This window comes from Esox lucius, chromosome 25 (assembly GCF_011004845.1).
Source record: "Esox lucius isolate fEsoLuc1 chromosome 25, fEsoLuc1.pri, whole genome shotgun sequence".
NCBI classification, from domain to species: Eukaryota; Metazoa; Chordata; class Actinopteri; order Esociformes; family Esocidae; genus Esox; species Esox lucius.
The window spans coordinates 9,148,998-9,202,821 of record NC_047593.1 but is presented as its reverse complement, the minus strand read 5'-3'; the positions used below and the strand labels follow the sequence as shown (position 1 = coordinate 9,202,821).

The window sequence follows — 53,824 nt, the reverse complement described above, 5'->3', positions numbered from 1 at the left end:
GGTGACCGGTCCTCTTCTGTCTGTGCCGGGTGAACATATTAAGAGTACAAATTGTAATAATTAATAAATGCATGTGGGCTGAGTCCAGAGTCTATTTAAACTTAGTCCAGCATGACCAGATGGACAAGGACAGGGACAACACTGGGGAGGGGGAGGTGTCAGCACAGTGGCAGCTGAAATCGTCAGGTATTGTCTTTATCTGCTACACTACCAGGAGGACTCTGGACAGGGACAGCAACGGGTCTTTCAAGCCAGGTACTCCTCAGTTGTGGGCCAGGTCCTCATGCCCTCCTAAGTTTAAACCAGCAGGTGACAGGGAAAATTTCGAAAATGCATTCCTTATATCTACAAGGATTTATAGCGGAGAAGGAGAACTAACACTACTCCCTTAGCACAATAATATAGCAGCGTAAGACCGTGGGGCTGAGACAGGGGGGTCCGGTGACACTATCTGGGGGAGGCCCCAGACAGGGCCCAAACAGGCAGGAAATCAATCCACCCACATTGCCAAACGGTCCCCGAAAACTGGGAATGTACCAATGTGTGGCCCATGTGATTAAAACCACTCACATTCAAAATTGGAATTGAATGGGTGAGGTGTAATAGTGATTTTACTTACAGTTTATGCGCATACAAACAAAATATTAATTTAGCCTAAAATTGGATGTTTAAAGAAATATTTTGCTATTTGTAAAAGTCCCAGACAGAAATTTAAGAGAAGGATTTGTTATCATAGGTAGAAAATTTGCATATTGCATGCATGCTCAGGGCACGTCTAGTGAATTGAACAAACTAATATTTGTTTGATTTTAGTCTCTGTGGCTGTTGGAGTTCAAAGAAATAGAGGTAGATTGCTTGCTGCTTATTTTCACAGCTAGATACCAATGGGTCAATCATTGGCTGGTTGAGGAAGCGGCACAGTAGCAAGTCTTCGGAGTTCACACTAGAGGGTGCACTTGGATTTGCTAGCTAGAGGGACTGTTGGGGAAGCCAGTAGAACTGGGCCGATAAGGCCAATCTAACCCTGATGTATCAGCGATCCGATGTATTGGTCATTCTCTGATATCAGGTGAATGTTTTCTCACATAAACATAAAAAGTTGAGTCATTTATTTGTAGATTTTTTTCAGCTAGAAAATGACAGGGATTTCTACAAATTGAAGTTTCACATATAGTTGCACACGACCGTCTATCTTAAGTATAAAGGACTAGGTCCATTGCATGAGATAAAGAGGGGGGGGGGGAAAGCAGTCTAAATAAATGTTAATGTAACTGTTGAAAACGTCTATTTTATTTAGCTACCAATTTTAACGGAGCTTTTTATTTAGTTAAAGTAACATTAACAATGTGTTCTCTATTATTATAGGCAACTTGAGAGGTTTGCAAGTTATGTATGTATTAAGCACGTTTTCGACCCAAAGACTGTCAGAAATAATTTCGGGGAGATTGGAAACCTCACTGGAATTCCATTACGACCATTGTTTACTTAAACCATTCGTTGTCAATGAGCAGCACACTACATCATGGGTACTTGGACAAGCCACTCACGTCAAGTAGTGAATGAGAGTCAAACAGACAAACCTATTGTAGATTAAGAAATGCTGTGACCAAACTTGCACAAAAAAAAAAGAATTTTAGAGGTTCAAAAACGAATTATGCTATTATGGAAAAAAGCTGTGGAGAACTTTGAATTACATTATTGGGAGGAATGTGCCTGCCTCTTTCATTGAATCAGAAGTTGTATCTATTACTAACCATGAGACATTGCCAGTTATTTTAATGACTACTTTACAACCAAAGTGGACAAACTTAGAAATGCTGTGAGTGTAAAAGATGACTCAGTGTCACAAACCACCATAAAAGACTGTATCATGAAAGGAAGGCAGTGCATGTTTGACCTCCACCATGTAGAAGGGATTCTGTGATCTCTGATTACAAATTTCCAGGTGCGGACAATCTAGATGGCAAATTACTCATAATTACGGCCAAACATATATCCACACCATTCTGTCATGTCTTTAATAAATGTTTGGCTTATGGCTTATACTCGGATTTGGAAAGAAGCAAAGGTCATTCCACTGCCTTAGGAAAATATATCTACCTTCACTGGTCCTAACAGTTGTCCTATTAGTCTTCTCCCAGTGCTGAGTGAATTATTAAAGAAAATTATATATATTCAAATCCAAGATTATTTTTCAAATAACGGTTTGATTATGAGCATGGATGTAGCACAAAATTCTGGGCCCTGTACATAGACGGTCTCTGAGGGCCCCTCCCCACTTTATTCAAGATTCAAACATTTTCGAGGGCCCCTCTTCACATTAGGGCCCTATATACTTAGTACCCCTTTTCCCCCCAGTCCAACGCCCCTGATTATGAGCTACCAGCATGCACACAGAGAAGGGCATTCTGCAAGTACAGCATTAGCACAATGCCTGGATGATTAGATGAAGAGCATGGATGACAAGAGGCTGGAGGGGGCAGCGATGTTGGATTTTAGTGCTGCTTTTGATGTTATTGATCATTGTTTTGTGCTTGGAAAACTAAAATGCTATGGTTTTAATGTCACTGCTTTGTCCTGGATGGATAGTTACCTGGCCAGGAGAAGATAGAGAGTATTCATGAATGGTAGCTTTCGGTGTGGGATGCCTCAGGGTAATTGCTGAGGATCTCTTTTATATTCCATATTTATAAATGATCTCAAATGTTCTAGGTATGTAGCGTCAAGCTCTCTGAACCAAGTGATCCAGGCTTTCATTCTGTCGCACCTTGAGTACTGTCCAGCCAGGTTGGCTCTCCATTGTTCAATCCGCACAAATGTTTTTCAAATGTACAGAGATCTATCATGGCTTCCTATAGTAAACAGATTACAATACAGTATTCAGATTTTTTCAGGAATGTCCTAAATAACAAGACACCACAGTATTCTTCTGAACAAATAATGTACATCAGAAGCAAACATAATCATCGGACCAGACAGGCTAGTCTAGGATATCTCTTACCACCTAGACCTAGGACAAATATCCTCAAATCTATTGTAATTTACAAAGCCATTACAGAGTGGAATTCTCTACCAGATTACACCCTTAAAACAAATACCAGTGCCATACCAGTAAATATTTAAAAAAATATATTTTATAAAATGTAATGAATGAACAAACAGTGGACGACTAATTTTGCTTGCTGATCTTGTTTTGTTTGTTCTTTTGATTTTTTATCTTTGTACTTGAAATGTAATGACTGAACAAACAGTGGATGACTAAGTTTGCTTGCTGATCTTGTTTTGTTTGTTCTTTTGATTTTGTATCTTTGTACGTAAAGTGTCGTCCGAATGTATATAATTCTATAAAATTCCATGTATGATTCCCGTTTCGGACCTCAGGAAGACTAGCTTTCGTTACGGCGTTCTAAACAAACAAATTAACAGGGGGGTCGTGCAAAATGTCGTGGTTTTCCGTGGATGATCATATTTTGACAATTTTCCCACCTAAAATATTTTTCATTGAGCAAATCTGGGCTAACTAGTAATTTAAGGTTACTGCTCTTAAAATGCACCAAAAACAATCCACACACGGTATCCAAATGAATGTAATTAAGTGTTTTATACCATCATTTAAGATTGTACATTTTGTTTTACCCTGTAAACGAGGTTGTCATAGTTTGTCAAAGACATTGATGAAAAATTTGTTTTTTGTAAAAATGAAAGACAAACTATTAGTCATTGATTTTTATGGTTGTATATTAAGTGGTTCTGGATTGTTGTAGATTTTTTATTCTTTTTGATTACTGGTACTAAGGTCAAACTTCACAGTAAAGATTTTCTACTTTTATTTGATAATTATGACTTGAACAAAATTATGAAAATGTTTATAATTTTTGGAAAATACTTTATCCATAAATGTAAGTGGTCCAAATTGAGTTCATGCATTATTTGAAACTTTCATTTAACTTAAAAAATTAATATAAAAAAATAATTAATATCCTCTGAGATCTGGTATATGTAAATAGTTATTTGTAACATCGAAATGTGTTTAACCATGTCATTTCGTACTTTTGAAGATGTGCATTTTCTCAACTCACACACTCGCTCTATTTTGACATTTCGTGAAAACCCCAATACGATTGGTTGACTGTTTGCTGGGCGGGAGCGTTATATCTCTATTTTTTTTCTTCAAGTTCTATACTATCTCGGACTTAGCAGCAAAAAGTACCAGTGGCTAGTAAGCTAGGAAGTTAGTAAACAGTGCTATAGTCTCCCTACAAACAACAGTGCTATAGTATCGGTACTAACTGTGTACCTAACGTAATGTGAGAGATACGCTTGAACAAACAACAATTTCGACGAATAGGCAGCTAGCCAACATTAGCTTTCTTGTTTGCTACTAGCTAAGCTAGGGGTGGTTTTGTTATAGCCGGCTGAGCTACCTGTTACTACTAGATTACAAATCGTTTGACATTATTGTTTGATCAAATAGTAACTGATTAGCGTTTACTAACATTGTTAGTAACAAGCTAACGTTACCCACTAACAATTTGCTGGCAATATAAAGAAAGGGGCCACGTCGTCACTTGGCTGGAGCCTGGACTCGACTACATCATCATCATCATCATTGACACAGGTGATGTTTGTATGTAAGACATCAGCTATTGTAGCATTGCAACGCGATGGTTACAGTACTTCCGTAGCTCCATCGACTCACTTTTATATGGGCTGTATAAAGGAAGCGTGTGCCAAGTTTGTCAACTACGTATTGTAGTAACAAAATGGTTTGCTAGCTACCTTATCCTTGTAGGCACACTAACGTTATTTTAAACTCATTTTTGTTAGGTCTGTACCCTAGTTGTAAATCAAATAGAATGTTGATTCATGTCCTACGCATATCGTATGTGTGTTGGCTAATGTCAACAAAGCAGTAATGACCGCAAAACACTCAGGGCAGACCACAAAACACTCAGGGCTGACCACAAAACACTCAGGGCTGACCACAAAACATCCTGGGCTAAAGCCCCTGCTGCTTACAACAAAAACCTGAGGGGCAATAATGGTATTTTAGTCAGGTTATCAGTGCATTTACAGTAAAACATATATTTTTGTCCAACCTGTGGTTAATATAAGCAATACAGCACAAGGGGGTGTGGTATATGGCCATTGTACTACGGCTAAGAGATGTTTTTATGTACGACGCATGGCGGAGTGCCTTGAGACAACACTTGGCCGTGGTATATTAGCAATACAGCACAAACCTCCGAGATGCCTTTCCAATGAACCAGTTACCAACGTTATCAGAGCTGTAAAAAGTAATGTAATTTCCAAGGTATATTGTGTCATACCATGGTTATCAGCCAAGCAGCATTTAGGATTTGAACCGTCTGGTTTATAATGTGTTTTTGATAATTAAGTATTATACTGGTTATTCTCACGATTCTGCTTCATAAAACATATATAGGCCATATCCTTAGCAACTTAAAACTGCTGACATACACTTTGTATCAAAACATCTATTTTTTTGATACTGTGATTTGCTGGAAAAGTAAACCATATTATTACAACAATCTAACTTGATTTACTATGATGCGAAGAAAAACCTGATTCATTGTGACCTAAATATACACTCAGTTCACATTTGGCTGGAATGACTTTGCTTTATGTAAGGTATTGATTTTCACTAGGCTACAAAAAAATGCTCCTTATACAATATGAAGCGAATTTGGTCATTAAAATTGTACTGACCCGATATTTAGCTAAGAATATTGCTCCTTAGTTTGAAAAATTATTCACTGTTGGAGCGTGGATGCGATGATGGTTCTTTTTCAGTATCAAAATGGAAGTACTTTCGCAGTAGTGACAGAGAAACAGGTTGGCACTTTTTATTTGTGAAATACTTCTAAACATTGGAATATTTTTCAGGATTGTCCTCAATCTGGCTTCACTAACACTATAAATAGAAGTCTTGATGTAGTAAATTCTAATCTAGCATTTTATGTAATCAAATTGAGTTCTCAATTAATCTACACAGCCCTTCATATATATATATTCTAGGATTATGTGTCATAATCATGAAAAGGAAAATATGATATGTATGTATGAATATATATTATACCTACGTTTATCCGCAATAGCATAAACATATTAACATTAGTATGTAATTCTTTTCTTTCCATGTAGATTGGTAGATCATGATGCATGCAACACCAGAGTTGTGGGTTTGTTTCTTAAACTATAGAAATGAATGCTCATCGAACATGCTCATCGAACCTTTCCTTCCAAAATCATGGCCATTAAAAATGGAGTTAGTCCCTCTTTTTCACTGTTTGTTGGAACATTGCTGCAGGGATTTGCTTCCATTCAGCCACAAAAACAGAGGTTGGGCGGTGATGATGGGCAATTAGGCCTGGCTTGCGGTTGGTGTTTCTAATTCAGCCCAGTGGTGTTTGTTGGGGTGGAGATCAGGGCTATGTTGAGGCCAGTCAGGTTTTTCCCCCCAACAATCTCGCCAAACCATTTCTGTATGGACCTAGCTTTGAACATGGGGGCATGACGAAACGGGAAAGGTTGTTGCTACAGTGATGGCTTCCACTTGCCAATAACACCACTCACATTTGAAAGGGTTGCTGTAGCTCTAGCAGGGCAGGGCAGAAATCTGACAGACTGAATAATTGGAAAGGAGGCATACCATGTGTGTGCCACGTAGAAAGTCACTGAAAACTTTAGCACGGGCCATTCTACTGCCAATATTTGTCTATGGAGATGGCGTGGTTGTGTGTTTGATTTTATTCACCTGTCAACAATGGGTCTGGCTGAAGTAACTGAATTTGCTCATTTGAAGGGGATCCACATATAATGTGTATATGTGTGTGTATATATAACAAAATACAGGAGTTTATTTGATTTGTGGATCTATATGATCTTAGGGAAATATGTGTCTCTCATGTGGCCATACATTCAGCAGAAGGTTAGAATGTGCAGCTCTGTTTCAACCTAACTTTGTAGGCAGTGAGCATGTAGTCTGTCTTCTGTCGACAGCCAGGTCTACCTGTTGCGGCAGACATATAGTACATACAAATAAACAATGAACAGCACATAATGTTCCCTTCCTTGAAATCCAGTGTATTGCTCTGGCAGAGTTATCTGGCATTAGACGGTTTGAAAACGTCCAAAATGTCAAGACTTAAAGAAAACAGAGGTGTGCCCTGTACATCCTGATCAGATGTAATCAGTGACTTGGTGGCAACATCAACTCGGTCATGTGTAACTGGGTTCTGTGGTAGGCTAGGGGTAAGGTGATCACAGTTTTACAATGTTCTCACTAGAGAACAGCAGGGAAATGGCTCCACGTCCAAAGTATACAGTTGCCGGCCCATTCCGCCCGTCCCTCAAAACAAATTGAAATCCCGTTGAGGCGAAGGGCGGAGGAAAAAACATCTCCCGGGCAGATGTTTCAGCGTTACAATGGCATGCCCGCACAAAAGGCCTAGGGTGCAGACTTTAAGTGTTTAGCAAACAGGAACACCATAGAATGACGCCGTTCAAATGGCCGTCAATACGTCATGGAGGAGTTGGACAGCAACTGTTGTTTTGACGGTTGTTTTTATGACTAAGATTTACAATGTTTGCAGTGGATACAGCTATTTAATATTATGTCAAGAGACGGTTGTATTGCTTTATCGTGCTTTACCTTTGGCAGTCATAGGTGGTTATAAAAAATTACTGCCTACAGTGATTATGTAGATGTTCTCTACAAAACAACTAACACATCTCCCCAAAGGCCAGATTGCAATCTTGGCAGAAGATAACTGACAGAGTAAATTAGTGTGATGTGGCATGTTTTCATTATAAAAACATGTTCTTGTATTCAATGGTGAAAATGCCACAAAAGCTATTTCTTTGACCTGTTGCTGTTTCCCTGTAATTTTCCTAATCAGGAACTTAGCCTCAAAGACACGTTTGGGAATCCAGGCCCAGGTTTGTTCCATCAGGGGTTGGTATGAAAATCTTCACCAGCGTGGCCCCCCAGGAATAGGTTTGGAATGAAAAACACTATGTTAGTATGCTGGGACAATAAATAAATGTTACTGCCTACAATGATTATATAGACGTTCTCTACAAAACAACTAACACATATGTGTGACGTGGCATGTTTTCATTAGAAAATAGGCCTACACACATGGCTGATTTTTTTCGTGTCGTTGCATGTAGTAGTTCATCCAAAGAAATTTAAATGTATTTTTTATATATTCTTTGGAAAAGAATGAATATCGGACGTTCGTGGAATTCTTCTGTTGCAACGTGAGGTGAAATTAAGAATATCTCCTAGCAACTTTCACTTGGTGTGGACTGTATTTTTCTCCTTCTTTTGGACGTGAGATGCGCAGGTGAGACGGTATGCTCAGAGCCGTCATCTGTATTGGCTAAATCTATTCAGGCGTATCAACCCACAACCAGTGGCCTAACCCATGCTAAATCGTGGCATACGTCAGACCTAGAAACCTGTTATCATTGTTATTATTAAGGGTAATTACACGGTGACTGAGGGATGGTTATCAAGCGAGGAGGCAGTCTTTTCTGCTTGCCTGATGATTGGCCACTCATGCTTAATTGCACAGGAAAGTGGAGAGATTAAAAGTTTTTACAGAAAGAGCAGTAAGCGGGATTCGAACCCATGCTGTAGTAGCGTAAGTGCCCCGAAGGCAGAGGCTTGGCTACACTGAACCACCCTATAATAACTAGAACAGACCAATCATTGCCTGTTCTGTTCAATGTTTTGCTTGATTCGTAAATGTGTTTTGATAAACCTGCCCAGGCAAGAGTAGCTAAGCCAAAATGTTATTGGCCTCGTGCTTGTTAACAAGAAACGTATTTGCGAGCCTGTTTCTACCCACGCAGATACTAGTCAATACAAATATCAAGGTAGACAACACAGTGACACAAATAACAATCAGGCAATGCAATATAAATAAAAACAACACTATAAAAAGATAATGTGGCTATTTACAGGAAGTACCTGTAGCAATTTGATCTGGATTGGGTGTGAAGTAATTTAGGTTCATGAGTTTATAGCAACGAATGGATCATATGAAGTAACGGTAGCAGTTTCTGTGTATGTTTGTGTGTGCGGAATCATTATACATGTCTGTGTGTGCATGTTATGTATGAAGGGGTTTCTAGCCTGCTACTACGTTTTTTGGCTGACTACAGCAAATGTGCTGTTCTCGGAACCTGACTGCTTGAAGGTATATAAGTCGGCACTTGCCTGGAGCAGTAAAAAGCATACAATGGCAGTCACTGAGATTATATTTGGTTTTCATGTTTGCAAAATACTTACAACGGATGCAAGAATTGCTCACTAGAATGCTAACAGTCATTTTCCAAAAGCTAGCCAGAGACATGTTGGTAATTTTTTTTCTAAGTGTAATTCAGCTGTTTATAGGTGATGTGAACATTATAATAAGCAGGACATTCATTCAAGTCTTAACATTTTATTACAATCCACTAGTTGTTTAAAAGTCATGCAAAAATTTTTTATTCCTGCTTGTGCTTATCGGTCTGTTAGTGTGGCATAAACAGCCCTTATGAAACCAATTTACAAACATAGAAAGGGGTCTGTTAATGACTGGATTGGCTTATAAACCCTGGTTTGTTTTGTAGTTTTGTTTTGTAAATGGACTACAAATATTCTGTGGTCAGATTCACTGAAATGCGGTCGTATTAGACATGAGTAAAAGTACTGTCTGGCTGCGTTCAGTGAGAAAGCATGATGTAATACAGTTGTTATGTGGCCTGCGGTGTCTATTGGTTAAAGTGGCTGACCCAAGCATACAGAGTCAGTGCAATTTCATTAACCCTGCCCTTTTCTTAGTCCTTCCTCACTGTACTCTCTTCAATTAAAAAAAGAGATAAAAAGGTTGAACAACATGAGTGAGGCTACCCCACTCCTAAAAAAAAAAAAAAAGAACTATAAATAAAACTAATAATCACATCAAATGACAATATATGTAATATAACCGATAATATAGATATTGTAAATATAAAATCAAGCTGAGGGACTTTTCAAACTTGCATCTTCTTCAATGTTTTTGTAAACAAAACATCTGTAAATAAATATAATTTGAGAATGAATTATGTATATTTTCAATTCATTTTTCAGTCTAGTGAAGAGATTGTGTGACTGGATAAGAATGTTTCTTCTTTAGTATTATAGTCTGAATCCGTGATCTCATCAGGCTCTGCTCATATTCAGGAAGTTTCGAGCATTCCTTCTTGCCCAGCAACCAATCAGAGCTCTCTGAATCAGATGTGCCGGGCAAGACCCGCCTTTGCTTCCTCCCCTCTGTACTTTCTCCGGCTGCCCGGCTGCTGTTGCTTTGTTGGCTAGGAGGTGGACCAGCTGGCCTTGCGCAGGGAGCCTTGTAAATTATCCGAAAGTCTCGGGAGGAAGGAACAGAGGAGAGGGAGCTGTAGAAGAAACTGAGGAGAGGATAACATAGTGGGCTGACAATGCATCCAGGGCCTACAGGCAGAAACCCTCATGTGAGTCAAGCTGGCTTTTATTCTCTCTGCCTTTTACTACTGACAGGCTACTGCCTCCCTCCCCCACCACTCGGAGGAGGCAGCAGACACCGTCTTGTGATGCTCCATTGGAAACAAGGTCAGTTTGTATCAAAGGAAGGCGGAAACCAAATGCGTCGCGGGGGGGGGGGAGCATGTGTTAGACGTGGTGTTTTTAGCCCGTCTGGTCAGACATCCGAATGTGTGTGCGACGGACCTGGGCAGAAGCTCTGGACAACTAACATGTAAAACGTGAAAATGGGAAGGGCAGACGACATGAAGGAATGGGCAGATCGCTTTAATGAATTCATAGACTGTCGGTGCCTAATTTGCTCTTTGTCAACTAGCTAAATGAAATATCTTGTGATCACGTATTTAAATACAGTTTATTGTGCTTTATCTGTGTGACAGTTTGTACTGCGTTAATAATGGCCCAGTGTCTGTTCAGAAAACCGTGGGTCTCTCTTCTAATGTGGTTTTGGGAATGTGGGTTGTTCATTGAAGGCGTCATGTCACAAATCACGTGTTTTTAGTTTCCATCATTGTCAGGATTTTGTTGTCGCCCTGAACCAGCCTGGCTTATCTGGTTCACCCGGTCAAAGGCATAATGAATAGCTGACGAGTTGAATCGGGTTCGCCTACTCTGGAACAATATCATACAGGGTTGGGGTTTGTCGAAGAGAGGCTTGAGAACCACTGGCCCAGCCTACCATGTTCTTTGGTTGCAGGCAAATGCATTAACTAGGCCAATTGCGTACAGGAATCTTCACCTGGGTCTGGGAGACCAAACCTACTTATCACCCCACATGAAATTGCTTATATTTTGTTATCCTTGCTCATCGGATTCAAAGTTAAAACCTCAGAGTTGATGACACTAGTGAAGTGTTTATTTTATATTTGATTTATTCATTGTAAAAAAAAAATGAAGCCTCTGCCGGGTATTTGGGGCTTGGTTATTTGTGAAGGCTTCGGTCAATATTAGCCTGTGGTTAGTGCAGCGTGTAGCCTGACCTTTACAGTTGTGTTCTTTGGCAGAACGTCCTTATGGAGTCTCAACAGTTCATCTGCCTGAGCATTGACACAGGTGTGCTAAGGGCACCCCTAGTCAATTATTACTCATCACAGCTAATCATCCAGTCAGTTTTTTTAAAGGGTGACTGTGTGTTTTGAGGCTATGAAACCATTTCATGGCATGCCTACATATTTGCATCTCAACTAAATGAATTAACAGAAAACCTGGAACGTGATTCTGAATGTGATTTCTAGTGTTTGATCATTCTTGACTAGCCTCCACTGTGCGGATCAGAGGACAGAGTCTTTGTTTTTGTACTACTGAATCATTTACCTGCATAAAGATTGTGTAATATTTATAGTAATAGAAATCCTCTACAGTTGTGCGGGCATTCAGCATGCCAACAAGCAGTTGCGCTGGGTTCAGAGTCGTCCCAACCAAGAAACTCTCCTGTCATTCCATAATCGAACCAATATTGAGATATTAAACTCATCTCATCTCATATTAAACTAGTATTTGTTAAATCTTTGTGATTAGTTTTATTACTTATTTTTTTCTTTTGTTTTCATGCAACAGCGCCTGCATAACAGGAGAACTCATGTGAGTATTGTTCTGCATGGAGATATGACTGGATGTTACTGTTCTTCTGGTCGGTCAATCTATCAATCAATCAAATGTATTTATAAAGCCTTTTTTACATCAGCAGTTGTCACATAGAGCTTTTACAGAACACCCAGCCTTAAACCCCAAGAAGAAAGCTACACAGTGTTGAAGCACAACACATTATGGTCAAGCACAGCCCAACACCCGACCCATTTTAATATCAGAGTTTGTAGGAATGCTAAGCTTGGATCAGTGTTGCCTTTTTGCTTAGGAGTGCACAGAAGGTTCTGTTTCTTGATCTGTGCTCTCACCCTGAGAAACATTGTGAATACAGCCTCCGAGTTGTTGCAGTTCATATAGGAGGAGTGTACTATGAAATCAGTCAATGCCAATTTTAATATATCCGAACATTTATGTTATTGTGGCCATTTTAATCACTTTAACCACACGAGCGCAGAAGAGGAGCCAATGTTACGCAGGATTCCAGTAGCCCAGTGTTTACCAAACTAGCGATAAGCTAGAGAATTTGCTTTGCACTCGGTACATAGAGCTGCGGTTGCAGCAGCAACCTCAAATATCTGCGCAATGCTAATGCGTTAGGCGGAGTGGTGCATGTTCTTCTCCCAGCAATGTGCATCTCACGCTTTGACTCTTTATGCTTCAATACATTATTATGAACCCGTTACTGATGAATACGTTTTTTCTCTCTGACCTGTAGAACACAGGACAGGACTAGGCAGTGAATCAACTACGGCCCCTCAATATTATTTTCGAACCGCTCCTTCTGAGAAGGGCATTGTCCACTCTGTACTGAATCGTCCCTCTCCCCTCACCAGGAACTCTACTACCTGAGAATGCAGAGGACGAGGGAGAAGCCCGAGAAGATGCCGGAGAACAACAAAGCCAGGAAAAAGCTTCGAGTGTGCGTGGCGACGTGTAACCGGGCGGACTACTCGAAGCTGGCGCCCATCATGTTCGGCATCAAGGCCCAGCCGGACGAGTTTGAGCTGGAGGTGGTGGTGTTGGGGTCGCACCTCATTGATGATTATGGGTGCGTCCTGTGACGGGGTGGGGGGGGACGTGTGTGTGGCTGATGTTTATTCGGATTTGGGTTATAAGGCGTTCTGCCTTTGTTGTTTGTGGCGCACTACCCATCCAACTTGAGGGGTTGAGCAATATTGTCGAAGGGAATGGGCAAGAATTGCAAGAACCAGATTGTCAAAGCCGGTAAAGCCGGTAAAAACAAGATATGTAATTACCTTTAAAGAGGGTGCTACCAATTATTGACTCAAGGGGGCAAGTACCATCCAACCAAGGCAATCATTATTATTTTTAATTACTTTTTGTTTTACATTAAAACAGTGTTTTGCACCTTATGTATGTGGTGTCGATTATTGGGAGATAATCCCAATTGAATCTGTTTTAATTTCAGATTGTATCACAACAAAATGTGTATAGTCCTTGGAATGTGAACGCAATTTCCCCTTTTGTTTCATTTCCTGGCTACAATTATGCCTTCCTGTAAAATGTAGCCTGTTTAGCTAGTACATCAGCTGCACCCAAGTAAACCGTATCTTCACACCCACCTGTCTTTTCCACCCACGGGTTTATATTATCTCCATGATGCAGGTCTCGCCTGTTCTGTGATCTAGAGAACCGAAGTCTGAACCCTGGCTTACTTTCCTCCTCCTGCTGCTAGTCAGCTCTTCCGGGTGTAGCGCCAGGCGGTGGTCCTCCTACTGAGATTCCACCTGTTTCTGGGTCTGTTCAACCATCTGTATACATGGGTCTTCCTTAAAGTTCCAGAGCCACTGCTGAAGGAGTGAGGGGTCATGTGGGGCTGAACTCTGTTCCATACGAAACTCTCTGGCCTGGGTATTACCCAGCCGCCGGAAGCTCAAGTTCTTTTCCCAGCATTCCTGTACGGGAATGCTGGGAACCCCCCCCCACCCTTCTGAAAGCACTGAAACGGCAATTCCGGACTCCCACATTCCATGGAACACAGTAGCTCTGTTATGCTACGTTCATGGGATGTTAGAGCTGTGGGGCAAAAAAGTCTTTATTTATTCAGCCACCAATTGTGCAAGTTCTCCCAATTAAAAAGATGAGAGAGGCCTGTAATTTTCATCATAGGTACACTTCAACTATGAGAGACAAAATGAGAAAAGAAATCCAGAAAATAACATTGGAGGGTTTTTTATGAATTTATTGGTAAACTATGGTGGAAAATAAGCATTTGGTCAATAACAAAAGTTAATCTCAATACTTTGTTATATACCCTTTGTTGGCAATGACAGAGGTCAAACGTTTTCTGTAAGTCTTCACAAGGTTTTCACACACTGTTGCTGGTATTTTGGCCCATTCCTCCATGTAGATCTCCTCTAGTGCAGTGATGTTTTGGCGCTGTCGCTGGACAACACAGACTCTCAACTCCCTCCCTTTCAACTCCCCCCTGGTCCCCAGCTTCGTTGTGCAGGCCGTCGTCCTGTCCACCACCTCATCACTGAGATGGGCCGACATGTCTTGGCACGCCTAGTCTTTACCCACGAGCCTCTTCATCTCTGTCATGGCGGATGGTGCATTCAGCTCATCATTGACCTCTTTCTGTCTATCCAGCACTCCAGGGAGCTATCCTCTCATTCTCTCTCTCTGCTCCCCCCCCCCCCGCTGGTCCTATGACAGATTAGCAGAACTATGAATCTGGACGAATTATTTAGCCACCAACTCTACCTTCTCATCTGTTACTGCTTGCACTTCACGACTCATTAACGCGGGATAATCCCACTTCCTCCTGACCCCCACTCACCCTCTTAATCTTCCCCCACAGTTGTTAGCCTTCCAAATGTAAACCTCGGAATGATATTGCTTTTACTCTTAACCCTTTCTTGCTTCAGAGCCCTTAGTTTCCACTTTCATTATTACTTTGCTGATGTACACGATTGTTTTCACAGTGCTCTTGATGTATTGTTTTTTGGCAGTATCAAGTTGTATTTGAAAACCCATGCGGTTATGTGAAATAATAATAATAATGGTTTGTTTTGCACGATAGCACATTTGCGCGGACATTCCTGTGATCTGATCTTAAGCAAGGGAAAGGCACAGACGTAGGCGGAGATAGGTTTAGGTCAGGGGTTGGCACTTTTGCTTTCCAAGAGGATGACAGGAATTGATGTTTTGCAATACACCAAGTCTAAAGCATCTGGTTTCTCTTGTTCACCTTTGGCCTACGCAGCAACACGTTCCGGATGATCGAGCAGGACGACTTCGACATAGGCTCCAAGCTGCACACCATTGTGCGCGGTGAGGACGAGGCGGCCATGGTGGAGTCGGTGGGTCTGGCTCTTGTCAAGCTGCCGGACGTCCTCCACCGCCTCCGCCCCGACGTCCTGGTAGTCCACGGCGACCGCTTCGACGCGCTCGCCCTGGCGACGGCCGCCGCCCTGATGAACATCCGCATCCTGCACCTGGAGGGAGGAGAGGTAAGGGTCCACAGGAAGTGATGTCAGATCTGTAATTAGGGAACATTGACGTTGGGAGCACAATCAAATATTGATATTCTCCTCCAGCTGGTTGTGACCTCATAATACATTTTAGTTGGGTTCACGTTACCGTCCGCTGGGAATTACAGCACGTGAAATATTAAGGTCTGTGCTCTTGTGTGCCTGAACCTTAATGTTTAGAAACAATCCCTAAACAAACACATGGGTTTTCTTCACACGATTTAAATGAAGGTGTTAGTCTGTTGTCATGTAATTGACTTTGATCCTGACGTCTCGTCCTTCCATCTGTCCTGCCCCAGGTGAGCGGCACCATTGACGACTCGATCCGCCACGCCATCTCTAAGCTGGCCCACTACCACGCTTGCTGCACTCGCAGCGCCGAGCAGCATCTCATCGCCATGTGCGAGGACCACGCTCGCATCCTATTGGCCGGCTGCCCCTCCTACGACAAGCTGCTGGCGGCCCATTACCGGGACGACTACATGGACATCATCAAGAACTGGCTCGGTAGTAAACCCATAATCATTTGTGTTGCTAGCGCCATGCTCTTTATTTTTTTGCCTGATCTACGGGCTTGTGATCAGCTACCTGTGCATTTTTCCAAATCAAGGCGTGGATATCAGTGATGTCATAGGGAGGCGGTAGCTGAAGTGGCCAAATTTCTGTTTGTCTTGTACCTTCACTGAACTAACATTGACCTGCCCCTATTCAGAATGTACTTGGGTAACGCTAGAATGCTGATAGTGTTGGAAATGTTGTCCCAAAGGTGACCACGTGAAGGAGCACGATTACATCGTGGCCCTGCAGCATCCGGTCACCACGGACATCAAGAACTCCATCAAGATCTACGAGCTGATGCTGGACGCGCTCATCTCATTCAACAAGAGGACACTCATCCTCTTCCCCAACATTGACGCAGGTTGGTGACCCCTGACCTCTTGCTCCTGGCTCTCAGTATGAATATTAAACAAATCTGTTGGCTTGTGGATGACTGGTGAGATTGTTACTGGAGATTGGACAGTGATAGCTTTTAGTTTTTTTCTTTACAGTAGGGCTCTGTAAAAAGCTATCTCTGTGTTACGAAGGAGTAGAGACTCAATCACGAAATGTCTAATGTGTGGGGAATTGCTCCTGACTTAAAATAAAACGTAAAGAGTAAGAAAACGTAGGACAGTAAAGTTTTCCAGCGATTGGTACATGCTGTAATGGATTCAGTTGAACACACCGCTCTGAACCGTGACGGCCCCCAACAGGAAGTAAAGAGATGGTGCGCGTGATGAGGAAGAAGGGCGTGGAGCAGCACCCCAACTTCCGGGCGGTGAAGCACGTGCCGTTCGAGCAGTTCATCCAGCTGGTGTGTCACGCCGGCGCCATGATCGGCAACAGCAGCTGCGGCGTCAGAGAGGCCGGGGCATTCGGCACACCCGTCATCAACCTGGGCTCCCGACAGACCGGCAGAGAGACCGGTGAGACGCTCCACTACTTTCCATGACCATTTCCTCCCGTGGTGTCACCTGTGTAGCGGCGCTGGTAAGCGCTCTGGAAATGGGGTGCGGTTTGGAATGGATATTAGGGGTCCGCTGTCATGGGAGATGTCTGATGGGTCTCCAGAGATCATCGGGATGGTGGACACAAAGATCTTGCCTGATAACACATTTGAATCGTGCATTTGAAACGTTTTAACAGCCAGCAATGTTTGCTGGGAAGTTCATGACCCATATGGCGAAATGTATGTGCAATTATTGTATGTGTACAGAGGTGGGGCAACTGTTATTGACCATTGCCATTGGGCGAACAGTTATTGGGAAGCCACATGTCAAGACCTCTGGGAGCCTTGCTAGGGTTTGCACAGGATACCTTCCACCGTGTTTGGTGCTTTAGTTCCTAGTTCTTCATCGAAGGTTTTGGAGACCCAGTATGTGCATGGCTTTGTTGCCATTCCCCTTGATGTTTCAAGTAGCTCTTTTTCCCCCAACCTTCCCAAATGAATGCTTATAGGATGTTATTTCCTATTTTCAGGTGAAAATGTCCTCCATGTCCGAGATGCAGACACCCAGAATAAGATCTACCATGCCTTGGAGCTGCAGTTTGGGAAGAGATACCCCTGGTAGGTAGCACCACAAAGATCTGGAGAAGGAATGTTTATTAACATAATCAGACACAATTTTGGCTTTAGGGCCTTTTTATCCAAGCCAGACTGCCTCCTTCAAAATATTCTGTATACACCCCCCGAAAGTCTGTTATCAAAAGTCTTAATCACTGTCACCTGCTACAGTATCATATAGTTTTCAAGGAACTTCATTAATATGAGGGAATAATCAGTCAGTCCTTGTAACACCCACTGGTATCAATCACTGTCAACAGGTATGGGAATCAAAAGGTATGGGAAACATAACAATTAGTATCAAGTTTTTAATGAGAAATATCACAGTGATGAGGAGTGTGAATTGTCTATGTTTCGAAATGTCATGTTGAAAAGACATGCCAGCTGGTTCTTTTTATAGCAGACAAGTCATGACGGAAAAAAAATAAGACATGCCATGTGGTGCGTATTCTTGGATGCCAAGAGAAGACGTGCAACCACAACAACAAATCTGTGTTTTCAGAATGTTCTTTCAGTTTGCCAGTGGCTAAATGTTTTTTACCAGGGAAGGAATCTAAGAAATGAAGCGGAACCACTCTTTCTTCTCACTGAGTAGCCTATATACTTAATCGAAAGCTTGAAAAACATGCCCTCTGATTTGTGATCTCAAAGATGGGTCCCCTTATCCCTGGTTCTGATGCTGTAAATGTCACCCCTGGCTTACCCCACATTCAGAACCATCTGCCTCAGAGGGGGGGATCCTTTACATCACCCTGATTGTACAAAAGATCAAGGAACAGGAATGGAATGGAACAGAAAAGTGATCTCTAGTTTTGTAATAATAGATACTGCTAATAGTATTAACACAAAATAAAAAAGCCTGCCCTTTTTTAAATAGATTGTGAGATGCTGTTACAGTATTAGCTGGCTAGTTGTTGCCCATAAAAGGAAGTTAGGCTTACTAGCAAACATTTTAAACCAGTGCCCTAGTCTAGGACAACCAAAGAGAGGAGCATCATACAGTGGGTAGTATTTGATACACTGCCGATTTTGCAGGTTTTCCTACTTACAAAGCATGTAGAGGTCTGTACTTTTTATCATAGGTTTTATCACTTCAACGGTGAAAGACAGAATCTAAAACAAAAATCCAGAAAATCACATTGTATGATTTTTAAATAATTAATTAGCATTTTATTGCATATTACCCCCACTCCCCCCCGCAGCTCCAAGATATATGGTGACGGGAACGCAGTACCCCGCATCCTGAAGTTCCTGCAGACCATCGACCTGGACGAGCCACTGCAGAAGACCTTCTGCTTCCCCCCCGTGAAGGAATGGGACATCTCCCAGGACATTGACCACATCCTAGAGACCCAAAGCGCACTGGCCGTAGACCTGGGGGGGACCAACCTCCGCGTGGCCATCGTTAGCATGACGGTATGGGGGTTTTGGTGGGGGGGGGGGGGGGCGTGGTTAAACTTTGGGGTTTGGTCTGAGATGGGTGTGTGGATGTGGTGTGTTTGTGTGTCGATGTGAATCCACAGTGACACTAGGGACAACACACTGGGAGATACTACTTGTGGTCTATAATAATGGTCTACTTCCACAGCGAGTGAAGCTCTATTGACAAAGACATGTGTAGACAGAGGAGGTGTCAGCGGTACAAGAACATCTGTTTATTGTGTTGGGGGTTGGAAGTGTGATGTGCACCGCAAAGGCCTTAGTTATCTTATTTTACCTGTCATTTATGTTTCAAAGAAGGAAGGCGATATCTGCAGTGGTCCCAACTGTCTTTAACGATGCGTGCTTGGAAATGCAGCATACCGTATATCTGACATCAGGGGAATCAGCTTCCCATTTTGTCTGTTTTAAAACTATTGTAGGCTTTTAAGAAATAATTGTTCAGAATGTTTTATTTACATCTTGGCGGTGCGTACATTTCCAAACATACTCACACATTGGTTTACTTAAAGAGAGAAAATCCAAAGGTTCACAGCAAAGATTAGTGGCGGCTGCACTTTGATAATAGTATCACCATAGTCAAGAACCAGAAGGAAGATGGACTGTACTACTTGCTTCCTGGTAAACACAGGAAGTAAATATCAGGTTTAATAAAAGAAACGCCACTTTCACGTCTAACCTTTACATCTTAGCTTTTTTTTACCAGCATATCCATATGATTTTTATACAATAACCCATGTCAGTCGAAATGCAAGGGTATGTTTCAGACAGGAACTCTTAATGTGAGAACCACTTAGTGAATATACCGTTTATTTATGAGAGTCTTACAAGAATTTGAAAACATCATTTAGTTTGGCCATTATTGAACGTTTCAGATCTATGAAATTTTGTAGGTACTTTACTAATAGTTGTGGAGCTATGACCTTATTGCCATCCGTACAGACATACAGTGAATATAATAAGTCTACACACCCTGTTAAAATGCCAGGTTTTTGTGATGTAAAAGAATGAGACAAAGATAAATCATGTCAGAACTTTTGCCACTTTTAATGTGACCTATAATGTGAACAATTCAATTGAAAAACAAACTAAAATCATTGAGGGGATAAAAAAATAAACTCACAATAACCTGGTTGCATTAGTGTGCACACCCTTAAACTAAACTTTGTTGAAGCACGTTTTGATTTCATTGCAGTACAATGATTTCATTTACATCACAAGAACCTGGTCTTTTAACAGGGGTGTGTAGACCTTTTATATCCACCATATCTGAAGGAGATCTATGTTCTTCTTTATTTAGGAATATGGCCTTTTTTGCCGTTTTGCCATTCATTGTGAAATGACTGACTCATTTTATGAAGTTAGAGATCAGATTGGAATGTCAACGGGTCATTCTTTAGCCTGACTCATGCTTTTCTTTCAACCCTGACTGTCTTTGTTTGGCCCTTTTGCATTTTATGCCTTCAGGAAAGAAACACTGTCTACAGCTGCAGCTCAAATGACAGTTACATGCAGGTACAGCTGTCTTCTGAGCTGCTCCTATATTTCTCAATTAATCGCTCAAGGACCACTGTGACTTCTGAACAAATCAGTCGTATTCTCCTTTCCTCGTCTGGCCTTTCTGATCGACTAATGTAAACAATGACTGTACTTGGTGTTGGAAAATTGGCTTTATCTGCATTTAAACATAATTGAAGAATGAAGTGTGCTAACCGAAGTATATTTCATGGAGTGTTTATATTTGTCTGTTTGTACTTTTGTCTTGGTAGACAAGGTGCTCACAATGACTGGTGTAACCAACTCTAACTGATACATGACAATGCATAAAAATTATTTTCTGACTAAAAAAATTACCCGTTTGTAAATGGGGAGTCGTTTAAAACCTACTCTAATTAATATTGTAATTAAGCATGTTTTTTTTATTATTGTAGGGTAAAATTGTTAAAAAGTACACCCAGGCGAACCCCAAAACCTTTGAGGAGAGGATTGCGCTCATCCTGAAGATGTGTAAAGAGGCGCTCAGTGATGCTGTGTGTCTCAACTGCCGGATTCTGGGAGTGGGTATGTGTCTTTTTTCTGTTTCATTAAGTACCACTTTATTTCTCAGTCACCCTTTATGGTAACATTCGTCAAAGAGCACATTCACCATGCCATTTTATTTCTATTTTAAAGTGAGTGCAAAGGGTGTTTTTGAAGTGTTTTTACTGTGTCAGCCTCAGCGGTTAGTGCTCACTAAGCAAGAAGCCATAGTTTGACGAGGTCCGCTCGCCTTTCTCCCCCTCCATCCCTCTCTTCCCTCCCTCCCTCAGGCGTTTCGACGGGGGGCAGGGTGAACCCCCAGGAGGGCGTAGTCCTCCACTCCACCAAGCTGATCCAGGAGTGGAGTTCCATCGACATCCGCACCCCACTCTCCGACGCCCTCCACCTTCCTGTTTGGGTCGACAACGATGGGAACTGTGCCGCCCTGGCCGAGAAGAAGTTTGGCCACGGAAAAGGAGTGGAGAACTTTGTAACTATCATCACTGGAACAGGTACTATTGCCAGAATATAATTAAAATAATTAATTAGCTAAGAAGGTAAACTAGAGGTGTTTTACACCTACCACCTATGCTATGTTATTGTGTTAATAACATTCAGGCAGAGAATCTTTGTCTGCTCTACACATGTAGTCGGTTCTGTTCATTGCATTTCTGTCCATCGTTTATCAGTACTGGTATGTTAAATATTAGGAGAAAGTTAAAAAAAAAAAACGTGGGAATGTATTCCACACCCAAATAGCGTGAGGTGGAATGAATGTTTAAATAAGGTTTATTTTGACATGTGGGTGGATGGATCAGATGAGGTTAACAAACCTGACAAACCAGACCATTGTTTTATTTGTGTTGTTTTATCGGATTATTGTCCTGGAAGATTAGAACCTCCTCCACAAAGAGAAAATAAAAAGGAAAAAACTTTTTTAGATATACACTACCTTTCAGAGGTTTGGTGTCACTTAGAAATGTCCTTGTTTTGGAAAGAAAAGTACATCTGTTGTCCCTTAAAATAACATAACATTTATCAGAAATACAGTCTAGACATTATGTTGTAAATGACCATTGTAGCTGGAAACAGATGATTTTGTCTTTGCAAAGGAAAAAGCCATATCTCAGACAGGCCAGTAAAAAGAAGAGATCATATGGTTCACAACTACGTGTACAATGTCCTCAATCGTCTGAAACTCTACAGAGTATATGAGAAATACATGGAACACCAGTATGTAGGCCTGTGTGTAAACCATTGTTTTCTCTACGGAAACCCTGAATGACGACTACGGAATGTATTCCCGTCCGATTGTCTCATTGCCAAATTACAAATTGTATATTCAAGGTTCGTTCTGATTGATATTTTACAAAACCCTATGTCACTTCAGAATAATTGACTTTGAGTTTCAGTGTTTTTAAATGAAATATCCCAAAACGTGTCGATGTAACATTTGTTACTCATAACACACACTGGGACAAACATGTCTTTAATGACACGTCCTGGGAGGAAATCATTCCCCGGGTGATTTCTGTCTCAGTGAAATGTTACCACTAGAGCAGGGGTGTCAAACCGGTTCCACGGAGGGCCGAGTGTCTGCAGGTCTTTGGGTTTTCCTTTAGATTGGTTCCCAGGTCAGACCTGAACAACCAGGTGGGGGTAGAAACTAACCAATTAGTGAACTCATTAATCAATCAGGTACAAGGTGAGAGCGAAAACCTGCAGACACTCGGCCCTCCGTGGAACCGGTTTGACACCTGTGCACTAGAGCAAATACCCAACGTCAGGTTGGATAGCTTCACAGTCCGTCGCTAGTAGTAGACACGGGTAGTGCCAGCATACCAAAACACGAGGCTTAACTTTTTCCACATTTCGTTACGTTACAGCCTTTATTTCTTAAGTGTATTAAAAAAAAAATCCTCACCAATCTACACGCAATACTGCATAATTACAAAGGAAAAACATTTTGTATACAATTTTGAAAATGTCTTTTTTTTTATATGACATTTGCCTTAGTATTCAGACTGCTAGGATCCTCCGGTGCATCCTGTCCAAACACAACAGTAGGAAAAGTACAATGGCAGCCTTTCTCTTACTTGTTCAGGAGAATAGCCTGATAAATTGACTTTGTATAGCTTAGACCAGGGTAATTCCGATCTGGACCTAAAAGCCAGTTCCACTCTGCCAAAACAATAACATACGGCACATTTAACGCCATACGATAAGACGTTAACGTGGTCAATCAGAATTATGCGGTTCACAAATACATGTACTGTTGCCATTTTATTGAGTTCCACGAAACCATTCTACGTGATCTGTGAACAGGAATCGGCGGAGGAATCATCCAGCACAACGAGCTGGTCCACGGCAGTACGTTCTGCGCGGCTGAGCTGGGTCACATCATGGTGTCTCTGGACGGGCCGGAGTGCATGTGCGGCAGCCGCGGCTGCATCGAGGCCTACGCGTCGGGCATGGCCCTGCAGAGAGAGGCCAAGAGGCTCCATGACGGTCAGTTGGAACCCTGTCTGACTGTGATGCATTGTAAGAAGTCTGTGTGTACCAGGCTTAGTCTCTCGTGACGCTTCCATGAGCATCTAACCCGCAAATTTTAACGGATTGTCCTGGATTTGAGTACGGTACACCTTTTATGAACTCTGCCGAAAATGAAAATACCCATCACATTACTAATGTAGTTGACCCGAAACATTGCTTTTAAGTTGATAAGCATGTCAAAGTCTGCATCGTTGATTGAGTCCGTGAGCAGTTAGATGTTAAGCTAGCCACGCGCGACGAGCAGCGACAAGCTGTTGTTTTACAGATGTCACCCGTTCTGCCTTTGAGATTATAATGAATGAAATGATACGGACAGTGGGCAAGATCCTAGATCAGAACCCCTGCGTGAATACGAGCCCTGAGCCGTGTTTGTTTGGTTTGATGGTTTCACCAGAGGACGTGCTCAAGGTGGACGGGATTACGGATATGAAAAACAACGAGCCGGTTAGCGCGGTTCACCTGATCAACGCGGCTCGTCTGGGCAACAGCAAGGCCGATGCCGTCCTCCAAACAGGTGAGTGTACGGTCCGCACCGCGCTACGATGGCCGAACGACACCTTAGAACTGTTCTGCTGTTCGTTCAATCCATTTGTCTTCAACACGGTCTTTATTAAAACCACATTTGATAAATCGCCTGCTTTTATTATTGTTTTCCGTGGTAGTCGAGTAATGCCATTTTGATAACAATTCATGCTGCGAAATGCCCCTTGATATTGTTCGCCCTGTTTACATTATAGACTAGCCTGACATTCAGAACTGAATTTGACATTCCCGCTTCATGAATAATTCTGAATCACCAGAAATATAAAATGGAAAACGTGGGCGTGGCTATTGATTCAGGGACTGGACCCCAAATGACAGACCAGGTCCCAGTCGAGACATAGCGCCAGTATAAAAGCCAACTTGTGATTGTTGCTAACCACCCTTCTGGTTTCCTTACCGTCCAGCTGGGATGGCCCTTGGCGTGGGCATCGTCAACATCCTCCACATGGTCAACCCCTCCCTGGTCATCCTGTCAGGGGTGCTCGCCTCCCACTACCAGTCTCCTGTCCAGCAGGTCATAGAGCAGAGGGCCCTCCCCTCTGCCCGGAGCATACGGGTCTTGACCTCCGACCTCGAAGAGCCCGCCCTGATGGGTGCAGCTAGCATGGTTTTGGACTACACAACCAGGCGCCTCTATTAAGTGCATTATGTTACTGGACTACACAATGAGACAAGTTTATTAGGTACATTACAGTTCAGGACTACACAATCAGATGCATTTATTAACAGCACTATCATGTTGGACCATACAACCAGACATATTTATTAACAACAGTTCAGTGGAAACTGTTCATCCAGACAAATATGTTAGGGAGGTTAATTTACTGGACTGCTCATCTAGGACCACTGTTAGAAATATTATAGTTTGTATAGTTGACAGTTTTATGCTATAGGTGGATTTGGTCTGGCCTGTTGTGGACAGAGAGTGTATGGAGGCTATTGGGACCAGAGATGGATTTGAAACTGTCAGATTGGACTCTGATTTGGTCAGTTCTCAAGTTGATTTTTTATTCTATTATGTGGTACCAAAAAAATGAAGGGCAATTTCTGTTCAAGTGATTTGGGTAACAATTGATTTATTGGCACTATACATCTATGCTCCTCCTCCTTGCAATTGACCACTCATATAGGACAAAAAAAAGACATTCAGTCCAGTAGGAAGATAATTTGATTGTGTCTCTTTAAATGCCTAATAAAACACTATTGTAATGTTTGTACTTAGGCCAAGGGTTATGTTGGAAGGGAGCTATTGAAGTGTTTCTAGCAGAAGAAGTATCAAAAGCTTATACTGTACATAGTAGCAATTAAAAGACCCCTTGGGACATCATGGAGGAATGATTAGACCAAATGTGAGGACACTACAGTTCATATTGCATCTACATTAGCTCACATGTATGTGCATCCACAGATGCTGTTTTCCCAAGCCTCTTACAGTATTGAGTGCAGATGTTTTCACAGTATTGCGTTATGGCCCCCCTGTAGGAATGGAACCGACAACCCTGGCATTGCAGAATGGGACATTAACATGAAACTGAATATAATCATCACTCTGTTCATTTTATGTTTACATTCTCTGTATGCTTCTCAGCATCTGTCAATAGGAAATAAGAAAATCTGTTGCCTTGTTAAGTTGAAAAAAGCATGGATTTCATCACAGGCTTTTATCAAATGGTAATGAAAAACCTCAGCTTTTTTTTTTTTTTATGAAAGCCCATACAACCACAGTAACACTTGGTGTTCCTAAGAGATGGACACAATTTGTGACCAAATACTGATCAGTATCCATTTGCATTCATTGATGCTTGTATTATGTGGCCATATTTTGACCCTCATAATTCCATTTGTTTGTTACTTGTTTTTAATTATACAGTAGGCTAACGGTAATATTAAGCATTTCTTTTTGGAGAGTCCTCCGTATTTGGCGCCACATTGCTATATGCTACAGTATGTGTTTGTTTTACCAAACTTTATTGTTTCTGGGAACCTTTCCTTTGTCTCCATTTTGGAATAAGCAATTTTTACAGATGTTCATCTTTTTTTAAAGAAACTTCCCTGATGCAATGTTTTGTCATGCCAAATGTCTCAATTAAATTATTATTATTATTATTCACAGTATTAGAATGACATACTTCATGAGGATTGTATGGCCTTTGAATTGAGCACTTTAATCTGGAATGATTGTGTGTGTGTGAACACACTTCTATGGTCATGAGGTCAGATGTATTCACTAGTATCCCTTGGCAAATAACGACTAGTGAGGACATTTGGCTGATCCTCAATTATATAAGCCAGGCTTGGGGTTCATTTAAGTTTAGTGTGCGATGTCAGGACAGCAACCCTGGTCCATGGGGTAGCTAGAGAGCTTTGAGTCATGAACTTTCCATCGCTTAATGTACATTGTCGCTTATCCCTTTGCTGTTCCGGTTTCCTTTTCCTACAATGTGTTTATGTTGCTGCATCAGATCACGATGTCCACCCTTCATTTGTCAGTCGAAGGGCATAGGCTCCCCTCATGTTGTCTACGTGGTCTCTGTAAATCCACTGTCGGCTTGCACTTTTGGGGCTATTCCATTAGGTTCCATTGTTTTGGAATGTGTTGTCCGTGATGCCCAGGGACCAACCTCTCAGTTACCGTAGTTTCACGCCTTCGGTGTGGTGCCTATGCTATGCTATGCTATGTACAGTAAGTCATATGGTCCAATCCCAACCTCAAAGCCTTAGAACCTATGCACTTGTGGAGATCGGAGAGGGCTTGATTGGTATAGGCAATATGGTGGATCTTTTACCTGGTAAAAGCTATTGTCAGATTATTTACACCTGTCCAAACTTCTCAGATCTCTTATAAGTTTATGGGGTTGATTATGGGCACTATTGTCTTAAATGTATAACAGATTTTATGCTCTACTGCCAAATAACAGATCTATTGTCATTCTTTATTTTCCTTTTCATGTGCTTGTAAATGTTTTAAAATAGATCATACAAATCAGTCCGCTTACTCTTATCCTGTTTGTGTGTTTCTGTGTCATGTTACAATAAGATTTCAGAAATTGTTTTAGTTCCGACAGAAAACGCCACATTTAAGTTTAACCATTTATTAGAACAAGGACAACGATAATTTATACAGGTCTTGGCGTAAGGTTTTGCTCCTCTAGGGTAACTCACTGCCGTCATATGATCATGTATACAATACTAATAATAACCATATCAAGGTGGAGGCAGAGGTGGTGGGTATCAGGTGGAGGCAGGGGTGGTGGGTGGGTGGGTGGGTGGGTGGGTGGGTATCAGGTGGAGGCAGGGGTGGTGGGTGGGAGGGTGGGTGGGTAACAGGGGGAGGCAGGGGTGGTGGGTGGGTAACAGGGGGAGACAGGGGTGGTGGGTGGGTTCACACCCGCATGCAAGTAGACCAGCACACATCAGACTGAGTAACCTGATGATTAAATGATGAGTATGAAATCTGATTCTGGGATTGGAGCGATCCCAGGTGTCAGGTGACACGTCGCTGACCAATGACCTCTCGGGTTTCCTGTCTGAACTGGCTATGCTAATTTCATTTGGAAACTTTTTTTCCCTCCACACAGAAGATGTTTTACACATCAGTATCCATTTGCAGTAACATTTTACACTACCTTTTAAAAGACTAGAAAATGTCTGTTTGATTTAGGTGGAAAGTCAGGTTAACAACAAAAACGTTACCCTCTATTTTCATACTCTTCTGCAGTTTAAAAAGTCTAAAGAAAAAACAACGGAATTACAATATCAATATCACATGCGTGACATAGGCCTACAACTTAGTCCTGTGTTTTAGTACTTAGTCCTGTGGTAATTACTCCTTTTTAAATGTTTTTCTGTTATTCGCACTAAGACAACTGAATGACACAAGTAAAAACAGCGTTTCTGAAATAAATTGCAGGTGAGGTTTGAGAAACCTTTAGTTTGAAACCTATGTTTAAAATCAGCAACTAACAACAAAAAACAACCATGTTATTTACCTAAAATGTACAGAGGGATTGGATCCAGGTTGCAATCATTATCTGGCATGACCTGTGGAATACAGTGAGGTCACGGCGGTATGTTGACCCACTCTGCTGATCGAAGGTGCTGGACATTGGTGGAAACTGGATCACGCCGTCTTACACGTTGATCCAGAGCATCCCAAAAAATGCTTAATAGATCTGCTGAAGCCAGGGACATTGTCATACCAGTGCTTTTAGGGCTTAATCTGTGATGCATTAAGGTGGTGTCATGATAAGGGCATGCACGGCTGTCTATGTAATGGGCTCACTCATCTTTATTGATGATGCCATTAATGATGGCAGCAGCAGAATGAATGAAGTGTAAAGAAGCTTCTTGGATACTAATGTACAAGAAAATGCCACCAGACTCAATGGGCGGCACACAATGCAACAGGACAATTACCCAAAAAGCCCTGCCAATGCAACCAAAGAGTTCATCTGGGGAAAAAAGAGCAAAGTTTGTGCATAAGTAGGAAATAACCTTATTACTACTGTATTGTGGGGCAGTGTTCGTTTTATTTTTTTTAATTTTTTTTTTATATATGCTTTGACTTGTTTCTCATGTTTAGGCTATCTTAACCTAAAACACTTGAAGATGCATTGAGTATGATTATCTTAATTTGCAAACATTTGCATAATTAGGATTAATTCACCCTGAAATCACATCCTGCTCCCTGGCGACACCTTCTGGCCAGGAGAGGCAGTGTCCTGGAAGGAAAAAGCCTGATTGAAAACATCTAAATACAGTTGGCTCTGTGGACACATGGTGACAGTTTAACATGGTTTTGCCAGATTAATTGTCTTTTTGTTTCTCTGTTTTCTCTGGAGGAAGACCTGACTAGCTGAGCTCTCTAGCCCTGAGCCAGATATTCAAACTGGGTCAGAACCCAAAGGAATATACAGGCCTGAGGAGACACCTGGACTAAGATCTATTTGAAGTATCAGAAGGAGACATGGATGTCTTTCTGGGAGGAGATTTTTTGTATTTTTAATTTATTCACAATGGGTCCCGTGTAGCTCAGTTGTTAATATATGATATTTGCTATGCCAATGTGCACCCCAGGTACAAAAGTTACAAAAGCTATGCTATGTAACTGTTGGTTACTTTGGAAAAGCATCTGCTAAATGACAGAAATTGTTTATTCTGAAGCTCACTTACCCTGTTCTTAACAGCTGTTTCCTGGAGGAAGCAGCAATCCCTCCCTTATTGTTACAAGATAATTACACACAAAGATTTACACAAACAGAACAATGCACAATAAATAGATGAGCTTATGCATGCATAAATACTTATTATTTTAATTGTTGTATTTTCTGTTTGGCACCAGTATTAAAGTTAAGGGGGGTCAACCAAACATGGGTAGTATCCAAGGGTTAAATAGTGATTTGGGAAGTCAAGGATCCCTACAGCCCAGTTGTCTAAAATGTTGAACTGCTGGCCAGGGGACGTACTGGAGCTCATCTCCTCATAGGTCTCAATTTGAGCTCCTGCTGGTTTCTGGCCAATTTAACCCCTGTTGTTATCTTACAGTTGTTGAATCAGTGCCACAGTGTGTTGGTTGCTTGCAGTTGCCTGGTGCGTGTTCGGTATAACAACTGTTATGATTCACCTTTCAGCGGGATAATCAGCCCAACCACAGAGCCAAAGCAACATTGCTCAAGAACAAAAATGAGAGTGTCCCATAGGGGCCAAGTCAAAGTCTTCAGCTCAGTTCCACAGAGTCATCCAACCATCCTAAAAAACCTGAAGCAAATCTGCTGAGAAGAATGGTCCAAAGTGATGCCAGCAAAGTGGTAAAGCTGTTATTGCAGTGAAAGGTGACTTAATGTACATGTCTACAGGGTTGAATAATGAAGCAAGCAACATACAAATATTTCCCAACGTAAAAAGAATGACACCTTACAATAATTAGTGTCATTATTAAAAGATCAAACAGACTGAAATGCCAATGTACCATTTGTCATTAAATTAAGAGAATTGGTCAGGAGTTTGAATAGTTATGCATGGCACAGTATCTGTAAAGATTTGTGTGCAAAGAAAGAGAGAGGTTGTGTGTATGTGTGTGTGTGTGTGTGTGTGTGTATATATATATAAATTATTTATATATAGCTCTGGAAAAAATTTAGACCACTGCACCTTTTATTTCTTTCCAAAAATGTTGAAAAGGTAGGTTTTGAGTGAGGAACAGAAGGGTTAAAATTAAGAGACCACTGCAAATTGAACGCTTCTGTTCCTCACTCAGAACTTTCATTTTAAAATTGTTTGGAAAGGAAAGAAAAATGTGCAGTGGTGTCTTAATTCTTTCCGGAGTTTTTTTTATATATATATATACATACTACTGTTCAAAAAGTTTTGGGGTCTCTTAGTAATGTCCTTGTTTTCAAAGGAAAAGCGAATTTTCCATCCACTAAAATAACATCAAATTGAGCCGAAATACAGTGTAGACATTGTTAATGTTGTAAATGCCTGTAGTAGCTGGAACGGAAGATTTTTTATGAAATATCTACATAGTGCAAAGGCCCATTATCACCAACCATCAGTCAGGTGTTCCAATGGCGCATTGTGTTTGCTAATCCAGGTTTATAATTAAAGAAAAAATGTGATCATTAGAAAACCCTTTTGCAATTGTTAGCACATCTGAAAACTGTTGTGCTGATTAAAGTAATACAACTGGACTTTAGACAATTTGTGTATCTGGAGAATCAGCAATTGTGGGTTCAATTACAGGCTCAAAATGGCCAGAAACAAATACTTTTTTTCTGAAACTCATCAGTCTATTCTTGTTTTGAGAAATGAAGGCTATTCCATGGGAGAAATTGCCTAGGAACTCAAGATCTCATACAATGATGTGTACTACTCCCTTCATAGAACAGCACAAACTGGCTCTAACCAGAACAGAAAGAGGAGTGGGAGGCCCCGGTGCACAACTGAGCAAGAGGACAAATACATCAGTGTCTAGTTTGAGAAACAGACACCTCACGGGTCCTCAACTGGCGGCAGCTTTAAATAGTACCCAGAAAACACCAGTCTCAACATCAGCTGTCAAGATGCAACTCTTTGATGAAAATGAAAAAAAGACATCTCAGACTAGCCAATAAAAAGACTAAGATGGGCAAAAGAACACAGACACTGGACAAAGGAAGATTGGGAAAATAAAGTTTGAGGTGTTCAGATAACAAATAAAAACATTGTTATGAGACGAAGACCAAATGAAAAGATGCTGGAGGAGGGCTTGACACCATCTTTCAAGCATGGTGGAAGCAATGTGATGGTCTTTGGTATCCCCAGACCATCACAGTGGAAAACACCTGAAACACAGGTACCAAATATAAGCTGTTTGCATGCTGGCATTCCTTGGGGGGGCTATGACAAGTGGTTTTTGCACACCTGCTCAAATGCTGGGGGTATATGCAAATGGAAGTGTGAGGGTATGGGGTAAATGTGGCATTCAGTCAACAAGTCATTGGGGCATGTTTGTTTTTTACAAAGCATATTTTTACGTGAAGATATCAGAAACAATATAAATGTAATCTCTGTTTGCGCACTTTCCAAATGTAATCTCCCATTGAACAATTATGTTTTAGGTTTGTAATGATGGATATCAAGAAAATACCAGAAACATGTAAACGTTGTGATACCTTCTGGAGCTGTAGTTGAAGATGACCTCTAAGCCTCACAGAAACCTAACTATGGTAGGTGGTCTGGTGTTTAGAGCATCTAACCAGTAACTGAAAATGTTTCTAAATTGAATCCCTGAATCATCTAAGTGAAAAAAAAGAAAAACCTGGCTACTGTGAACGGTTTGTTGGACTGAGGATGCAAACGCTAACTCTTTTCAAGTTGGCTAGAGGTTGTTAATTGCATTTGACCAACTTTAGAAAAAAAAAAAATAGCTATAAGATATTTGTTCACGTGTCCTTTGTCTCCATGCATAAATTTGTTCTCAGAACCAGGTGAAAAAAAAAAAACGGATTGATCAACCAATGTTAGATACCACCACCAAGTGTTTGAATAACATCCACATTGTCTTATTGTAGGAATAAATACAGATGATCTCCACTACTCGGATGACGTCTGCTTACAAAATGAATCTCCGGTTTATTTTGGTGTGATTCTAGGACGCCCCATGGTGGTGTCCAGTGGGATGCAGTCGATGGAGACAATGAGACGAGTCTACCAGACTGTCAAGAAACACAACCAGAGTTTCTGCATCCTGCAGTGCACCAGTGCCTACCCTTTAGAGCCCGAAGACGTCAACCTGCGCGTCCTCGCAGTGAGACGTTTTCATTGGTTTACCAAGGAGCAGTCAGACAAAATATGCAAATTACAGGGACTTAAGCTCTGAAAGGCAGCGAGGAGGGTTTTTATGGTTGCCTGAAGACTGACTTGATCCACAATGTAGTAGTTATTTTGACATACACACCAGGCGAGAAACTAGATGATGCGAGATCATTCAACTAATGAATAATCTGCGGATTATCAGTAGCAAAAAAAGGCCAATGGGGCAACCCTCTGCTAATTGGTCATGTGCTTCAGTCAAAAGGCTTCATGTCAATCCCCGAGGGAGGTGTCAGTTTTTCTGTGTCACTATGAGCACCAAAGGTGCATATAACAGGTTCTATAAGCCTGTAGACTAGTCACTACTGATCGCTGTTAGGGGTTACATACACAGTTGGGTCTGTGAAATTACCCATAAGCTCTCTTTCTTTTCTGTCTGTATTTCACTGCTGATGCACACTTTCATTCTTTCTCACACAGGAATGCCAGAAGGAATTTCCAGATATTCCTATTGGATATTCTGGTCACAAGTCTGGGATTCACATCTCCGTGGCAGCAGTGGCACTTGGGGGAAAAGGTCGTCGAGCGTCATGTGACCCTGGACAAGAGCTGGAAGGGAAGTGACCATGAAGTGTCTCTGGAACCGTCAGAGTTGACAGAGCTGGTGAAAGCCATCCGACTGGTGGAAAGGTCTCTGGGGACGGGCGTCAAGCAGATGCTGCCCTGTGAGAAGCCGTGCCACGATAAGGTTAGTTCCTGCATCGGCAAAACTCATTGTTTTACCGAGCTTTATTCAAATTCAAACACTTTTTCATAAACCAGTGCAGAAAGCCGTTGCTGTCAGATATAGTACGTACTTGCAACAAACATGATTTACTGTCCCGTAAAAACTACACAATGTTTTCTGACCAAAACCTAACATTAAATAAAGGGAACCTGAAGCAAACAAATAAGAATAGTACTTATTTCGTTAATTTACTGTTGATCAGTCGGTCAACACAATGTTGGCACTTATTTTAATTAAAAACTGCTTGAACTGCTTTTGCAGTCATCAACCACAATTTGGCCTGTGTGTCCCAATCTACCACAGGGAGTCGCTGGTGCGCGGTAAAACAACCTAGTCCTACATACCTCCCACTAACCATGGAGGGTGATGAGCCAACGCGCCCACCATCAACGGGATCCCAGGCTCGGTCAGTATGCGTCGACCAGGATTCAAACTTGTGGCAGCAAGAATGGTACTGCATGCTGTCATGAAAACGTTTACAGAGAAAACCTGCCTCAATAATTGGAAAAACATAACAAATGCAGATGCTTCCATACAGGTCAACTGAATGATGCAATTTAGCAATGAACATCCTATTATGCTCTATTCCATGTATAAAAATGCTGAGCAGGCCCAGCTGACCATGATTTTATCTCCTGACTTACTGAGTCACTTGAAGTTGGTTTTTCCCTTAACTTGTCATCTTTCTATAAATACATATAGATGCTTCTCGTGGAAAAGTTTTTTTGTTTTCCGAATTCATATATACTAGATTCATTACACATGAAGTGAAACATATCAAGCCTTTTTTGTTTAAATCCTGATAATTATGGCTTACCACTCATGGAAATAAAAAATCCAGTACCTCAAAATATTAGAATGTTAAAGTATGTTAAAGTATCCGCCTTAATACTCCTTTTGCACAAATGATTGCATCAATGTGGCGTGGCATGGAAGCGCAGGGTGCTTTGAGAGCAGCCTTCAGCTCGTCTGTGTTGTTGGGTCTGGTGTATCTCATTTTCCTCTTGACAATACCAATGCATGAAGTGCTCTAAAACCTCCTGGTAGACGGCTGCATTGACTCTGGACCGGATAAAACACACTGGACCAACACCAGCAGATGACATGGCACCCCAAACCATCACTGACTGTGGAAACTTCACACTGGACTTCAATCAACTTGGATTATGTGCCTCTCCACTCTTCCTCCAGACTCTGGGACCTTGATTTCCAAATTAAATGCTAAATGTACTTTCATCTGAAGAGAGGACTTTGAACCACTGAGCAACGGTCCAGTTCTTTTTCTCCTTCGCCCAGGTAAGACGCTTTTGACGTTGTCTCTGGTTCAGGAGATGCTTGACACTAGGAATGTGACACTTGTAGTCCATTTCCTGGACACGTCTGTGCGTGGTGGCTCTTGATGCACTGACTCCAGCCTCAGTCCACTCCTTGTGAAGCTCCCCCAAGTTCTTGAATCGGCTTTGCTTGACAATCCTCTCAAAGCTGCGGTCATCCCTGTTGATTGTGCACATTGTGACAATCTCATTATCATGGCACCTGTCAGTGGGTGGGCAAGTGTAAGGATCTGAGCGACTTTGACAAGGGCCAAATTGTGATGGCAGGAGGACTGGGTCAGAGCATCTCCAAAACTGCAAGGTGTTCCTGGTCTGCAGTGTTCAGTACCTATTAAAAGTGGTCCAAGGACGGAAAAGCAGTGAACCAGTGATAGGGTCATGGGCGGCTAAGGCTCATTGATGCACGTAGGGAGCGAAGGCTGGCCTGTGTGGTCCGATCCAACAGATGAGCTATTTTAGCTCAGACCAGTCAGGGTGCCCATGCTGACCCCTGTCCACTGCTGAAAGCACCTACAATGGGCATGTGGGCATCAGAACTGGACCACAGAGCAATGGAAGAAGGTGGCCTGGTCAGATGAATCACGTTTTCTTTTACTTCACGTGGATGGCCAGGTGCGTGTGCGACGCTTACCTGGAGAACACATGGCACCAGGATGCACTATGGGAAAGGAGGCAAGTCGGCGGAGACAGTGTAAAGCTTTGGGCAATGTTCTGCTAGGAAAGCTGGGATCCTGCCATTCATGTGAATGTTACTTTGACACGTACCACCTACCTGAGCATTGTTGCAGATCATGTGCACCCTTTCATGACAACAGTATTCCCTGATGGCATTGGCCTCTTTCACAAGAGCAAAAGCAAAAATGCCTCAAAGCAAAAACAAAATGCCACAAAGCAAAAATGGTTCAGGAATGGTTTGAGGAACACAACAACGAGTTCAAGGTGTTGACTTGGCCTCCAAATTCCCCAGACCTCAATCCAATCGAGCATTTGTGGGATTTGCTGGACAAAAAAGTCCAATCCATGGAGGCCCCACCTCACAACTTATAGGACTTAAAGGACCTGCTGCTAACGTCTTGGTGCCAGATACCACAGCACACCTTCAGAGGTCTAGTGGAGTACATGCCTCGACGGGTCAGGGCTGTTTTGGCTGCAAAATGGGGACCCACACAATATTAGGCAGGTGGTGATAATGTTATGGCTGATACATTATTGCAAAATTGAAAAAACTACCTAAAATGATTGAATTATTGCATGACCCTGAAGCACTAACACAACACATTGTGAGTTCAAGGGGTTGTGTAGACAGTGTAAATAAATCAATACCATGGACACACAGATTATATTTCAGTTACTGGCCAGTTGATCGAACCAAATAGTTTTTGGCATCTTTAGTATTTAAGAACGACTAATTTCCCACACCATCTTCTTCCGCTTATCCGGGGCCGGGTCGCAGGGGCAGCAGTCTAAGCAGGGATGCCCAGACTTCCCTCTCCCCAGACACTTCCTCCAGCTCTTCCGGGGGGACACCGAGGCGTTCCCAGGCCAGCCGGGAGACGTAGTCCCTCCAGCGTGTCCTAGGTCTTCCCCGGGGTCTCCTCCCGGTGGGACGGGACCAGAACACCTTCCCAGGAAGGCGTTCCGGAGGCATCCGAAACAGATGCCCAAGCCACCTCAGCTGACCCCTCTCGATGTGGAGGAGCAGCGGCTCTACTCTGAGCTCCTCCCGGGTGACCGAGCTTCTCACCCTATCTCTAAGGGATCGCCCAGCCACCCTGCGGAGAAAGCTCATTTCGGCCGCCTGTATCCGGGATCTTGTCCTTTCGGTCATGACCCCGAGCTCATGACCATAGGTGAGAGTAGGAACGTAGATTGACCGGTAAATCGAGAGCTTCGCCTTGCGGCTCAGCTCTTTCTTCACCACGACAGACCGATACATCAACCGCATTACTGCAGAAGCTGCACCGATCCGTCTGTCAATCTCCCGCTCCTTCCTTCCCTCACTCGTGAACAGGACCCCTAGATACTTAAACTCCTCCACTTGAGGCAGGCACTCTCCACCAACCTGAAGTGGGCAAGCCACCCTTTAAGCCACGACTAATTTCATTATTTTCAAATCGTGAGGTTTACCTGGTCCTAAAGTAGCTGGCAGCTTCTTGTTCCCTTTGCAACACATTCATTCTGTGGTGCTAAATAATGTAAAAAATGTCTTAAACATTAACTTGGTGTATGGTGTATGGCGTATGGCGTGTAGCGTGTAGCTGTTACATTCAATATACTTTTATGGACTTTATCGCACAGATGTTGCACTTCGGTCTTGTTAACAGGAACTAGTCACGGCTAAGTGGTTGTTATCTGAGTCCTGTTGTTGCAGTCTGGCTGGCGTCCCAGAACAAAACCTGTGTATATCCTCCTAATCCGACAGTCACTTCCACCTTAAATGCTTATAAGGACAATTTTACTCAGCTTGGCTAAAACCCATAATTAAATTGTATTGTAAACTGATACCTTATTATTTTCAAAATAAAGGTAACCATTGTTCAGTTAATAACCAGATGTCAAAATCCAAAATGTATTAACCTAATAAAAACGTTATGTGAAAAAACTTTATGTAACAGCCCTGATAAAAGGGTGCGGAAAAATATAAACATGTTATATTTAAAATCCCAAACAAGCAGAGTTCTGTTTTTTATCACATGAACATGATAAATGCAGATATATAGGATATTTCTGGCATCTTTCATTCACTCTTACCTTTCATAAATACATAGCAATTTTGTTCTCTTCTCCCTTCCAAGGAGAAATGGTTATCACATGAAAAGTGTTTTAGTCATTACTACTTCACTTAAACAAAAGATTAAACTTTAAAATGTTAAAATATTTAATTCACACTAAGTCTATGTATACAAAGAGTAAACAGTAAAATTGCTAAAAATCTGTCACAGCTTACTTTAGCAGAACAGAAGCACCAATTCCACAAATTACTCTTTTCTTTTATACTTGAACATTTCCCTCAAATATTTTTTTTACATAATTATACCAGGTACATATGCTAAAAATCACAAAATATTTTCGTCCTGCGATCTGATTAGAAAGAGTAATTTATTTGAATATACAAGGAACCAAAAAAGTGTAAACCTATATTAAAGAACAAATTATAGAAACATTCTATTAAAATGTTGAAAAGTTAAAATAATGACAAAAATAATACATTGTAGCACCACACTTCAAACAAATACCTACACTGGTAACCAAATCAGCAATTAGATGTTATGGGCATGTCCATTGGTACTCAACTGCAAGATCGGTCTTGCAGTTTAAAATCTACAATTAGAGATTACCTCCATGCCAACATTCTACAAACCCAATTCCAAAAAAGTTGGGACACTGTACAATTGTGAATAAAAACAGAATGCAATGATGTGGAAGTTTCAGATGTCTATATTTTATTCAGAATACTACATAGATGACATATCAAAGGTTTAAACTGAGAAAATGTTTCACTTTAAGGGAAAAATAAGTTGATTTGAAATTTCATGGCACCACACATCTCAAAAAGTTGGGACAAGGCCATGTTTACCACTGCGTGGCATCCCCTCTTCTTTTTATAACAGACTGCAAACGTCTGGGGACTGAGGAGACAAGTTGCTCAAGTTTATGATTAGGAATGTTGTCCCATTCTTGTCTAATACAGGCTTCTAGTTGCTCAACTGTCTTAGGTCTTCTTTGTCGCACCTTCCTCTTTATGATGCGCCAAATATTTTCTATGGGTGAAAGATCTGGACTGCAGGCTGGCCATTTCAGTACATTGTAATTGATGCAGTATGTGGTCTGGCATTGTCATGTTAGAAAATGCAAGGTCTTCCCTGAAAGAGACGTCGTCTGGATGGGAGCATATGTTGTTCTAGAACTTGGATATAACTGTCATCATTGATGGTGCCTTTCCAGATGTGTAGGCTGCCCATGCCACACGCACTCATGCAACCCCATACCATCAGAGATGCAGGCTTCTGAACTGAGCGCTGATAACAACTTGGGTTGTCCTTGTCCTCTTTAGTCCGGATGACATGGCATCCCAGTTTTCCAAAATGAACTTCAAATTTTGATTTGTCTGACCACAGAACACTTTTCCACTTTGCCACAGTCGATTTTAAATTATCCTTGGCCCAGAGAAAACGCCTGCACTTCTGGATCCTGTTTAGATACGGCTTCTTTTTTGACCTATAGAGTTTTAGCCGGCAACAATGTTTTCTGGAAGTATTCCTGAGCCCATGTTGTGATTTCCATTACAGTATCATTCCTGTATGTGACGCAGTGCCGTCTGAGGGCCCAAAGATCACGGGCATCCAGTATGGTTTTCCGGCCTAGACCCTTACGTACAGAGATTGTTCCAGATTCTCTGAATCTTATATGAGATGATATTATGCACTGTAGATGATTAACTTCAAACTCTTTGCAATGTTTCTCTGAGAAACTCCTTTTTGATATTACTCCACTGTTTTTTGCCGCAGCATTGGGGGAAATGGTGATCCTCTGCCCATCTTGACTTCTGAGAGACACTGCCACTCTGAGAGGCTCTTTTTATACCCAATCATGTTGCCAATTGACATAATAAGTTGCAAATTAGTCCTCCAGCTGTTCCTTATCTTTACATTTAACTTTTCTGACCTCTTATTGCTACCTGTCCCAACTTTTATGGAATGTGTAGCTCTCATGAAATCCAAAATGAGCTAATATTTGGCATGACATTACAAAATGTCTCACTTTCAACATTCGATATGTTATCTATATTCTGTTGTGAATTAAATATAAGTTTATGAGTTTTGTAAATTTTTCCATTCCTTTTTTACTCACAATTTGTTCAGTGTCCCAACTTTTTTGGAATCGGGTTTGTATTTTGATGTCTTTCTGGAAGAAATATGGTCTCTCATTGTCATGACTGGAGTATGCAAAAAGTCATTGGCACTTTGATTGGAGCCGGTTTCTAAGTCTCATCTTAGTAAGGGTAGAAGCATTCTTCTACAAGTATTGTAGAAATATACTGAGCTGATGTATTGATTAATTATACTATTGTATAGGAGTGTGAAAAATCATTAGCTACCTTACCTGCCTTAAAGGGTTCTGACTTTAGATTTCTATCACAGAAGACACTGGAATAATCTAATATAACCATGCCAACAAGCTAAGACTATATCTCGAAACCTAAACCCTGTTTAAAAAACTGTTGAATAGAAGAGTTAATAGAAGAGTTCACAAGTGAGTTTGGATCTGGAGGGATTCTGAATTAATTACTGATCTCAGATACCTTTCTGTTCTCAAACCTCATCAAATATGATATGAGACACCTCAGCACTCTTCTCCTGGGGACGACGCACGACTTCTGAGGAAGAATAATTTCTTATGAACAATCTGAACCCAAACTGAAGGTGAGAGTTCTCATTTTAGTGTAGGATACCACACTTATAGCCTTTTATGCTCTTCACTAAGAGTGGCAATAATTATGGAGGGCACTGTGTAACCTGACATGTAAGCCAGAACTAACCACTCCATTCAATGTGAAAAGTAGATGGAGTGTCACCTTGCATCAAAATGTGCAAAATTACATCGGTCTGTTTCCCCATGAAAACAGAATAGGCTCTATGCACTAACCTATGCAGCTTCCAGTCTGGAATCTGTGGGATCCAGAATTCCTGAAGCTTTCGATAGAATCAATCGCCCAGCTGATAATTCCACAAGTCTAAGAGGATCTTCAAACACTAATCAAGCCACAACAACGTCTAAATTGTGCCATTTAGGCAAAACTATTCAATCTTAATGTTTGGGAAAAGACAGAGGATCCCTCAAGCGAATATGAAAATGTAGAAATAGTTAAGTGGAGTATCTGGAAGACAAATGAGCAACATTTTAAAACAACTGCTGACCGGTCCCTCAAGCAGTAGCGGGGCATGTGGGTGGCTGGAAGATATGGTGAGTTTGGAAAAGTGTAGGGGTGTTTGGGAATGTTATTTCTCTTTCATATCAAGTGGGACTGACCGGCTCAGGAAATATTAGACCAATCATGGCGGCTTTCGAGACATGGTGCACCAGACGCCATTACTTCATGTAAAGTGGTAACATGATAGACTCAACACTGCGTTTACTAATGTGGCAATTGGAGATCATAAATCTGTCTGAGGTGGGCCAGGCAGGCAGGGGACAAATGTGCAATAAATGTATAAGCAAAGGAACTTGCCCAGAAGTGTTATTCAACATATGCCAATTAGGCCTTTTACCACTAGAGGAACAGCAATATAAAATGTTTTCCCCCCTAATTTTTCCTATTAGGTGCAATCAATTGAATAACAAAACACACAAGGAAGGAAAGTTTTCACGTTTTACTGATACTGAAATTGATGGACAATGCACACACAAAGCAACATTGGGCTACAGCTAATATTCAAACCACATAATTCTAGTGTTTGACTTCAACATTTTGTATATTTATATATATTGGCTGTATTCTGTATTATGTACATAGGTACACGCATAGAGTACAACAATGTTTACACAAATAGGTCACATATATTTACCGTACTTGGATTTCCAGGGAAGATTCAAAAGGGAAAATGCATAGATTGAAAAGTCACAATAAATGCAACAAGCCGGCTTTAAAATGGTTTTCAACATCACACTTAAATGGAATTTGGTCCTTAAAAGAATAGAAACAATAAATCTGTATATTTTTGTTGTTTAATGACAGAAAGGGACATGAAAGAACGATATCATCAAACCATTACAATGCTGGCCATGGGTCACACTGGTGGGAATGATACACTGGCCTATGAGAGGTCGGTCGTAGTGTGGTTCTGGGTCCAGAAAGGTTAAGGGTAGGGTAGGGATCCAGCCATCCAAATTCACTCCCCTCCCCCCTGGATGTTTACAGATCTGCGAGGTGATGGTCGAAGTGAACCTCGGACGCTCCCTCCACCCCTGTCACATCTGCAAACAGCAAACGGTAAGTGTTGGGACGGGGCGGGGCGGGGCTGGGGGCGGACTGAGACGATGAGGTTCAGCGGACCAGAGGGGCCTGCTTGAGGGAGATGAGGACAGAGCGCATGCGGGAGACGTCTTTGGCCTGCTTGCTTGACTTGGGGTTGAAGTCGCAGAGGCGCGCCACGCGCTCCCACTCGGTGCCCGGGTTGTTCTCATCCATGTCCGACACCATGGCCTCCTCGGCCGCTCTGCATGGAGACACGGAGGGGGGGGGGGCTTTAGAGGAGGGAGAACTCAACCGGGGGCCCTTTAGATCCTCCCAGAGGGCCTAACTGCTGCTCACTAACACACCCCCTCTACAACAGTAGATGGCAATATTACACACCCATTAAGGGGGATCATTCAGTGAATTTCCAATTCCATCGAAAACAAGATGTTATCAAATGAAGCCGTTTTGGGATGGCTCCCCCCCCCCCCCAAAGAAATGGAACAGATGTTTTAGTGAGCACTGAATCTTAACTCTGCCTGAGGAGGAGGTGTGCAGCGGCGCAGGCTAAACTGTCCAGACCACCCAATTACATCAAAACAGAGACATTCCCCAGGAGGCCACATCAAAAAAAACAGATGAAGAGAACAGGGATAAATAAGGTCATACAGCATGCCCCCACAATAAGGCTAGTTAGACACCTTCGTCCTGTTAGTCTTCTGAAAAATAAGCCGAGTTCTTTTTATTCTTCTTATTTTTGTGAACATTTCTAAATCGTTTTGGTTGGCTAAAAATGCAGTTCATTATAGAACTGGGGCTGAGGCCCCTAACTTGCATATTGGTTACATTAAAGTATTCTCTCAAGATCCAAGTATACCATTAGGATTTCCTGTATACTTATCCTTGATGAGAGTGCTTTGTGGCAAGTTTGTGTCTTTAACAACCAAAACCGAGATGCCTAAGATTTTGCCATGCATTTTGCTGCGGTTGGAAAGCAGGCAATTTGAAATGCAGCAAAGGCAGTCGACATAACCGAGACTTTCTTGTGATAAACAATATTGGCATGTGTCAAAATCATGACTAACATAATATACTTTATACGAATAACATTTCTTTACCTAAACAAGCATCTAATTCCATTAGAAGGCTTACCTGACCGGAAATTTTTTAAATGGCACAGTGCCACAATCTGGACAAGAAAACATTTTGGAATGACAACCAGGGGGCCCCAGAAACCCCACCCAGCACACCAAAGATAGGACACTTCCACTGCCAAGGAGTTAAAAGAACAAAAGACCCCCCCCCCACCACCACCACTCTACAAACTAGGACACAATACACACAGCAAAATGGGGATGAGAAGCCAATGAAAATTCACTGTCACAACGAAACTACAGATACGCACAGGACTAGTGGACCAACACAACACAGGAGGGACACCCAGCTTCTACATTAAATAAATTGGCAGTGGATTCATATTAGTCTACCTTCTAGTATAATTGTGTACTAATAGTGAATATCGTTTTGCCATTTTTTTAGACTAATATACTTTCCCCTACTTGGATATTTTCGATTTTCTTTTTTTGTTTTTGTTTTACTTAACTGGTCTAGGCGGTAGCAAGGATGGTTAATGTGTGTGCTTTAAGGTGCATAGGAAAAGAAACAAGGAGAAACAGATCACAAGTCAGATATATAGAAATGAAAAGTAAATGAGCTTTATGCAGATGACATAAGCCAGCATGCAGTTTTCCAGAGGAAAAATAAATGAGGTCATTTTCGGCGAGTATTGTTTTTGTAAGGGGCTCTAAGAGGTGTGCTTAGCTTGCAGCCTTCGTGTTCTGTGCCATTTGGGTTGGTTGGGCGAGGCAAAAATGCATGCCAGCTGACTCAGTAACTGTGGGTGTTTTTGAGGGGGGAGGTGGGCGGAGACAGGAAAGTCGTTTACACTGAAATGTCTGGCCTTTGGCACTTCTGTGAATGAAATGGCAGATCGACAGAAGGGCTGCAACACTAAGAGGGTAACTATGGCAACAACAGCAGCGTGTCATTATACGGTCGACAGTGGCTAGCTAGCAGCTACGAGCAGATCACATTTACACACGTTTTAAGCAACTGTGTATCCACAGAGCCGCTGGTAAAGATCTGGCAAACCATACAGGCATCTTTGCACATTACTGTTTGACGGCTACCCCGTCAAAAACGCATTTGGTTGTGGTATATAATTGCACGGCCCCCTGTTTTTACAGTTTTGGCATGATCGAACCTCCCAATCTCGGGGCGGACAAGACAAGTGCACCAAGTAGCTCAGGTTAGATTCTAATTGTAATGCTCTGCTACAGGGATTTAGTGTCCACCAACATTACGAATTCAAACACTAGTACAGTACAAAAGCAACTGCCAAAAAAAGCACTCCTTACAGTTCTTAATGTGAAGGAAGTGTGTGTGTGTGTGTGTGTGTGTGTGTGTCTATTATAGAAGACGCTGAAACAGCAGTGACAGTACAGGAAGGAAACCACCATCCAACAACATGTTTGCCTTTGTTCAGCTTTTCTGCTTGAACTCAAAAGGCTGAAGAGGACTTACATAATTTAATGAAATCCAGTCTTCATAACTAGTATAGGATTTTTTTTTAAACACAAGTTTCAGAGTGTACTCGTGTGAGTTCAGTGGATGTGCTAAACAGAATTGTGTTTTAAAGTTGGCGACACAGTTGCTTAAAACAAAACTACAGGAGTAATTCTAAGTTTTTGCAGAATGAAATCAACATAGAGATGAGATAGCTAAGCTTGTGGGTATACGTTTTCCTAAATACCTAAAGTACATCCCAAGTAACGTGCCTAGCCAAAAAGGATTCCTGATTAGCGTCAAATTCTATACTAGTTCTCAATGTGCCCATATCAATCAAACACATGTACAAATATACAGGGATCTAAGAATGTGAGAATTCAAAACATTAGCAAATGGTATGATGAAATGAAGTGAATATAGATAGGTAATGGAACTGAAAAAAATAATGGGTACTTTGTTTTCCACAATACAGTTAATGGCAACCATTCGTATGGAAACTTATCAATGAAGCGCCAAGCATTAATACTGTGGTAATTACATTTTAACCAACAGAAATGCACTGCACAAAATATAAATATATTTAAAAAAAAAAATGTACACACTAAGACACAGTCACGCCTCATAAGAAATTATCAATTGGAAGTATAATTCGAGGAGAAATAAGTTAACGTGACAGCGGAAAAAAAATGTAAGCGGAACGTAAAAATGACTGTTAAAATGGAAGATGCGGTGAGCGACTGACGCGAGTGACGTCATGTGAAAAAAAGAAAAGATGTTAGTTTAGCAACATACACATAACCAATCAGGTCAGAGAAGGGCTGTTTGTAGAAATCTTCATCCAGCACCCTGGAGACACAGGGAGATGTCCCAGAGGAAAGCAGCAAGCAGGAGAGAAGAGAGAGAGCGGTAAAAAGGAGAAGAACAAACCCAGCCCACAAAAATACCAACCTGTCTCCAAAATGGCACCCCATTTCCTACATAGTCTGGTCCAATTAGTCACTACGGAGGGAATGGGGTGCCATTTTGGAGACAGGTACACAAAGCACAAATAACATGGCAGGCAGGTTAGAAGTAGCCAGACAGAGACTGGAAGGTCCACTGATATATATTATTCAAAGCAGAGGGGGGCTTGGGTTACACAAGAAGGGCTTTGGTCACACTAGTTCCCACTGCAACACTAACACTGCAGTGCAGTTTACTTCAACAGTGGCAAGGAGTTTTAAAAAAATCTTAACCATTACAAAGACTCATAAAACTATAAGGCCTTTATCAAATGTATAACGACGAGATGATGCCATTCTGTTTGATGCTACATGTGAGATAACGGCACCAATTGACATTATAATTATCTGAACTAGATATTTCTGAATATGCTCGGTTCAAAATGTCTTGCAGTTCAACGGTCCATTCTGTATCATTCATCAGTTTTAGTGTTTCACCTATTAGCAATGGCATGCTTAGCACAGAATGCCACATAATGTCATTATCAGAAGTAAATTAACCTGTGAATTTAAATAAACGGCCATTGTTCATTCCGGAACATAGCTCACTTGTTCCTTGTCCTACTACAATCTGCACACAGCTACTGGACTTAGTTCAGGCCTGTTTAAAACCTGGAACCCGTACAGGTTAAAGGACATGGAAGGACCAACAGAAGTAACTGCAGAACAAATGAACTATCCTCCTTTGGCATTTCTGCAGGAGACCCGTGTTGGTTATGCTTATGGACTGGGCTTCTTTGCGCAGCTCCTGTAGAGCAGAAATTAGTCAGTGGATGAAAGGGTCCCTTGGAGTCCAGTGGGATTTAGTTACGGCAAAAACCCAGGGGCCATTTCTATACAGATGACTAGACTATTTCTATGCGTTTTTACCTGTTGTTGGCTTTAGTCTTCTCCAGCTGCTCATTCTGTCTGGTGTGCCACTCCTCCAGCTCCACCTTGGCCTTCTCCTTCCACTCAGACTCCTGCTTACGAGAGTTAGCGTCTGAGGAAGCGAAGAAATGAGGAAGAAGAGGCTTTATGATTCACAGTACGGGCGATTCTCTTGAAAAATGAGATTGCACAAAGAAGCGTTGTAAAAGAAAGAGGTGAGATACAACACATTTAACACATTTTACTTTGTCTCTTCCTTGAATTTTCCAGTCGTTGTGCGGTTTGCGGTCAGTATTTGGAACTACAGATTGTATACATTTTAGCAGCCAACAGACAAAACAATTGTAAAGTCACATCGGCTGGTTTCATTCTATTCTTAAGCAGAGTTCGGCTGCTGCGGTGCCCCCCAGGACAGGATATCTTAGGGGGCTCTTCTCACCGAGGACCTCCAGCCTCTCCCTCTGCTCCTCTCTCCATTTGCGCAGGCTCTCTGGCTCGGCCTGGAGACGGTCGGCGCTGGAGATGGCGGAGTATGCATCAGACGGGCCGTTGCTCTGCAATGAAAAACAGATTTACATTTAAATCATTAGGCAGGGGCTTTCATGCAGCGATATGCAGTAGTGAGTGCATTTATTTTAAAAATACTACTCCCCCACCACACCACCACCAGGGAATCAAACACACAACACTGGCGTTCCAAGTGCCCTACCATACTAATTGAACTACACAGGACCAAATATTAGTGGTGTTTATAAAAGTACACTGTTTTAAATTAGAATTGGACCAGTGCAGAAAGCTCCCCCCTACCTGAAACTTTTTTCCTGTTGTCTGTACTGAAACCAGCTGTGGTTAATGATACAACCGTGCCTTTTAATATTCATTAGGCCATGTTAAACAAACATGCATGGTTATCGTTTTTGCTGTAAAAACAAATGAGAGAGATAAGAGATTACCTCATGAATGTCTCCATTAACAGCACCATCAACAGCATCTGCAAAGAAATGAACTATTATAGTGAAATGGCCTACGTTACTGGACGTTATAGAAGAGACATGGTTGGATTTGCTTTGGAAACCATAATTATAGGTCCAATACATCAGCAAGATACATTTGTTGTGGCAAGCTTAAAAACACAGAACACAGATTAATTCTAGTTAATTACACTGGCACAGAAATGCTTAAGCAGGCAATACATTTAGGATGAATGATTGATTCATTCTTTGAAACGAACTACATTCCCTCCCTAAAATGACCAATGTAGCCAGTTGCCCAATATTCTCACTTCCTGAAGTCAAGAGTTTTGTATTATAGTCCAAAGGTCATTGGGTTACATTTCGAACTGTAGTAATTGAAAAGTAATTTAATTTAAATTAGTGCAGGGAGATAAACGTTACAGTAAACGGTTATTCTGAGACTAATTTCAACAACAAGAACAACATTTTATGTTGACTGACTTAAGACACTACACAAACATCAAGATGTCATAATTACGTGTAGCTAAATTAGTTAGCAATACAGGCATTAAATGCAGCGTAGAGGTATAAGGTCCGAAGAACACATGCCCCCCCGGCGATTTCAGCCTTGGCTCGGCCAACTGTATGTGCTCTGTCTCTCCCAACATAGCCGTCTCCCTACCCACTGCTACATACTGTCAAAAAATATGCCATCGACTGACGGATTTTGTTAAATCATGTGGGTAGCTAATGCGTAAAATACCGATTCTCCATCTAAGTTTCTATTTACAGTACCTAGTAAGAATTAAACTACTAGAACATTCACACAATCACAAACTGGATAAAACATCACTCTCTATTTTCCCCTACTGTAAATGTGTCAACACTTAATTGTCATATAGGGGGGAAAAATATCCAGAAAAGCTTTGGACAATGGCTGTCTACTTTGCATTTTGATCACAGCAAATCACGAGTTCGTCTAGTATCTGTCAAGCCAGGTCAGCAATGCCTGGGCAGAGGAACATTGCCACAACTAGCTAACTAGTTAGCTCGTTAGCAAACTAAGTTAAACATATTACAATTTTATTTAACCAGGTATGTCACTTAAGAAACAATTCTCCATTTGAGGACAGCTAGCTAACTAGCTAATTAGCGAAGTTATTTGTCGGAACTGACGTTATTCCTCATAGCTTATCTTTCATTCAATACTCCTTCCGCTGACAGTTTATGTAGTTGCTACTGCACGTACTAGCGTTGACCTTTACACTTATACACCTAACGTTATGTCCATCGTTTCTTAACATTGACCTTCCGCTAAATTAACAAGTTTCAACCTAGCTAGATACAGCAGCAAATGTATTAGCAAGACAGCTAACGTTGTATAGCTGACGGTGTCGTTGGTTACCCAGGATAGCTAGTTAGATATGGGCAATTGGCTTACGTTAAGCTTTGACTGTACCAAATAACGAATTGTTAGCTAGGTATGTTTTAGTGGAACCTACCGTGTAGGTCGCCTGTCAGATTGTTGTTTAGCGACGAAGGAACCTCTCCGCTGTCCAGGATGCTGAATCCTTCGTCGTTCTCAATCCCCGCAATCTCGCTTTCCTGCTGGGCCAAGAATGCGGCAGCAGGGTCTTCTTCCGTCCCATTTCCAGCCGCAGATTGTGGTGTACTAAGCATATCAAAACCGTCCATTACTACAAATTTAATGTGAGGTTGCTGTCGATAAGATTATAATATAGAGCAGGTCAGTCGACACCCGATCAACTCGAGATACCAGGAGGAGGGAACTGGGGGGGAAAAGCAACAATAGGTAACGAAGCGGAATGACTGACAGAGATAGTCAGAAACTAGTAATGTTGAATGACTATTCAGTGAACCAACCACACAAGTAAAATGATTGCACCGTATACGTAAGCATCCAGCAGCAGTCCCGCCTATCGCCAAACAATGACGTAATTTCCGTCTCTTCACTTTCCGACCCGCTCTCGCTAAAATATCTGGATTGTTCTGAGTAATATAACCTACACTATGTTGTATGTTTATTCCATCCCAATTTACAGTTATTAAATGACTTTATAAAAATTTTTCCATGTTAATTCTGTCCCAAATTATAATTCTTAAAACATGTTTTTATTCATAGCCATGTTAACGTCCTAAATGTTTCCCTACAGAACAGTCTTCAACTGTTAAAGCTACAGTATAGCCACTTCCCTGACATGCATTTTTGCAGGTTGGGAGGTCTGAAAGTGTATTGACTATGACAATCTGAATGCTTAGTAATGTATACATTATATGCTGGTAATTATATGTAGTTTTCCGTGTATTCCTTGTACTGAGTTCTATGCAATGGGGCACTGTGGTCAGAATACGATGAGCAATAAAGTTAACATTTCTATAGAAATAAAAGCCGAGCAGTTCATTCGTAGTTCGCTGTGAATAAATTAATTGCACTAGAAAAACCGCCTGAATAAACGCAAATTAAGCGACGTTGTGGCTTTTCACAAGAGATCGAAAGTTGAAGCCTTCCCACACCTGGGTTTTGTGGTTATTCTCTCCATAACACAAAACTCCTTTCAATTGTTCTAGTCAGTTTTCACCACTGACGTTTGATACACACACCCTGGACCAACAATTTTGTTGTAGAAAAGGCTTAAACTGATGGAGGATTGTGATTGGATCAGATGCAAAATCAACAATTGTACTTGGATAAAGACGGTTAATGTTCATCAAGAGGAACGAGTGGATCTTGCCATCGGATTAGTTGAATAATTACATCAGACCTTTAGGCCAATAGCTGCAAAACTGTTAAGTCACCACAAGATGGAGGCATTTGATAATATTGATTCTGGCACTTCATGTGTTTAGATATAACCTTCTCATTATAATTTAAGCGAAATGGGAAATAGGTAACTGTACAGTTGTAGGACTGAGCAAAATATTAATATCGAGGTGTTGTCTCCTAGCACAGCGTTGTGGTCAAATTACTTCCTCTGTGTGACTTCTTAACTGACAGAAAAGCTAGTCTCTATGGCATTTTCTCTATTCGGTCTCTGTTGGTTTAAGTCAGTACTCCTATGCATTATGTTAAGCTTACTTTTATTACATCTCATGGCTATATAATCACAATTCCCCTATACATGTAAAACAAATAATCATAATCATGTGGATAAAACTATCGAAAAAGAAAGTTAAGATCCAATTCCTAATTAATAGAAAACATCAAGCATAATAAAGACACAAAGAAAAAACTAATAAGAAAAAATTACATATATATGTATAAAATACATGTGTATATATGTATACAAATGCACATTTACAACCCAAATAAATGTGTTTTCGGTTAGACTTTCAGTTCCCTAAGACTTATGCACAGTTCAGTACTTTAGGTCACCATACCAGTCCATTTAGGGAAACCGTTGATTGTTAGCAATGAAGCTAGATTGCACCAGAGATCTGAAGTTCATCCATCAGTTATTACTGTAAATTTGGTGTGGGTCTGGCTAGATGACAGACATTCCTTAGAAATGCTGGTGAGGGTGTGTGTCTGAATAGTGACAGGTTCCCAGCACTTCACTTTGTCTCGGTAGGTTATCGACATCAGTGGCAGTTCCCATCATGGTTGGGACCTTGTGACCTTTCCAGTCAGCTGGCCCAAATGGTTATCTAACCTGTAATGTGGGACGCCCTTCAGGACCCCATTGGATGACTATGAGCCTGTAAACAGAAATCTGTAGAGCTAAACCACCTCCTCCAGGGTCTCTGCTTCTCTAGTCTCGCTGTCCATACAAGGGGGGTATAGTTGTAATGATCCTTCTTGAAAAAGCTGCTTTATTTACACTTAGTTTGCTTGCTACTAGTTAGTGGTGTGATGTGTCACCAGAAAGGGTTTGTCATGTCCCAAATGTTTTTAACAATGCTTTACAAAATAAAGCAACTGTGAATTAAATACCATATTGACAAATGTTGCTCTTTTAGGTGAATACCTCTTAGATTAGCTTTTTCTTCAGTACCCTCCCCTAGTTCTGTGAAATAAGCTATCACATATTTTATGAACTACTGTTATTTTGACGCTTATCGAAATAATTGGAAACAGCAATAATACGAGGGGACAGTAGAGGGCGACGAGCTGATATCTGCCACCCCAATCTCAAAAGAAGAGCTGGTAGTAGACAAACCGAGCTCAACAGTGAAACACAAATATTAAAGCTATCAGTTATTACACGCCGTTTGGGGCTTTGGGTTTCAGAATTAAGAAGTTAAACAACAGTATTTAACGCAAAAATACATTTAATGAATAGGTCAATACAAACTTCAATACGAACATCGACATAAACAAAGAATGTACACGTTAAAGAATTTTATGTAGTGGTTACAATAGACAAAAAAACAGTGGTTATACGATCACTTGTAATGCATGTCACTGGTACCTCTGCTATTATGTAGGACTGCTGACCAAAGAAAACACCTAAAAACTAGCTGGAAGTAAACAATGTTCTCCCCTACAAAAAGGGCCTTTAATAATTTCCTGGACAGCGCCTGTGTAGCTAGGAAAGCTGGCCAGAAAAAAAAAGCTAGCAGATGGATGCAAAGGATGTACTTCACTTACAACAAATGTAATGAATGATTGAGTATCCAAAGACTTCACAGCATTCAAGGTAAGACAGATATTCAAAACATCCCTATAAAAACGTATGTCTTATATTTGAACAGATAAATGCATAGTCATCCAAAATGTAACGTGACGGTTGAATACAAATAGTTGACATCCTATAGGTCTTATCATAAGACTTGTGACAACCTTTGAACACAATGATCTGTTTAAACATATATACAAGGGGACTTGGGGGGCTGTCTGTGTGTGCTCTTGTTGTTCTATCTCCCTCCCCACTAGCTACCCCCCCTCTCACTCTTGCTGTAGTTGGTGGGACAGATTTTTGATTGGGCTGGGGGCGTGGGAGGTTGTGTGGTCGGTTGCTTTGTCAGCTGTATTCTTTTCTGGGTAGGAGGTTCTGCGTGTGGATCTGCTGGAGTGTGGGGTTGGTCTCGTGGCAATGGCGGCTGCTCTAATGGTCCTTTAGGATGTAGTAGACCGACGTCCTATGGCCACATCTTTCAATGTCTTTGTCAAGGTGGGGGCTACCTATTTGTGTTCATAGAGGCAGTCCAGGTTTAGGGTAGGATGGTGGGCCAGGTGTACAGGTGCTGGTCATATAATAAGAACATCATCAAAAAGTTGATTTATGCCAGTAATTCCATTCAAAAAGTGAAACTTGTATATTATATTCATTCGCTGCACACAGACTGATGTATTTCAAATGTTTATTTATTTTAATTGTGATGATTATGATTATAACTGACAACTAATGAAAATCCCATATTCATTATCTCCGAAAATTAGAATATTACTTAAGAATGTTGGCCAACTGAAAAGTCTGAACATGAAAAGTATGTACAGCACTCAATACTTCAGCAGGGGCTAGCTCAATTTGCGGCATCGGCAGCTCGCAGTGGCATTTCCGGTGGCAGGTTGAGATGCCACGGCATCTTCCCCGTTAGCAGTGGCATTTTTGGTGGCAGGTTGAGATAGCAGTGGCATGTTGAGATGCCACGGCATCTTCCCCGTTAGCAGTGGCATTTATAGTGGCAGGTTGAGATGCCAACGATTTTTCCTGAAATGCCACGGCATCTTTTGCCGTTTATATGGTATTTCAGGTGGCAGCCTGAGATGCCACAAATTTACTAGACCGATTATGGGGCAGAACGGTGGCAAACAAGGGCTGCGTCCAAAATCACCCACTACTCAACATATACAACCAAACCAGTAGCCTGTCGTACTGTAGAGGAAAGAGCATATCCGACTGCAACTGCTGGTGTTTGTAGCATTTGCTAGTGAGATACCTTATAGTTTATAATTGTTAACATTTGCCAATATTACACTTGGTAGCATTTCCATGACCCTATTTCTTCATTTTTTTTCAACGTTTCTTTGATTATTTATAACATTTTATTTGTATTACAGTCTGTTATGTTGCAGTGCTAAGGAAAGAAATACCTTATAAACTATAAGGTATCTCACTAGCAAATGCTACAAACACCAGCAGTTGCAGTCGGATATGCTCTTTCCTCTACAGTACGACAGGCTACTGGTTTGGTTGTATATGTTGAGCAGTGGGTGATTTCAGACGCAGCCCTTGTTTGCCACCGTTCCACCGGATCAGATGCAAAATCAACAATTGTACTTGGATAAAGACGGTTAATGTTCATCAAGAGGAACGAGTGGATCTTGCCATCGGATTAGTTGAATAATTACATCAGACCTTTAGGCCAATAGCTGCAAAACTGTTAAGTCACCACAAGATGGAGGCATTTGATAATATTGATTCTGGCACTTCATGTGTTTAGATATAACCTTCTCATTATAATTTAAGCGAAATGGGAAATAGGTAACTGTACAGTTGTAGGACTGAGCAAAATATTAATATCGAGGTGTTGTCTCCTAGCACAGCGTTGTGGTCAAATTACTTCCTCTGTGTGACTTCTTAACTGACAGAAAAGCTAGTCTCTATGGCATTTTCTCTATTCGGTCTCTGTTGGTTTAAGTCAGTACTCCTATGCATTATGTTAAGCTTACTTTTATTACATCTCATGGCTATATAATCACAATTCCCCTATACATGTAAAACAAATAATCATAATCATGTGGATAAAACTATCGAAAAAGAAAGTTAAGATCCAATTCCTA

The 53,824-nt window shown here is 41.4% G+C and overlaps 2 protein-coding genes across 9 annotated transcripts; one reads left to right on the top strand and one right to left on the bottom strand.

The window, feature by feature from the left end:
* Nucleotides 1-4,163: 4,163 nt before the first annotated feature.
* On the top strand, nucleotides 4,164-27,320 carry gne (glucosamine (UDP-N-acetyl)-2-epimerase/N-acetylmannosamine kinase). 6 transcript variants are annotated; one of them, XM_013131888.4, is made up of 15 exons: nucleotides 4,164-4,618; nucleotides 12,134-12,157; nucleotides 12,997-13,211; nucleotides 15,393-15,639; nucleotides 15,960-16,167; nucleotides 16,427-16,579; nucleotides 16,914-17,126; nucleotides 17,680-17,767; nucleotides 18,967-19,180; nucleotides 20,672-20,719; nucleotides 21,136-21,265; nucleotides 21,514-21,735; nucleotides 23,549-23,731; nucleotides 24,171-24,290; nucleotides 24,724-27,320. In XM_013131888.4, exons 3-15 carry the CDS (start codon nucleotides 13,015-13,017, stop codon nucleotides 24,957-24,959), a joined length of 2,259 nt encoding a protein of 752 aa, XP_012987342.2. In that variant the 5' UTR covers nucleotides 4,164-4,618; nucleotides 12,134-12,157; nucleotides 12,997-13,014; the 3' UTR covers nucleotides 24,960-27,320. The 6 variants fall into 6 exon arrangements, with proteins under 6 accessions (XP_012987342.2, XP_012987341.2, XP_012987338.2 ...); XM_013131884.4 differs by lacking the exon at nucleotides 4,164-4,618 and adding an exon at nucleotides 6,101-10,527; XM_013131889.4 differs by lacking the exon at nucleotides 4,164-4,618 and adding an exon at nucleotides 10,565-10,645.
* A 13,768-nt stretch (nucleotides 27,321-41,088) lies between these two features.
* Nucleotides 41,089-48,985, bottom strand: clta (clathrin, light chain A). Of its 3 annotated transcripts, XM_010891663.5 has the most exons (7): nucleotides 48,582-48,985; nucleotides 47,080-47,117; nucleotides 46,566-46,680; nucleotides 46,127-46,238; nucleotides 45,048-45,101; nucleotides 43,291-43,326; nucleotides 41,089-41,949 (listed from the first exon to the last, which is right to left on the bottom strand). In XM_010891663.5, the coding sequence occupies exons 1-7, from the start codon at nucleotides 48,772-48,774 to the stop codon at nucleotides 41,778-41,780; spliced, it is 720 nt and encodes a 239-aa protein (XP_010889965.1). In that variant the 5' UTR covers nucleotides 48,775-48,985; the 3' UTR covers nucleotides 41,089-41,777. The 3 variants fall into 3 exon arrangements, with proteins under 3 accessions (XP_010889965.1, XP_010889966.1, XP_010889967.1); XM_010891664.5 differs by lacking the exon at nucleotides 43,291-43,326 and having other exon boundaries at nucleotides 48,582-48,984; XM_010891665.5 differs by lacking the exons at nucleotides 43,291-43,326; nucleotides 45,048-45,101 and having other exon boundaries at nucleotides 48,582-48,982.
* Nucleotides 48,986-53,824: the final 4,839 nt, after the last annotated feature.

Bases quoted from the DNA above. Each gene is read 5' to 3' on its own strand.
- gne (XM_013131884.4), top strand. From the start codon at position 10,495: ATGCATCCAGGGCCTACAGGCAGAAACCCTCAT. The intron at 16,168-16,426 runs GTAGTAAACCCA...GTTGTCCCAAAG, and splicing joins CATCATCAAGAACTGGCTCG to GTGACCACGTGAAGGAGCAC. The intron at 17,127-17,679 runs GTGAGACGCTCC...TCCTATTTTCAG, and splicing joins ACAGACCGGCAGAGAGACCG to GTGAAAATGTCCTCCATGTC.
- clta (XM_010891663.5), bottom strand. From the start codon at position 48,774: ATGGACGGTTTTGATATGCTTAGTACACCACAATCTGCGGCTGGAAAT. The intron at 43,327-45,047 runs GTATGTTGCTAA...TGCACCTTAAAG, and splicing joins TCTGACCTGATTGGTTATGT to CACACACATTAACCATCCTT. The intron at 41,950-43,290 runs GTTAAGTAAAAC...GTCTCCATGCAG, and splicing joins CCTTGCTACCGCCTAGACCA to AGCGGCCGAGGAGGCCATGG.